Source organism: Haliotis rufescens, unplaced genomic scaffold (assembly GCF_023055435.1).
Source record: "Haliotis rufescens isolate VD_foot unplaced genomic scaffold, xgHalRufe1.0.p SCAF_49, whole genome shotgun sequence".
Taxonomy (NCBI): Eukaryota; Metazoa; Mollusca; class Gastropoda; order Lepetellida; family Haliotidae; genus Haliotis; species Haliotis rufescens.
The window spans coordinates 2,500,431-2,562,945 of NW_025964212.1; the positions used below are offsets into that span (position 1 = coordinate 2,500,431).

The 62,515-nt window shown below is 46.8% G+C and overlaps 3 protein-coding genes across 13 annotated transcripts; 2 read left to right on the forward strand and 1 right to left on the reverse strand.

The window, feature by feature from the left end:
• Positions 1 to 4,093: 4,093 nt before the first annotated feature.
• Positions 4,094 to 12,694, forward strand: LOC124115690. Its single transcript, XM_046476769.2, has 3 exons — positions 4,094 to 5,266; positions 10,874 to 11,267; positions 12,420 to 12,694. Exons 1-3 carry the CDS (start codon positions 4,221 to 4,223, stop codon positions 12,507 to 12,509), a joined length of 1,530 nt encoding a protein of 509 aa, XP_046332725.2. The 5' UTR covers positions 4,094 to 4,220; the 3' UTR covers positions 12,510 to 12,694.
• A 3,502-nt stretch (positions 12,695 to 16,196) lies between these two features.
• On the forward strand, positions 16,197 to 35,876 carry LOC124115679. Of its 8 annotated transcripts, XM_048383493.1 has the most exons (9): positions 23,112 to 23,128; positions 23,181 to 23,336; positions 24,550 to 24,608; positions 25,475 to 25,615; positions 26,064 to 26,240; positions 26,663 to 26,731; positions 27,548 to 27,846; positions 30,797 to 30,904; positions 34,155 to 35,876. In XM_048383493.1, the coding sequence occupies exons 3-9, from the start codon at positions 24,563 to 24,565 to the stop codon at positions 34,659 to 34,661; spliced, it is 1,347 nt and encodes a 448-aa protein (XP_048239450.1). In that variant the 5' UTR covers positions 23,112 to 23,128; positions 23,181 to 23,336; positions 24,550 to 24,562; the 3' UTR covers positions 34,662 to 35,876. The 8 variants fall into 8 exon arrangements, with proteins under 8 accessions (XP_046332710.1, XP_046332708.1, XP_048239448.1 ...); XM_046476754.2 differs by lacking the exons at positions 23,112 to 23,128; positions 23,181 to 23,336 and adding an exon at positions 16,197 to 16,533; XM_046476752.2 differs by lacking the exons at positions 23,112 to 23,128; positions 23,181 to 23,336 and adding an exon at positions 16,198 to 16,718.
• A 2,975-nt stretch (positions 35,877 to 38,851) lies between these two features.
• Positions 38,852 to 59,131, reverse strand: LOC124115681 (outer dense fiber protein 3-like). 4 transcript variants are annotated; one of them, XM_046476756.2, is made up of 4 exons: positions 58,733 to 59,131; positions 42,794 to 42,901; positions 40,952 to 41,059; positions 38,852 to 40,302 (listed from the first exon to the last, which is right to left on the reverse strand). In XM_046476756.2, exons 1-4 carry the CDS (start codon positions 58,761 to 58,763, stop codon positions 39,821 to 39,823), a joined length of 729 nt encoding a protein of 242 aa, XP_046332712.1. In that variant the 5' UTR covers positions 58,764 to 59,131; the 3' UTR covers positions 38,852 to 39,820. The 4 variants fall into 4 exon arrangements, with proteins under 4 accessions (XP_046332712.1, XP_046332713.1, XP_048239486.1 ...); XM_046476757.2 differs by lacking the exon at positions 58,733 to 59,131 and adding an exon at positions 54,285 to 54,448; XM_048383529.1 differs by lacking the exon at positions 58,733 to 59,131 and adding an exon at positions 51,321 to 51,508.
• Positions 59,132 to 62,515: the final 3,384 nt, after the last annotated feature.

The following is a 62,515-nucleotide window of genomic DNA, read 5'->3' on the forward strand; positions in this document are numbered from 1 at the left end:
TGTGTAGTATCAGTTTATTTTCTGACGTTATGTAATAACAGTCTCATTCTGACGTTGTGTGATAAACGTCACCATTCTGACGTTATACAATAAGTCCAGTTCCCACGTTGAGTAAAAACAGTCCAATTCTGACGTTGTGTAATAAAGACACCATTCTGACGTTGTGTAACATCACTCCCTTTTCTGACGTTATGTAATAACAGTCTCATTTTGACGTTGTGTGATAAACGTCACCATTCTGACGTTATACAATAAGTCCAGTTCCCACGTTGAGTAAAAACAGTCAAATTCTGACGTTGTGTAATAAAAGACACCATTCTGACGTTGTGTAGTATCAGTTTATTTTCTGACGTAATGTAATAACAGTCTCATTCTGACGTTGTGTTATAAACGTCACCATTCTGACGTTATACAATAAGTCCAGTTCCCACGTTGAGTAAAATCAGTCCAATTCTGACGTTGTGTAATAAAGACACCATTCTGACGTTGTGTAATAAAGGCACCATTCTGACGCTGTGTAACATCACTCCCTTTTCTGACGTTGTGTAGTAACAGTTTCATTCCGACGTTGTGTAATAACAGTCCATTCGTATTTTGTGTGATTAGGTTACCAATCTGACGATGTCTCTTGGAAATTTAGGGAAACTCCATGTTGATACTTTTTTAGAGAGGCTAATTCATTTATCTCGTTAACTCCATTTGAGATTCCGGCACACGCCATTATTTGACACGCGATCATCAGTAGGGCGGAGCTTGTGACTGCCCCTAGAACCGTGTCTGTCAGACAGATACCATCGAAAGACGACTCGTATTAAACATACGTAGCAACACATAACGATTCGTATGTACATGTTACAGTGAGAGACTTGGGTTAACGCCGCTTTTAACAACGTACCAGTCATATCACGACGTGTCAGCTTAATGTGGGAGGAAAGCCTGAAGTGATGCATGTCTCAGACACTTACCACAAGCACGAGTACACGGTGCTGACAAACCCAGAACATAATCGGGTCGAACCGGGATTCGAACCATCAATCACAAGTTTCTAGCGTGCAGCCCTGCACAGCGAATTGCGAGGCCTTGGGCAACTGGATCGTCCGTGGGTCCAGTAATGCTAACATGTACAGTAGCTTTTAGTATATAAAACGTATAACAATTCGAACCATCAATCACAAGTTTCTAGCGTGCAGCCCTGCACAGCGAATTGCGAGGCCTTGGGCAACTGGATCGTCCGTGGGTCCAGTAATGCTAACATGTCTAGTAGCTTTTAGTACATAAAACGTACTACAATGACCAGTACATTGTAAACACATGTTTAGGTCACAAACACAAACCTTAGCGCGTTCTTTGTCCCATAGCCTTGCTCCAAGTCACTACTGAATGATAACTCAATGGATGTATAGTTATTCTATCCTTATAACAGGCAAGTCTAGACAAGTGGACATCTAAAGACGCCAGTCTTTTAAAGGGCCAACTTGTTCTTACATTATATTATTTGTATAAATTTTGAAATATGATTTAACAAATATTTATTGTCTTAGATATTTGCATAAGTCAACTTAACATTCACGATTGTGTTGAACAGCTGAACGTGATTATTGTCTAAATATGGGAAAGAACTGGAAATTCATTGTAGGTATTTTTTTGAAGTGGCGCTTTCTACATATTTGTTATTTTTGGGTTTTATAGGAATAGAGGAGTGTGGTTGTGTAACGCCTTTGAAAATATGGACTCTATTCTAGTAATCAGATATGCTTAAAGTTTATTGTCAGCTTCCGTTCCTTGTAGGACAGAAATACTATAAGTCATACGGCGAAAACACTTTTATGAACGGGGGCACGGGTGGCCAAGCGAATCGCTGTGCAGAGTTGCGTCCCTTGGGCACGCCAGAACCTATGATTGTGGGTTCGAATCCCGGTTCACCCCGATTATGTTTCTAGGTTTGTCAGCACCATACCCGTGCTCGTGGGTTTCACCGAAGTGATAAACGTCTGAGACCTGCATTACTACGGGCTTTCCTCCCACATTAAGCTGACACGTCCTGATATAACTGGAATAATGTTAAAAGCGGCGTTAAACCCAACTCACTCACTCACTCACTTTTATGAACACTTTTAAAACTTCGGCGGGATACGAACCTGCAACCTCTTGATGTGTCGTCCTGCACGCTACCACACGTGGTACAAACATTTTGATGTCATCTAGTATTTCTAGTCACCATTATCTAAACACATGTTAATATTGTACCAGCTTCGGTAAAAAAGCTATAATACATCATATCCATATTTGATTTACTGCCCAATCATAGTACTTTACTGAAACATACATGTTCAGATTATTAGGATAATACTCAAAGATATGCATTTTAAATGTTTAAAAATGAAAACTTGTTTAAATTATTGGGGTGATGTGTTTAGGTGTGAGACTATAGTTCATATCATGTGTTTAAACACAATGTCATCTTTTACAGTTTAAAGACAGATTACAATGGCCAAAAACGTCTCATATTGAAAGTCAGATTACAACGGTCATTAACGTTTCATGTGTAAAGACAGATTACAATGACTAACAGCGTTTCATGTATATTGGTTACAATTGCCAAAAATGTCTCCTATTTAAAGACAGACAAGTTACAATGACCAGTAGCGTTTCATGTATACTACTCAAAAGAAGTTAAGGATCACCTGATTCTTTCATATTACAATAGGGGCGGTCGGGTAGCCTAGTGGTTAAAGCGTTAGCTCGCCACGCCGAAGACCCGGGTTCGATTCCCGACATGGGTACAATGTGTGAAGCCCATTTCTGGTGTCCCCCGCCGTGATATTGCTGGAATATTGCTATAAGCGGCGTAAAACCATACCCACTCACTCACTCATATAACAATAGTTAAACTCTCATGCCATGACAGATTAACTTTACCAACACGAAAGAATCGGGTGATCCTTAACTTCTTTTGAGTAGTATATAAAGACAGGTTTCAATGGCCAATACCTGTCTTACATGCTACAAAGGAAAGTGCCGTTTCATGTTCAAGGTCAGATCACAATGGGCAAAAGCATCTTGAGTGTAAGATATTACAATGGCCAATAGTGTCTGGCATGCAAAACAGGTTACAGTGACCAATGGCCGTTTCATGTTTAAAGATGGCGTCCGTCAGTGGCGTCTTGTATGTAACACAGGTTACAATGACTAATGGCCGTTTCGTGTTTAAAGATGGCGTCTGTCAGTGGCGTCTTGTATGTAACACAGGTTACAATGACCAATGGCCGTTTTGTGTTTAAAGATGGCGTCTGTAAGTGGCGTCTTGTATGTAACACAGGTTACAATGATCAATAGGATGTTACAATTGAAAATGGCGTCATATATGTGAGATTTTACTGCGACCAGCAATGTTGGGGGTGATTTTTGTAACCTATCATGTATAACAAAGGCATACATTTGCAAAGATTTGATTCAGAGACATGGAAGCACTCGTCTTAAAGTGTATGATCAGCGTGTGTTGTTTTTTACACATGTAATTACGCAATGCCCCGGACAATTAGACTCACCCCTGCCCTGAACACGACCCGCTAGGGCTGTGGGGCAGACACGTTTCACGCGTCTATAATCAATACAGGGTGCCAGCGTGGAATGAATAATTTACGTCGGGAAGCCAACGTCACGCAACAGACGTTGCGGTAAACACCGTCACCTGCAAAGACGCAACAGCCAATCGCCGTGCCCCTTCCCCAACCTTAGATGAGTCAACCAATCTGAACACAGTCGTCACGGGATCAGGCGTCGCCATATTGCCTGTTTGGGGGAGACCGACCACAAAGCAATTTTGATCTGTTTTCCTGTTGTATTAAGCCATTAAGGTAAGGTACTTATATTATCTAATGTATAATAGATGGAGTAATATTCACAGCCCATCCCCGCCCGCCGAATCAAGATGTATTTTCCACACGCGGGGTGGTGAATCATTCATAGGGCACTTCTAACTTCGCTTAAACCAATCTGGCCCCAACAATAATTAATTGCAGTCAGGCAAGTGTGTTGGTATTTAGCCTCCATGTGTAAGTGTCTTTCGTTTATGTCAAAGCGCTGGCGAGAGTTGTCAGTCTGGAATCAGTGTAAATCTGAGTTACGCGGTTGGTGTATGGCGGTGTTGCCCCTGTTGTCTGTACCTGATCCTCATCCCAGAAATACCCGATCTAGATGTACATAAACTGTTGTACAACATGCCGACAGCTAGCCAGTGTCTGATTCTCAGCAGCCTGGTTGCACGGAGGCCCCCCAACACCCCCTACGTCCTGAGTGACACACCAGAAGGGGACGGCGAGGAAAATGCCGCACCCGAAGGAACCGCGGATCCTGCCAACGCTGTCGTCACGGCTAGTCAGCTCCGCGCCTCTACTCATATCACACCCACCTTTGCCCGTACCCCCGAGCGCCCAGCCACTACCCATGGAGACAGGCAGAGAAGCACCCCCACGTCCCTCAATGCACGTGTGACTGTTTCCCATTCAGCTGGCGACCCGGGGCTGCCTGGACCCGACCCAGACATGCCACACCGGGCCGGGTCTGCATCCTGGAGCCACCGTGGGTACCCGATCTCCACCCGGATCGGGATAGCCGTTGCCCGGGGCAACAGGAGGTTTGACCGGCATCGTGAGATGACAAGCTTCCAGAAACAGTGTATGGACTCAGTAGAGGGGTCTCTCTCTCCGCGAAGTACTTACGATGCTATACCTACTGCGCAGGACCGGGATTCACACAGACTTCCGGAATCATACATGCGAAACAGGAAGGTAGGCTGGAACACTGACACAACAACTGCCGTCGTCTCAGACACCGGCGTTCATGGAAACAACGCAGGTTATTCCGGGTTAAGACGAGCTAACACCAACGTCCTAGACGACGCACGTGCCGTGGCCACGTTCCAGCGACAGGTGGTCCGATTTGACAGTAACGTGAAGGTGTGTGACCCCCAGGTGAGACTCCAGTCGGGCCTCCCACAGTCACAACCGCTGATCCATATTGTTGACACTGACGTTGCGGCAGCGGCGGCGGCGACAGATGATCTCCTAGTGAGCTTGGCGTCCGACGCAGTGCTCGGATCTGCTGGCCCTGGCGAGGGCGTGGCCGATCCCGGGGGACAGGGACAGCCCCACTCCTTCCCCATGAATAGCCCTAAACTGTTTCTTCCGGTGGCATGCACGGATGACCTGCGCGCGCGTTTATACGAACTGGGGTGGCGACGTCCAATCAAACCAAAGAGAAAGAAGTAAGTTGTCGGCGCGTATTGATATGATTTTCCTTGTAATACTTTTAATGTGTGTAAGACCTTTGTGTAATAAGGGGGCGCGGGTGGCCCAGTCGTCTAAGGCGCCGCTGTGCAGAGTTGCGTCCCTTGGGCACGCCAGAAACCTTTGATTGTGGGTTCGAATTCCGGTTCGCCCGATTATGTTTCTAGGTTTGTCAGCACCATACCCGTGCTCGTGGGTTTCACCGAAGTAGTCGTCTGAGACGTGCATCACTTCGGGCTTTCCTCCCACATTAAGCTGACATGCTGTGATATGACTGGAATACTGTTAAAAGCGGCGTTAAACCCAACTCACTCACTCACTTGTGTTATTAATTATTTGGGGATCGGTCATATATTACAGGGATGTGTTGGTCAGAATTGTTTTATGCAGTTTAAACAATCTTATTTTTCCATGAATGAAAACGTAATCGTTTTGTATAAACATGCAACACATGAGCGTCTACAAAGATTTGTTTGGGCCAAATAATCAGGAACCGATTCAATAATCTTAAACTTTAAAGCATCTGGCAAATCTGAGTTACCGAACAATATAGTTGTTATACTATATCTCTTATAGAAGAAAAAAAACCCAGTTGGATCTTACATGGTTGAAATTTGATCACTGCAAAAAATAATGAAAACTGTCATGTAGTAAAAACCAGAGCTACAAATAGAGATATCACAAATAAAGCAATCAAATTGGTGTCCATTTAGGTGGCTATTAAATTTAATCCCAATAACGAGGATCGATGCTCATGATGTCAATCACTGGATAGTCTGGCCCAAACCGATTATTTACAGACCCCCGTTATGTAGCTGGGATATTGCTGAGTGCGGCGTTAAACAACAAACAAACAAAGAGATGGTCACTTGTACTGGGTCTGTCATATGATGCGAGGTGTGTGAGTGAGTATGGTTTTACGCCGCTTTTAGCAATATTCCAGCAATATCACGGCGGGGGACACCAGAAATGGGCTTCACACATTGTACCCATATCGGGATTCGAACCCGGGTCTTCGGCGTGACGAGCGAACACTTTAACCACTAGGCTACCCGACAGCCCCTATGATGCGAGGAAACAGATGAAGCAATTAAGAGGGCAGACAAATAACTATTGTTGTGGAATACTTAAAAAATATACCGTTAAATAAACGTTATCGGTGTCTATATTTCTTTATGAGCATGTCACAAAACAAATGTGGTTCGTCAGGCAATAAAGGAAACGGTTTTCACAAATGACTATTTTATATGGAAATATATGGTTAGTACTGCTTAATGGTGTTTTAATGTGTGTATCATATCACTTGGATTAGGGTTTAGGGTTAGGGGAACAGATGGAAATCTATATATAGTTTAGTTGCTGGAATCATGTAGGATGAAAAATGTCTGCCTCTGAATCCCGCCAAACCCAAAACATGACAACACCTAAAGTCCGAAATTTTACTGATACAGTAAACTACGGTTATAACGAACTCAACGGGACTTCTAATTTTAGTTCGTTATAACCGTAGTTCGTTATAAGTACATATACAGCATGACTTCAGCAAGTAGTCGGGACCAAAAAGTAAGTTCGTTATATCCGTCAGTTCGTTATAAGCGTGTTCGTTATAACCGTAGTTTACTGTATATTTACTGCATATAACACTGTTTGCTCAGTGTGAAATACATTTCTTAATGTCTCATAACTGACAATACCTTTGGATTTTCTTCGCTTCAGGAAAAAAATGGATATGGTTTTCACAAAAGACTGTTTTATATATATGTAAGAAATAAACGACTCGTGGTCGTTGTTTATCGTACAATTAAACACTACAGGGAGAATAAACCACGAATACAGTTTATAATTTGGGACTGCCTCATACTGACGAGTGTCTAAGCTGTTTCGCCTCGGTCAGTGGCATCAACTAAGTCCAAGGTTGGCGATTCCCAACTGTGAAGTTTGGATTTTTCAAAGTTTCGCAGAACAAGGGAGGCAACTCTTGTCACACCTTATTATAACGTGTTGGTCACGGTGAAGACCCCGGTTTCATTCTTCACTGCATGGGCACAATTTGTGAAACCAGATCTTGATATCACCAGCCGTGACATGTCTGGAATAATGTTTTATATATGGACTAAAGCCGTTATAAAACAATACTCGCTCAAAAGATGAGTGTTTAGGGAAGCAGGTTTTAATCCGATGAGCAGCACTTACATATTTACGTCGTCCCCGCATCTTCTAGATGCAAAGTGACCATGGTGGGCTTTGTTTGTTTGTTTGTTTGTTGTTAAACGCCGCACCCAGCAATATTCCAGCAATATGACGGCGGTATGTAAATAATCGAGTTTGGACCAGACAATCCAGTGATTGACATCATCAGCATCGATCCACGCAATTGGGATTCGAGGACATGCATCAACCAAGTCAGCGACCCTGACCACCCGATCCCGTTAGTCGCCTCTTACGACAAGCATAGTCGCCTGTTACGGCAAGTATGGGTTGCTGAAGACCTATTCTAACCCGGATCTTTACGGGTTGCGTTGTGGGGTAGCCAAGTGGTTAAAGAGTTTGCTCGTGACGCCGAAGACCCGGGTTCGATTCTCTAAATGGGTACAATGTGTGAAGCCCATTTCTGGTGTCCACCACCGTGATGTTGTTGGAATATTGCTAAAAGCGGCATAAAGATATATTCACTCACAGGATGTAAATTCTCCGCCTAGATCCGGGCGGGCCGTCCCAACTGTGTATTTTGTAGATGAGTCAAATAATGGTACATATACACATATGGCCTTCTCGTCTCGTCATACTGCTTTCTAGTTCCGCGTTATCGCTTTCTCGTCTCGTGCCATGGCTTCCTCGTCTTGTGGACCGCCTCCGTGGTCTAGTGCTAGAGCGTCCGCCCGGAGAGCGGAAGGTCCGGGGTTCGATCCCCGGCCGCGTCATACCAAAAGACGTTAAAAGATGGTACTTGTTGTTACCCTGTCTGGCGCTCGGCATTAAGGGGCTAAAACAAGGACTGGTCGGCTCGGAGTCAGTATACTGTGTCTGAGTGGGGTATTCATGTTAAACTGCGGCATGGTATCTCAGTGAGCTAGCACTATAAATCGGCATCAGTCCGGACTAGTACAAGCAGCCACACAAACACACACGTACATGCACGTCGCTATATAAGTGCAATAATCTTGGACGCGACGTTAAACCCCATTTCACCACCTCACCTCCTCGTCTTGTGTGATCTCTTCATCGCTTTCTCTCGGCCGTAATTTGACTGCGAGAAAGCGATTTCCTCTCTCGACCACCATACATTAGTACAGCCTCGGTACAAGGTCATTCGACACACACTGACTTCACTGACATTATTAATCAGGGGTTTTCACGATAAAGTTACCTAACTTATATTAGTTTATCCCGATGCAGGAAATCGCGATTCCGAAAAGATATATAAAAACGACCAAGCAAGTTGCCCTTCAAACAAGGATGAAAATAACATATTAACATAAAAATGTAGCCAAATTATTATAATTATGTAATCAGAGCTTTGCCGCCTTCGATACGTGTATGAGAGTCACCTACAAGCTACAAGGGATTCCGAGTTTCTAGTTTGTTAAACTTAAAATTTACTTCAAAACGTCGATTGATCCCATCCCTTTCCACCTTCGAAATTGATAGCAGCTAACCCCGAAGAAATGTATCCCTACGCAACTGTTAACAAGCGACCTTTTCACGACGCATCGGATTGTGTAAAGTAGTTCGCTATTACCATTCAAATGTGCTATATTTATATCATTTATTCCTTATATTCCCTGTTGGTAAGAAATTAATCATGTCCCCCATAATTGGTTTGTGTCACGTCCTCTGTGGGGATTCCGGAAAAGAATTGTCCTTAGTTCCCAAGACCACCTCCGTGGTCTAGTGGTAGAGCGTCCGCCCGGGGAGCGAAGGGTTTGGGGTTCGATCCCCGGCCGCGTCATACTCAGTACGTTAAAAGATGGTACTTATTGTTACCCTGTCTGGCGCTCGGCATTAAGGGGCTAAAACAAGGACCGCGACGGCATCTCAGTGAGCTAGCACTATTAGTCGGCATCAGTCCGGACTAGTACAAGCAGCCGGAAAAGAATTGTCCTTAGTTCCCAAGACCACCTCCGTGGTCTTGTGGTAGGGCGTCCGCCCTGAGAGAGAAAGGTCTGGGGTTCGATCCCCGACCGCGTCATACTCAGTACGTTAAAAGATGGTACTTATTGTTACCCTGTCTGGCGCTCGGCATTAACGGGCTTAAACAAGGACTGGTCGGCTCGGAGTCAGTATACTGTGTCTGAGTGGGGTATTCATGTTAAACTGGGGCATGGTATCTCAGTGTGGTAGCACTTTAAATCGGCATCAGTCCGGACTAGTACAAGCAGCCACACACACACACACACACACACACACACACACACACACACACACACACACACACACACACACACACACACACACACACACGTGCATGCACGTCGCTATATAAGTGCAATAATCTTGACACCAGAAATGGGCTTAACACGTTGTACCCATGTCGGGAATCGAACCCAGGTCTTCGGCGTGACGAGCGAACGCTTTAACCACTAGGCTACCCGACCGCACTTAAAATCGGCATCAGTCGGACTAGTACACACACACACACACACACACACACACACACACACACACACACACACACACACACACACACACCACACACGCCCCACACACACGCACACTGACTCAGTCACACGTTCATGAACATCGCTATATACAGTCATGTACAATAATCTTGGACGCGACGTTAAACCCTATTTCCCCTAACCTCCGCTAAGTTCCCATGCTTGTGGACGGAGCTGGATAATGATGGTCAGGTTGTCAGGGTCGATGTCTGATTGCGTGTGACCTAGGTGGCGCTGATCGTTGTTCATGCGTTCAGTCATTGGTTTATCTGTTCGGACACACGCCTATATGATATAACTTGAATAAATCCGCTGATTGTGGCGTTGACAACGTTCACTGACTGCCTCACTTAGAGCGACAGGCCCGTGAAGATGCGGGTTAGAATTGGTCTTCAGCAACCCATGCTTGCCGTAGGAGGTGGCTAAACGGATAGGGTGGTCGAGCTCGCTGACTTGGTTGATGCATGTCGTTGTATCTCAAGTGCGTAGATTGATGCTCATCATTTCAATCACTGGATGGTCTCGTCCAGACTCGATTATCTACATATTGCCATCATATATCTGGACTATTGCTCAGCCATCAACCAATTAATAAGCATATTGCATATGAAATAACAGAGCGACACCTATTGCATATGCAACGGATCCGTGAAGATCCGGGGTAGAATAGGTCTTCAGAAACCCATGCTTGCCGTAAAAGGCGACTATGCTTGTCGTAAGAGGCGACTAACGGGATCGGGTGGTCAGGCTGACTGACTTGGTTGATGCATGTCATCCTATCCCGCGTAGATCAATTCTTATGATATCAATCGCAGGATTGTCTGGTCCAGACTCGATTATTTACATCTGGAATATTGCTGAGTGCGACGTTAAACAAACAAACAAATAAACAAACAAACAAACGAGCCACACTTATTGTTATTTTAGGGAAGAAGCGCCCCCAGCGCCTACTGTAGATCTGAGTGGTCTCCCTTCGCTGATGGATCTTAAGAAGGACCCTATGCTCCGGAAGGCGAGGAAGTCGCGAGCCCCGCCACTCCAAAGCAAACCCCCGGAGCCGAACCCTAACGCCGTTTGTTTCAGCATCCTTGGCTCAACGCTGACGCACCATGAGGTGTGGGCTGCCTTCAAGAAGGACATCCTGTCCCACCACCCCGAGGTGAGGGTCAAGTCCTTGCAGTTCATCCCCCGGGCCATCTTCATCAAACGACCCAAAGGGGGTGACCCCATCGAGGACCGGTGGGTCATCACATTCTCCTCCGAGTGGTTCAGGAACAGGGTGGCAGGCATGGACCTCAAGTTCAAAACTGAAGCAGTCCAGGTAAGTGAACAGAGCTGGGTGGTGGCGCGAGTGATAGGGGCAGGCATGGACCTCAAGTTTAAAACTGAAGCAGTCCAGGTAGGTGAACAGAGCTGGGTGGTGGCGCGAGTGATAGGGGCAGGCATGGACCTCAAGTTTAAAACTGAAGCAGTCCAGGTAGTCGAACAGAGCTGGGTGATGGCGAGAGTGATAGGGGCAGGTAGGTGACAGAGCTGGATGATGGCGCGAGTGATAGGGGCAGGTAGGTGACAGAGCTTGGTGATGGCGCGAGTGATAGGGGCAGGTAGGTGAAGAGAGCTGGGTGATGGCGCGAGTGATAGGGGCAGGTAGGTGAACAGAGCTTGGTGATGGTGCGGGTAATAGGGGCAGGCAGGTGAACAGAGCTTGGTGATGGTGCGGGTAATAGGGGCAGGTAGGTGACAGAGCTGGATGATGGCGCGAGTGATAGGGGCAGGCAGGTGAACAGAGCTTGGTGATGGTGCGGGTAATAGGGGCAGGTAGGAGAACAGAGCTTGGTGATGGCGCGAGTGATAGGGGCAGGTAGGTGAACAGAGCTGGGTGATGGTGCGGGTGATAGGGGCAGGTAGGTTAAGAGAGCTGGGTGGTGGCGCGAGTCATGGGTGTGAATTCTGCTGTGCTTACAGAGTAGGAATGTACGAGATTAGTATTGGGTGTGGTCTGATTGAGCATCTTCCCGAGGCAAGGGAGTTTACTGACGTTAAATGTGGAAACTGGTGTTTTAAAACCAGTGAACTACCATGCCCCGGGAAGATGGTGATTGGGCAGGAACTATTTATTCATACAGACCCGGAATAAAATAATGTCCGAAGTTTCACTGAGTAAAATGCCTGGATTCAGTCAGTTTGACAGCTGGCAGACGCCACAAACGAACCGAGTTGCTTCCCTTTACTAAAAACATTCAGATAAACATCGGTTCATATCAGCTCTAAGATACGTATGCGGGATAAGCAATTTACCTAAGGGGTATTACGATTGATGTCTCAACGGGGTACATGGGCGGGCTAAATGGAAGATAATTGCCCGCTCCATAATAATCAGCAGCTTGTATTTCAATGTACGTTGAGATGAAGTAGTTTATCATGATAACGTCAACCAGCACCACGACTCTAGTCGTCATCATTCCTGTTGCAGCTCCGACGGTACGATGACGTCGTTAACTGCGAATACCGACAGTTTACCCGGATGAACGACTACATGAAAATGGTCAGCATGAAGAAATAACACACCGGAAGTGATGTCACTGCACGGACGCCATTCCAGCCAGAATGTTAGCTACCCCTGTACAACCATCTTCCCGAGGGAAGCGTCTCCACTAGCATATTAGACTAACATCTAGTCTCTGAAATGAACATATCGTACAGAAAAAAACAGTTGTTCAGTTATCTTAATAAATATATAATAAAAAGGAGCCGAGTGACTCTCTTCATTTTCAGATACTGCAGTGATCTAGACTTGCCAAACATTATAGACTTGCATGGGCTGTATTTGATAATTATATATTTGTATCAGGGTCTGTAAGACAGACTAACTGGCCTATATCAAAGCCTAGTTTCTACCCAACATCAAGGCCACTTTTCTTGGCTCGAACCTGGTGCCACCTCGCGTAGATCACGAGTTGTGTACCTTGTAATGAAAACGCGATATCCAATCAGCTCGCTGTTCTTATGTCTTCAAAAAGATGGCGACTACCATAGGTGACGACCTAGTCGATCAGATCTCGAATACATTCGCGATTTCATTCCTGAAACAGAAAACATGGGCAGTCGTTAGGGGTTAACCAGATTAAAAAGACGTGTCAACAAAGACAGACAGCGATAAATAATTTTCATACGAAAGTACCAGTCGTGGATGTTGATTTTGTGAAACTTTCTCTGCTTGTACTATCGATATTTGCGATAGTCCAATCATATTTAGCACAGGAATGTGGGCTTGATGTGGCAAGGGTGGAACAAGACTTTAATAAAAAGGCTAGTGGACGCTCTTGCCTTGGGAAGATGTGGAAACAAGACTTTGATAAAAAGGCTAATGGACGCTCTTGCCTCGGGAAGATGTGGAAACAAGACTTTGATAAAAAGGCTAGTGGACGCTCTTGCCTCGGGAAGATGTGGAAACAAGACTTTGATAAAAAGGCTAATGGACGCTCTTGCCTCGGGAAGATGTGGAAACAAGACTTTGATAAAAAGGCTAGTGGACGCTCTTGCCTCGGGAAGATGTGGAAACAAGACTTTGATAAAAAGGCTAATGGACGCTCTTGCCTCGGGAAGATGTGGAAACAAGACTTTGATAAATAGGCTAGTGGCCGCTCTTGCCTCGGGAAGATGTGGAAACAAGACTATGATAAAAAGGCTAGTGGACGCTCTTGCTTCGATGCTGTACACAGGACGTCACTGCTAGTGAGAGGTGTATGTACCAAGGGTGGGGGTATCAGGACATTGTATGGTGATTCATGGGCAGCATTCAGTGGCTGGGGACGATGTGTCAAGCCCTTGTATCACATATGCAGCCACGAGGGGAACACCAGGACTGCAGATCACAAACTGCATCAGGCCAGGTCAGTTATCAAACAGACACAGCATTGGACCCGTCATCATGGCGACCCTACCAGGATCCCCCTGAAATGTAATCTCATGAGCTCACCACCATATACCACGTGTCTACATGTTGTTTTTATTCCAGATAATAAATTCCTGTCTTTGCTGATGTGTTCTTGTAGATTATTGTTTGTTGTTTAACGCCGCACTGAGCAATATTCCAGCTATATGACGGCGGTCTGTATATAATCGCATCTGGACCGGACGATCTAGTATTTGGTGTAATGAGTCCACGCCGTTGGGTACGATGCCAAGCAATCAGCCAAATTACTGAGCCTGACCACCCGATTTATTTAATCGCCTCTCACAGGTTAGGTTGCCGAGGACCCATTCTATCCAGGAGAGCGGTGTCAGAGCGGTGTTAAGGGGGAATGATATTTTGTAGATCGCTTATTGGGATAGGTGGACTTTCTGAATAGGCAGTGAGGAGATCGAGACCTGCATATAGTCAGTATAATAAACACTGAATGAAAACATATATACCCAATCAGTAAATCAGTACTACAAATACAATCTACCATAGATACTACCTGTACATTCTAACCTGAACACACCCACTACAGTCAACCCTGAAAACAGGCAGATCATTCTACCCTGAATACACCCACCACAGTCAACCTTGAAAACAGGCAGATCATTCTACCCTGAAACACACCCACTACAGTCAACCTTGAAAACAGGCAGATCATTCTACCCTGAATACACCCACTACAGTCAACCTTGAACACAGGCAGATCATTCTACCCTGAATACACCCACCACAGTCAACCCTGAAAACAGGCAGATCATTCTACCCTGAACACACCCACTACAGTCAACCCTGAAAACAGGCAGATCATTCTACCCTGAATACACCCACCACAGTCAACCTTGAACACAGGCAGATCATTCTACCCTGAATACACCCACTACAGTCAACCTTGAAAACAGGCAGATCATTCTACCCTGAAACACACCCACTACAGTCAACCTTGAAAACAGGCAGTACATTCTACCCTGAATACACCCACTACACTCAACCCTGAAAACAGGCAGATCATTCTACCCTGAACACACCCACTACAGTCAACCCTGAAAACAGGCAGATCATTCTACCCTGAATACACCCACAACGGTCAACCCTGAAAACAGGCAGATCATTCTACCCTGAATACACCCACTACAGTCAACCTTGAAAACAGGCAGATCATTCTACCCTGAAACACACCCACTACAGTCAACCCTGAAAACAGGCAGATCATTCTACCCTGAATACACCCACTACAGTCAACCTTGAAAACAGGCAGATCATTCTACCCTGAATACACCCACCACAGTCAACCCTGAAAACAGGCAGATCATTCTACCCTGAATACACCCACTACAGTCAACCTTGAAAACAGGCAGATCATTCTACCCTGAACACACCCACTACAGTCAACCTTGAAAACAGGCAGATCATTCTACCCTGAATACACCCACTACAGTCAACCTTGAAAACAGGCAGATCATTCTACCCTGAATACACCCACTACAGTCAACCTTGAAAACAGGCAGATCATTCTACCCTGAATACACCCACAACAGTCAACCCTGAAAACAGGCAGATCATTCTACCCTGAATACACCCACTACAGTCAACCTTGAAAACAGGCAGATCATTCTACCCTGAATACACCCACCACAGTCAACCTTGAAAACAGGCAGATCATTCTACCCTGAATACACCCACTACAGTCAACCTTGAAAACAGGCAGATCATTCTACCCTGAATACACCCACTACAGTCAACCTTGAAAACAGGCAGATCATTCTACCCTGAACACACCCACAACAGTCAACCCTGAAAACAGGCAGATCATTCTACCCTGAACACACCCACAACAGTCAACCTTGAAAACAGGCAGATCATTCTACCCTGAATACACCCACTACAGTCAACCCTGAAAACAGGCAGATCATTCTACCCTGAACAGACCCACCACAGTCAACCCTGAAAACAGGCAGTTCATTCTACCCTGAATACACCCACTACAGTCAACCCTGAAAACAGGCAGATCATTCTACCCTGAGCACTTCACTGAACACAACCTCATCCAGTAAAATCTACACAGACACAACCGATAGATAGATTCTCCGGTTGACATTGATTCACCTGAAAGTCTAGTCGCCAGTGTGATATACGTTGAATTTTATCATTATATAAATAGCAATGTGATCTCAAGCGGTGTGACAGGGCAGGTTTTCTACAGAAAACCAGGATTAGAGTTCGCCAGCTTATTATTATCCGCCTCTCTATATGATGTTTATATTTAGCTACATTAGACGACGGGTTTCTATACCATTAGAGGTCTTCAGAGCGAACTTCAGCCTAGATGAATAACCTCCCCACCTGTCTAACCAGTTCAGTCTACCCGTAATACAGTTAGGGTGGTCTATTGCGAATACAGTTTGGGGTACGACGATGGCTCCACGAACCTTTCGGGCCCCTAAACATGCTTTGTGAGCAGGACAAAGAAACTTCTAGGCAGAACGGGCACACCCGTCCCTGTATGTGTGTATCTGTAGTTTAGTGGGACACCCGAAACAGGGAGGAAACTGTTTAAGGAGGCGGCCATTGTGTTTTTGTGATACAGACCCAGCTGACGTAGAGCTTGTTGAAGTTAGCGTTCTGCGTGAGTGACACCAGGAAGACCTTATCTTGTGTGTGTGTCATCTACCTGTGCAGTGCGCAGTATTGTGTATTGTGTATTGTGAATTGTGATTCACCCGATTGTAAGCGGCACATGTAGGAATATACCGTCCCCGGGATGTTGCATGCCTGTCTGTACTAACAAAGTGTGCAGTCGTGGTTGGAGACGTGAGTAGTGACATCATGTCTTGTATAATGACATGATACACCCTTATTTTCTATATTTAACGTCCGTGTACCCGTGTACCCGTATTACTCAGCACTATAATTGTGTCCTTCCTTTGACCTGCATATGTAAACTGATTGTTTGTTCAGTGTACCCGTATTTAGCAACTGAAACGTGTGTTGGTCCCTACACCCGGAATTGTATACAAGTATTCGGGTAGGCCCGTATACCTGTGTTTGTGTACAGGTAAATGCGTTGGTGCGTGTACCAGCATTGTCAGTCAGTCATGTGTAACCCAGGCAGGTATTCGGTGCGAGGATACAAATCCATCACTGACCCTGTATCTATCTGTACATGTCTGCTCGAATTCGTAATATTGGCAACCCCTGCAACACTGGGTTATCTCCCTTCCCTCTGCACGGGGAAGTTCAAACTGATTGTATTTTAAGAGTGACTAACTTGTATCTCTTCCCCATTGATACAATATCTCCGAAAGTAAACAATCTCCCAGGCGTCTCTCTTCCTTATCGATGTAAAGTCTCAAGAAGTGACCCACCGCCCACCCGTCTCTCTTCCCCAGTGAAACAAGGTCTCAAGAAGTAAACAACCGCCCACTCGTCTCTCTTCCCCAGTGATACATGATCTCAAGAAGTGACCAACCGCCTACCCGTCTCTCTTCCCCAGTGATACAAGGTCTCAAGAAGTGACCCACCGCCCACCCGTTTCTCCTCCCCACCGACACAAGGTCTCAAGAAGTGACCCACCGCCCACCCGTCTCCCTTCCCCAGTGATACAAGGTCTCAAGAAGAAAAAAACCGCCCACTCGTCTCTCTTCCCCATCGATACAAGGTCTCAAGAAGTAAACAACCGCCCACTCGTCTCTCTTCCCCACCGATACAAGGTCTCAAGAAGTGAACCACCGCCCACTCGTCTCTCTTCCCCACCGATACAAGGTCTCAAGAAGTAAACAACCACCCACTCGTCTCTCTTCCCCACCGATACAAGGTTTCTAGAAGTGACCCACCGCCCACCCGTCTCTCTTCCCCAGTGATACAAGGTCTCAAGAAGTAAACAACCGCCCACTCGTCTCTCTTCCCCAGTGATACAAGGTCTCAAGAAGTAAACAACCGCCCACTCGTCTCTCTTCCCCACCGATACAAGGTTTCTAGAAGTGACCCACCGCCCACCCGTCTCTCTTCCCCAGTGATACAAGGTCTCAAGAAGTAAACAACCGCCCACTCGTCTCTCTTCCCCAGTGATACAAGGTCTCAAGAAGTAAACAACCGCCCACTCGTCTCTCTTCCCACCGATACAAGGTCTCAAGGGGTAAACAACCGCACACTCGTCTCTCTTCCCCAGTGATACAAGGTCTCAAGAAGTGACCCACCGCCCACCCGTCTCTCTTCCCCACCGATACAAGGTCTCAAGGGGTAAACAACCGCCCACTCATCTCTCTTCCCAAACGATACAAGGTCTCAAGAAGTGACCAACCGCCCACCCGTCTCTCTTCCCCAGTGATACAAGGTCTCAAGAAGTAAACAACCGCCCACTCGTCTCTCTTCCCCACCGATACAAGGTCTTTAGAAGTGACCCACCGCCAACCCGTCTCTCTTCCCCACCGATACAAGGTCTCAAGAAGTGACCCACCGCCCACCCGTCTCTCTTCCCCAGTGATACAAGGTCTCAAGAAGTGACCCACCGCCCACTCGTCTCTCTTCCCCACCGATACAAGGTCTTTAGAAGTGACCCACCGCCAACCCGTCTCTCTTCCCCACCGATACAAGGTCTCAAGAAGTGACCCACCGCCCACCCGTCTCTCTTCCCCAGTGATACAAGGTCTCAAGAAGTGACCCACCGCCCACTCGTTTCTCTTCCCGACCGAAACAAGGTCTTAAGAAGTGACCCACCGCCCACCCGTCTCTCTTCCCCAGTGACACAAGGTCTCAAGAAGTGACCCACCGCCCACCCGTCTCTCTTCCCCACCGATACAAGGTCTCAAGAGCTAAACCACCGCCCACTCGTTTCTCTTCCCGACCGAAACAAGGTCTTAAGAAGTGACCCACCGCCCACCCGTTTCTCCTCCCCACCGACACAAGGTCTCAAGAAGTGACCCACCGCCCACCCGTTTCTCCTCCCCACCGACACAAGGTCTCAAGAAGTGAACCACCGCCCACCCGTCTCTCTTCCCCAGTGATACAAGGTCTCAAGAAGTATACCACCGCCCACCCGTCTCTCTTCCCCAGTGATACAAGGTCTCAAGAAGTATACCACCGCCCACCCGTCTCTCTTCCCCAGTGATACAAGGTCTCAAGAAGTATACCACCGCCCACCCGTCTCTCTTCCCCAGTGATACAAGGTCTCAAGAAGTGAACCACCGCCCACCCGTCTCTCTTCCCCAGTGATACAAGGTATCAAGAAGTATACCACCGCCAACCCGTCTCTCTTCCCAAGTGATACAAGGTCTCAGGAAGTCACCCAACGCCCACCCGTCTCCCTTCCCCACCGATACAAGGTCTCAAGAAGTGACCCACCGCCCACCCGTCTCTCTTCCCCAGTGATACAAGGTCTCAAGAAGTAAACAACCGCCCACTCGTCTCTCTTCCCCAGTGATACAAGGTCTGAAGAAGTGACCCACCGCCAACCCGTATCTCTTCCCCAGTGATACAAGGTCTCAAGAAGTGACCCACCGCCCACCCGTCTCTCTTCCCCAGTGATACAAGGTCTCAAGAAGTGACCCACCGCCCACCCGTCTCTCTTCCCCAGTGATACAAGGTCTCAAGAAGTGACCCACCGCCCACCCGTCTCTCTTCCCCAGTGATACAAGGTATCAAGAAGTATACCACCGCCCACCCGTCTCTCTTCCCCAGTGATACAAGGTCTCAAGAAGTGACCCACCACCTACCCGTCTCTCTTCCCCAGTGATACAAGGTATCAAGAAGTATACCACCGCCCACCCGTCTCTCTTCCCCAGTGATACAAGGTCTCAAGAGCTAAACCACCGCCCACTCGTTTCTCTTCCCCAGTGATACAAGGTCTCAAGAAGTGAACCATCGCCCACCCGTCTCTCTTCCCCAGTGATACAAGGTATCAAGAGGTATACCACCGCCAACCCGTCTCTCTTCCCAAGTGATACAAGGTCTCAAGAAGTCACCCAACGCCCACCCGTCTCTCTTCCCAACCGATACAAGGTATCAAGAAGTATACCACCGCCAACCCGTCTCTCTTCCACAGTGATACAAGGTCTCGAGAAGTGACAAACCACCCACCCGTCTCTCTTCCCCAGTGAAACAAAGTCTCAAGAAGTAAACAACCGCCCACTCGTCTCTCTTCCCCACCGATACAAGGTCTCAAGAAGTGACCCACCGCCCACCCGTCTCTCTTCCCCAGTGATACAAGGTCTCAAGAAGTGACCCACCGCCCACCCGTCTCTCTTCCCCAGTGATACAAGGTCTCAAGAAGTGACCCACCGCCCACCCGTTTCTCCTCCCCACCGACACAAGGTCTCAAGAAGTGACCCACCGCCCACCCGTCTCTCTTCCCCAGTGATACAAGGTCTCAAGAAGTAAACAACCGCCCACTCGTCTCTCTTCCCAGCCGATACAAGGTCTCAAGAAGTGACCCACCGCCCACCCGTCTCTCTTCCCAACCGATACAAGGTCTCAAGAAGTGAACAACCGCCTACCCGTCTCTCTTCCCCAGTGATACAATGTCTCAAGAAGTGAACCACCGCCCACCCGTCTCTCTTCCCCAGTGATACAAGGTCTCAAGAAGTAAACAACCGCCCACTCGTCTCTCTTCCCCAGTGATACAAGGTCTCTAGAAGTGACCCACCGCCCACCCGTCTCTCTTCCCCACCGATACAAGGTCTCAAGAAGTGAACCACCGCCCACCCGTCTCTCTTCCCCAGTGATACAAGGTCTCAAGAAGTAAACCACCACCCACCCGTCTCTCTTCCCCAGTGATACAAGGTCTCAAGAAGTGACCCACCGCCCACTCGTCTCTCTTCCCCAGTGATACAAGGTCTCAAGAGCTAAACCACCGCCCACTCGTTTCTCTTCCCGACCGAAACAAGGTCTCAAGAAGTGACCCACCGCCCACCCGTTTCTCCTCCCCACCGACACAAGGTCTCAAGAAGTGACCCACCGCCCACTCGTCTCTCTTCCCCAGTGATACAAGGTGTCAAGAAGTAAACCACTGCCCATCCGTCTCTCTTCCCCACCGATACAAGGTCTCTAGAAGTGACCCACCGCCTACCCGTCTCTCTTCCCCAGTGATACAAGGTCTCAAGAAGTGAACCACCGCCCACCCGTCTCTCTTCCCAACCGATACAAGGTCTCAAGAAGTGAACCACCGCCTACCCGTCTCTCTTCCCCAGTGATACAAGGTCTCAAGAAGTGACCCACCGCCCACCCGTCTCTCTTCCCCAGGGATACAAGGTCTCAAGAAGTAAACAACCGCCCACTCGTCTATCTTCCCCAGTGATACAAGGTCTCAAGGGGTAAACAACCGCCCACTAGTCTCTCTTCCCCACCGATACAAGGTCTTTAGAAGTGACCCACCGCCCACCCGTCTCTCTTCCCCAGTGATACAAGGTCTCAAGAAGTAAACAACCGCCCACTCGTCTCTCTTCCCCAGTGATACAAGGTCTCAAGAAGTAAACAACCGCCCACTCATCTCTCTTTCCAAACGATACAAGGTCTCAAGAAGTGACCCACCGCCCACCCGTCTCTCTTCCCCAGTGATACAAGGTCTCAAGAAGTAAACAACCGCCCCCTCGTCTCTCTTCCCCACCGATACAAGGTCTCTAGAAGTGAGCCACCGCCCACTCGTCTCTCTTCCCAACCGATACAAGATCTCAAGAGCTAAACCACCGCCCACTCGTTTCTCTTCCCGACCGAAACAAGGTCTCAAGAAGTGACCCACCGCCAACCCGTCTCTCTTCCCGAGTGATACAAGGTCTCAAGAAGTAAACCACCGCCCACTCGTTTCTCTTCCCGACCGAAACAAGGTCTCAAGAAGTGACCCACCGCCCACCCGTTTCTCCTCCCCACCGACACAAGGTCTCAAGAAGTGACCCACCGCCCACCCGTCTCTCTTCCCCAGTGATACAAGGTGTCTAGAAGTGACCCACCGCCCACTCGTCTCCCTTCCCCACCGATACAAGGTCTCAAGAAGTGACCCACCGCCCACCCGTCTCTCTTCCCCGGTGATACAAGGTCACAAGGAGTGAACCACCGCCCACCCGTCTCTCTTCCCCAGTGATACAAGGTGTCAAGAAGTGAACCACCGCCCACCCGTCTCTCTTCCCCAGTGATACAAGGTGTCAAGAAGTGAACCACCGCCCACCCGTCTCTCTTCCCCAGTGATACAAGGTGTCAAGAAGTGAACCACCGCCCACCCGTCTCTCTTCCCCAGTGATACAAGGTCTCAAGAAGTGAACCACCGCCCACCCGTCTCTCTTCCCCACCGATACAAGGTCTCAAGAAGTAAACTACCGCCCACCCGTCTCTCCTCCCCACCGATACAAGGTCTCAAGAAGTTAACCACCACCCACCCGTCTCTCTTCCCCACCGATACAAGGTGTCAAGAAGTGAACCACCGCCCACCCGTCTCTCTTCCCCAGTGATACAAGGTGTCAAGAAGTGAACCACCGCCCACCCGTCTCTCTTCCCCAGTGATACAAGGTCTCAAGAAGTGAACCACCGCCCACCCGTCTCTCTTCCCCAGTGATACAAGGTCTCAAGAAGTAAACCACCACCCACTCGTCTCTCTTCCCCACCGATACAAGGTCTCAAGAAGTAAACAACCGCCCACTCGTCTCTCTTCCCCACCGATACAAGGTCTCAAGAAGTAAACCACCGCCCACCCGTCTCTCTTCCCCAGTGATACAAGGTCTCAAGAAGTGAACCACCGCCCACCCGTCTCTCTTCCCAACCGATACAAGGTCTCAAGAAGTGACCCACCGCCCACCCGTCTCTCTTCCCCACCGATACAAGGTCTCAAGAAGTATACCACCGCCCACCCGTCTCTCTTCCCCAGTGATACAAGGTCTCAAGAAGTGAACCACCGCCCACCCGTCTCTCTTCCCCACCGATACAAGGTCTCAAGAAGTGACCCACCGCCCACCCGTCTCTCTTCCCCAGTGATACAAGGTGTCTAGAAGTGACCCACCGCCCACCCGTCTCTCTTCCCCAGTGATACAAGGTCTCAAGAAGTGAACCACCGCCCACCCGTCTCTCTTCCCCACCGATACAAGGTCTCAAGAAGTATACCACCGCCCACCCGTCTCTCTTCCCCAGTGATACAAGGTATCAAGAAGTGAACCACCGCCCACCCGTCTCTCTTCCTAACCGATACAAGGTCTCAAGAAGTGACCCACCGCCCACCCGTCTCTCTTCCCCAGTGATACAAGGTCTCAAGAAGTGAACCACCGCCCACCCGTCTCTCTTCCTAACCGATACAAGGTCTCAAGAAGTGAACCACCGCCCACCCGTCTCTCTTCCCCAGTGATACAAGGTCTCAAGAAGTGACCCACCGCCCAACCGTCTCTCTTCCCCAGTGATACAAGGTCTCAAGAAGTGAACCACCGCCCACCCGTCTCTCTTCCCCAGTGATACAAGGTGTCAAGAAGTGAACCGCCGCCCACTCGTCTCTCTTCCCCAGTGATACAAGGTCTCAAGAAGTGAACCACCGCCCACCCGTCTCTCTTCCCCAGTGATACAAGGTCTCAAGAAGTGAACCACCGCCCACTCGTCTCTCTTCCCAACCGATACAAGGTCTCAAGAAGTGAACCACCGCCCACCCGTCTCTCTTCCCAACCGATACAAGGTCTCAAGAAGTGAACCACCGCCCACCCGTCTCTCTTCCCCAGTGATACAAGGTCTCAAGAAGTGAACCACCGCCCACCCGTCTCTCTTCCCCACCGATACAAGGTCTCATGAAGTGAACCACCGCCCACCCGTCTCTCTTTCCCAGTGATACAAGGTCTCAAGAAGTGAAACACCGCCCACCCGTCTCTCTTCCCCAGTGATACAAGGTCTCAAGAAGTAAACCACCACCCACCCGTCTTTCGGCCGCGTCATTCCACAAGATGGTTCTTGTTATTACTCTGTCTGGCGCTTGGCTAAAAGAAGGACTGATGGGCTCTATATACTGTCACTCTATATAGTCACTCTACTGACTCAGTATCCATGTTTAACTGCAGCATTGTATCTAAGTGGGCCACGGCCTCCGTGGTCTAGTGGTAGAGCGTCCGCCCGGAGAGCGGAAGGTCCGGGGTTCGATCCCCGACCGCGTCATACCAAAAGACGTTAAAAGATGGTACTTGTTGTTACCCTGTCTGGCGGTCGGCATTAAGGGGCTAAAACAAGGACCGGTCGGCTCGGAGTCAGTATACTGTGTCTGAGTTGGGTATTCATGTTAAACTGCGGCATGGTATCTCAGTGTGCTAGCACTATAAATCGGCATCAGTCCGGACTAGTACAAGCAGCCACACACACACGTGCATGCACGTCGCTATATAAGTGGAACAATCTTGGATGCGACGTTAAACCCCATTTCCCCTCACCTATCTTAGTGGGCTTGCACTATAAAACGGCCTCAGTACAGACTCGTACAAGCAGCCACACACACACACGTCGCTATATAAGTGCAATAATCTTGGAGGCGACGTTAAAACCCATTTCACCTCGCCTCACCTATCTTATAGTGACTATAAGTAACTATACTGTATAGTGATATGGAAGAACCGGGAACTTCCTTTTCTTTTAAGTGGTATATTTGGTGTATTGTTATTATTGTTATCATCATCATTATTACTATCACGTGTTTCAGGTGAATTACGTCAATGATGGGGTTACTCCGCTACTTGACGTCAGGTCCACGTGTTTTAGGTATGTGTTTTTATACATATTCATATTTTAAGTGAACCCTGAAATGGGACAATGAAATGACTTATCTCAAGATTGATATGGAATACGCTGTTCAGTTGGAGCAGGGTGTCTGGAATATCAGGGTGTCTGGAACATCGAGGTGCACTGTTTGACAGGGTGTCTGGAACATCGAGGTGCACTGTTTAACAGGGTGTCTGTGGAACATCGGGTTGCACTGTTTAACAGGGTGTCTGGAACATCGGGACTCTTTATTCACAAATTGAAGTCATTTCACTGTCCTTGGACATCATTGGAATATCTGCTACCGGTTCATTGACAGCAATTGTAGGTTGACTACGGTTAACTGACATCAATGGTAGATCTGCTTCTGTCCATTGGCTTCAATGGTAGATCTGCTACGGTTCATTGACAGCAATTGTAGGTTGACTACGGTTAATTGACATCAATGGTAGATCTGCTTCTGTCCATTGGCTTCAATGGTAGATCTGCTATGGTTCATTGACAGCAATTGCAGGTTGACTACGGTTAACTGACATCAATGGTAGATCTGCTTCTGTCCACTGGCTTCAATGGTAGATCTGCTTCTGTCCACTGGCTTCAATGGTAGATCTGCTTCTGTCCACTGGCTTCAATGGTAGATCTGCTTCTGTCCATTGGCTTCAATGGTAGATCTGCTACGGTTCATTGACATAAATGGTAAGTCTGCTACGATACATTGGCATCAATGGTAAGTATGCCATGGTTCTCTGACAACAGTCGTATCACCATTATTGTGCATTGTTACTGTCCATGACTTCAGTGGTGTTTCTGCTATAGAAGTCTGCTTCTACATACTTAGGTTTAGCAACAAGCGATGTTTATTGCAGGTAGACGTCCGTTGCTCGCACCGGTGTTTCTGCTGCTGGTGGCGACGTTATTCTACTTCGTCACAATACTGCAGACATCAGGCACCCACGGTTCTCCAGGCGGCAGGAACCTGCCCTCGCACCCACAGGAACTCCTTCACGGTAAACATTATGGCAACACACAGACTGCGTGATGGTGTCTGTATCTAACGTCAATTAAACTAGGCTGTAAAAGAATGCTGATTATTCTTTTTTGCTTATTCCGTTTATTTATATTATCGGCGGCACGGGTGGCCCAGTCGTCTAAGGCGCCGAATTTCGCTGTGCAGTGTTGAATCCCTTGAGCAGGCCAGAAACCTAAGGGTTCAAATCACGGTTCGACCCGATTACGTTTCTTGGTTTGCCAGCACCACACCGTGCTCGTGTGTTTCACCGAATCGGTAAACGTCTTTTCGGGCTATCTAAGCTCACACGCCGTGATATAACTGGAATACCGTTAAGCGGCGTAAACCCAACTCACTCACTTATTTATGACATATCATTGTTGGTATTTGATATTTCGGACTGCGCACCAAACTTGTTTAACATGAATATTCTTTGTGGTTGAAAGACCTACGTCATATAGATCAAGACCGCCGTGTAAGAAAAAGCCCCAAAACAGACAATGAGCGACATAGAAATCATGGCGGAGACGTCAGGGGTGTCATCAGACAGCGCGAGGTCGTGGATGACGACAGCGACAATGTTGTTGACAGACTTGTAGGTTTATACAAGAAGAAGCTAGAAGGTGAGTACTACCGGGATGTGTACTTCTACTATAGACAAAGGTGAGGTGGGGTGAAATGGGGTTTAACGTCGCGTCCAAAATTATTGCACTTATAGAGTGTGTGTGTGTCTGCTTGTACTATTGCCGTTGCCGATTTATAGTACTAGCTCACTGAGATTAACATGAATACCCCACTCAGACACAGTAAACTGACTCCGAGCCGACCAGTCGACAGGGCGCCAGACAGGGTAACAACAAGTACCACCTTTTAACCTTTTAACCCCGAACCCCGAACCGTCTCCGCCCTACCACTAGACCACGGAGGCGGTCATATAGATAAAGATTGACATCAGCAGCACATTGTTGTTGGTTGCGTTTCAGGCAAAGATGGTGTTAGTGTCGTGGATGTCGTTGATGCTGAGGCTGTTTTGTATCTGTTCCAGTTCTGACGTCACGGCGTCGTAACGTCTTCCCTTCCCCGCAGAAGAGCTGCACCCAACAGAGGAGCATATGTAAGTCAAGGGAAGCAACTCCTGAAAATAACATGGATTTTGTGGACCATGAGTGAATGAGTGAGTGAGTTGGGTTTAACGCCGCTTTTAACAGTATTCCAGTTATATCACGGCGTGTAAGCTTAATATGGTAGGAAAGCCCGAAGTGATGCAGGTCTCAGACGTTTATCACTTCGGTGAAACCCACGAGCACGAGTATGGTGCTGACAAACCTAGAAACATAATCGGGGCGAACCGGGATTCGAACCAACAATCACAGGTTTCTGGCGTGCCCAGGGGACGCAACTCTGCACAGCGAATCGCGGCGCCTTAGACGACTGGGCCACCCGTGCCCCCTGTGGACCATGTGTCAGTGGTATCAGGCTCAGCAAAGTGGCAGGGGCGTTGTTCAGATAATAATCGCGTCTTTACGACGCTTCAGTGAACATTCATCAATATCACGGTTTGTACCACTACAAATTGTCAGCCACATTGTTATCATGCAGGGGGGTGGGGGAGGGGCGGTCGGGTAGCCTGGTGGTTAAAGCGTTCGCCCGTCACGCCGAAGACCTAGGTTCGATTCCCGACATGGGTACAATGTGTGAAGGCCATTTCTGGTGTCCCCCGCCGTGATATTGCTGGAATATTGCTAAAAGCGGCGTAAAACCATACTCACTCACTCATGCAGGGATTCAAATCCGAACTTCTGCTTGACAAACAAACGGCTTAACAACTAGGCTAACCCACTGTCTGATGTATCACCTAAGAGATTGTCATACTTTCACTGTACAAATATTCACGAATTAATAAAATATGTTTGTTCATAAATGTTTTCAGTTCGACCATGTGTAGATGACACGTGCTCCGACAGCTTCCTTCACCCACCGGAAGAAAATTTGCGTGATCTGCTCCGTCGCCAACACGTGATTCCGGCCAAATACCTGCGCGTGCTGCGTAACATGACTGACCCATCAGTGGACAAGACCAGTGTCACCTTCCTAACGGGTGTGTCCGCCAACCACTACCTCGAGGGTCAGCCGCTCATCAAGAACCTCGTGGAGGAGGTGTTCCCCAGTCAGCTGGACTACCGGTTCTATGTGTATGACCTTGGCCTCAACGACAAACAGCGACATTCCGTGAGTGATTTCTTCAATCCTGCTAAAGTCATGTTTATTTTGTTCTTTAACGTCGTAGTCCGCCTCCGTGGTCTAGTGGTAGAGCGTCCGCCCGGAGAGCGGAAGGTCCGGGGTTCGATCCCCGGCCGCGTCATACCAAAGGACGTTATAAGATGTACTTGTTGTTACCCTGTCTGGCGCTCGGCATTAAGGGGCTAAAAAACAAGGACCGGTCGGCTCGGAGTCAGTATACTGTGTCTGAGTGGGGTATTCATGTTAAACTGCGGCATGGTATCTCAGTGAGCTAGCACTATAAATCGGCATCAGTCCGGACTAGTACAAGCAACCACACACACACACACACACACACACACACGTGCATGCACGTTGCTATATAAGTGCAATAATCTTGGAGGCGACGTTAAACCCAATTTCACCTCACCTCATCTCTTTAACGTCGCATGTTTTACGCCGCTTTAAGCAATATTCCAGTAATATCACGGCGGGGACACCAGAAATGGGCTTAACACGTTGTACCCATGTCGGGAATCGAACCCAGGTCTTCGGCGTGACGAGCGAACGCTTTAACCACTAGGCTAGCCGACCGCCCTCGAATAATCGAGTCTGAACCAGACAATGACAATGACTAACGTCATGCACATTGGTCTATGCAATTGGATTACGATGATATGCATCAACCATGTCAGCGAGCCTGACTACCAGATCCCGTTTGTCGACTCTCACGATAAGCATGGGTTGCTGAAGACAATTCTAACCCGGATCTTCACAGGTATCTAGTCTTGTCTAGTCTAGTATGTTGAATAGTGAACATTACGTAAACTAGTGAGTGGGTTGGTGAGTGAGTGAGTATGGTTTAACGCCGCTTAAATTAGCGAAACTTCAGCATCATAACAGCGGTGGATACCAAAACTATAGGCTTCACACATTGTACCATTGTGGGGAGTCGAACCCGGGACTGCGGCATGACGAGCGAACGTTTGAACCATTAGACTACCCTGCCGCTCCCACCAACTTGTGTTTCAATGCTATCTAGGAACCTTAATGTACACTAACGCCGTGGTGATTCCCGGGTAGTGTTGGTCACTAGTTGGTTGCCTGTTAGGGTCGATTTAAATGGATCTGTGGTTTTGGTCGGTGACTTTACTGATTGCGTGTGGTCGAACCCCGACTGCGTGGATCGTTGCACATGCTCTCGATCACTGGTTTGTCTGGTCCAGGTTCCATGTGTACATGACGCCGTGATACAGCTTGACTCTTGCCGACTGCAACTTTCACTCACTCACTTCACACACTGTAGTTTACTGATAGTGAGTGAGTCTGGTTTTACGCCACCTTTAGCAATATTACAGCAATATCACGGCAGGGGGACACCACAAATGGGCTTCACACATTGAACCCATCTCGGGAATCGAACCCGGGTCTTCGTCGTGACGAGCGAACGCTTTAACCACTAGGCTGTCCGACCGTTCTGATATACTGATAGCTCTTTGACTGGAAGATATTCTACCCACTTGTAGGGCCTGTATTCAAGTAGCCAGTAGCATTTCTATGGCCTAGAAGGCAGACTTTGTAGCTCCATCTTATTAAAATCTGATCTCAGTGCTCGCTACCTTTACACAAAGATCTGAGGACTTCCCATTAAAGGTCACGTTAGAACCACCTTTCATCCCACCAATCACAGCGTCGCTTACGGGATCGCGAAAGTGTTTTGGACAACTGGTGACGTCCCTGATTTTCAGTAATCCTCTCTTACAGATAGTTGGCCTTTAACAGACAGGGGGTTCTGTTTCGTCGGATAGTCGAGACTGGTCATTCTCTGAGTGCGAAAGGTAGACATCGTCGATCTCTTGCTTCAATGGGATAAACATTTGAAACGGAAGATACTTTCCATGGCCCGTGGGACGCATTGCCATACGATCTTGGCCATCTACAAGACATTCCAGAACTTTCTGTTGTACAGTTTTCAAATTTTAAATTGAGAACTTTGTCCAAATATTTGTCAGAGCTTGTCTTGAATGGAAGCCGTACTTTAAAGCTCGGGATTGCTGATTTCTGTGTCGACGTCTTGTTAGTCATTTCACTGGTCAACCAATGTCGTTCTGACGTGACCTGTAATGTTTGTTTATCTGTTTAACGCCGCTCTCAGCAATATTCAAGCTTTATGACGGCGGTCTGTAAATAATCGAGTCTGGACCAGACAATCCAGAGATTGACATCATGAGCATCGGTCTATGCATTTGGGAGCCTGACCACCCGATCCCGTTAGTCGCCGCATACGACAAGCATAGTCGCCTTTTACGGATCTTCACGTGTATGACCTGTAATGGGGTGTCCTCTTTGAGATTGCTTTTTCGCAGAACTGTAAGCTTTATGAAGACAAGAAGCACAGTCTGAGGACTAGTAGAAGTCTTTACTAACACTGTCAGGTGATGGTTTTCACAGCATCAGTACCACCATAGCTAAGCCAAGAACTGCATGTATATATGCCTTGCAGTAATGGTGAATAAGTGAGTGAGTGAGTGAGTTGGGTTTAACGCCGCTTTTAACAGTATTCCAGTTATATCGCGGCATGTCAGCTTAATGTGGGAGGAAAGCCCGAAGTGATGCAGGTCTCAGACGTTTACCACTTCGGTGAAACCCACGAACACGGGTATGGTGCTAACAAACCTAGAAACATAATCGGGGCGAACCGGGATTCGAAGCCACAATCATAGGTTTCTGGCGTGCCCAAGGGACGCAACTCTGCACAGCGAATCGCGGCGCCTTAGACGTCTGGGCCACCCGTGACCCCAAAGGTGTATAAGAATGGAACTGCAGAAACGTGTGCACCGATCATACGGCGCCAGACGCTAGACATGGCGATTGCAGTCACATGGTATGTAAATATGCAGTTTCTTGTTGCTTTGGAAACATACAGACATCTCATCATACTTCTCCCTTCTTGCCTCAGTTCCAGAACCACTGCCCCCAGTGCCAGTTGAGGAGCTTCCCCTTCTCCCAGCTTCCTCCCGTCTTCTCCAACCTCAAGTCATATGCCTGGAAGTCAGCCATCATACAGGTAGGCGTGGTCGGTATACGTTAGGTGTCACCATCACAATGGAAGGCGTCGTCATCATAAAGATGAGGTTGTGTGTATTCAACACAGAGGTGTGTGTATTCACCGTAGAGGTTGGTTTATTCACCATAGGGGTGTGTGTATTCACCATAGAGGTTGGTGTATTCACCTTAGAGGTGTGTGTATTCACCATACAGGTTGGTGTATTCACCATAGGGGGGTGTGTATTCACCATAGGGGTGTGTGTATTCACCATAGAGGTTGGTGTATTCACCTTAGAGGTGTGTGTATTCACCATATACAGGTTTATGTTTTCACCATAGGGGTGTGTGCATTCACCAGACAGTTTGGTGTATTCACAATAGGGGTGTGTGTATTCACCTTAGAGGTGTGTGTATTCACCAGACAGTTTGGTGTATTCACCATAGGGGTGTGTGTATTCAACATAGAGGTTAGTGTATTCACCATAGGGGTGTGTGCATTCACCAGACAGTTTGGTGTATTCACCATAGGGGTGTGTGTATTCACCTTAGAGGTGTGTGTATTCACCATACAGGTTGGTGTATTCACCATAGGGGGGTGTGTATTCACCAGACAGTTTGGTGTATTCACCATAGGGGTGTGTGTATTCACCTTAGAGGTGTGTGTATTCACCATACAGGTTGGTGTATTCACCATAGTGGGGGGTGTATTCACCATAGAGGTTAGTGTATTCACCATACAGGTTTGTGTATTCACCATAGAGGTGTGTGTATTCACCATATACAGGTTGGTGTATTCACCATAGGGGTGTGTGTATTCACCTTAGAGGTTAGTGTATTCACCTTATACAGTTTGGTGTATTCACCATAGGGCTGTGTGTATTCACCTTAGAGGTGTGTGTATTCACCATATACAGTTTGGTGTATTCACCATAGGGGTGTGTGTATTCACCTTAGAGGTGTGTGTATTCACCATACAGGTTGGTGTATTCACCATAGGGGTGTGTGTATTCACCATTGAGGTTGGTGTATTCACCATACAGGTTTGTGTATTCACCATAGAGGTGGGTGTATTCACCACACAGGTGGGTGTATTCACCATACAGGTGGGTGTATTCACCATACAGGTTGGTGTATTCACCTTAGAGGTGTGTGTATTCACCATATACAGGTTGGTGTTTTCACCATAGGGGTGTGTGTATTCACCAGACAGTTTGGTGTATTCACCATAGGGTGTGTGTATTCACCTTAGAGGTGTGTGTATTCACCAGACAGTTTGGTGTATTCACCATAGGGGTGTGTGTATTCAACATAGAGGTTAGTGTATTCACCATAGGGGTGTGTGCATTCACCAGACAGTTTGGTGTATTCACCATAGGGGTGTGTGTATTCACCTTAGATGTGTGTGTATTCACCATACAGGTTTGTGTATTCACCATAGGGGTGTGTGTATTCACCACAGAGGTGGGTGTATTCACCATACAGGTGGGTGTATTCACCATACAGGTTGGTGTATTCACCTTAGAGGTGTGTGTATTCACCATATACAGGTTGGTGTTTTCACCATAGGGGTGTGTGTATTCACCAGACAGTTTGGTGTATTCACCATAGGGTGTGTGTATTCACCTTAGAGGTGTGTGTATTCACCAGACAGTTTGGTGTATTCACCATAGGGGTGTGTGTATTCAACATAGAGGTTAGTGTATTCACCATAGGGGTGTGTGCATTCACCAGACAGTTTGGTGTATTCACCATAGGGGTGTGTGTATTCACCTTAGAGGTGTGTGTATTCACCATACAGGTTGGTGTATTCACCATAGGGGGGTGTGTATTCACCATAGAGGTTAGTGTATTCACCATAGAGGTTGGTGTATTCACCATAGAGGTGTGTGTATTCACCATATACAGGTTGGTGTTTTCACCATAGGGGTGTGTGTATTCACCTTAGAGGTGTGTGTATTCACCATACAGGTTGGTGTATTCACCATAGGGGTGTGTGTATTCACCATAGAGGTTAGTGTATTCACCATAGAGGTTGGTGTATTCACCATAGAGGTGTGTGTATTCACCATATACAGTTTGGTGTATTCACCATAGGGGTGTGTGTATTCACCTTAGAGGTGTGTGTATTCACCATACAGGTTGGTGTATTCACCATAGGGGTGTGTGTATTCACCATTGAGGTTGGTGTATTCACCATACAGGTTTGTGTATTCACCACAGAGGTGGGTGTATTCACCACACAGGTGGGTGTATTCACCATAGAGGTTGGTGTATTCACCTTAGAGGTTTGTGTATTCACCATACATGTGTGTGTATTCACCATACAGGTGGGTGTATTAACAATACAGCTGGTTGTATTCACCATACAGGTTGGTGTACTCACCATAGAGGTTGGTGTATTCACCATACAGGTTGGTGTATTCACCATACAGGTTGGTGTACTCACCATAGAGGTAGATGTGATCATCCTAAGAAGCTTGTTCCGTCTCAATACCCGTGTGTTTGTCGAAAGAAGTAAATTAAATGTCTGTTGGTGAACAATGCTACGGGAAGATAGCATGAACTGAATACGTGTGGGTATGCTTGGTTGAAAAATCCCTCCACGAGTAAATCTTTCAGGAACGTGAGGTGACATGTTAACATTTACTTACAAGCTCCTGCTTTGTTATTAGCCATTGTGACATTTGTTTGTTGTGGTATGTTTTGAGCCCATTGTCTAGCGAAGATGGAGTCAGAATAATCACCTAATTCTAGATAACTTATAACTTTCTAAAATCCATGAGAAGCAAAAATGCAAAATATGTCTTAATATTCATGTATCCGCCCATGATACACCTCTTTTACCTTTCACCTCCAATGGAATCAGTTTCGTCGGATAATCTGGCGTTGCTATTGTGTATTTCCACCACCAATCAATGCATTCGGGAAGATCCGGGGTAGAATAGGTCTTCAGCAACCCATGCTTGCCGTAAAAGGCGACTATGCTTGCCGTAAAAGGCGACTTACGGGATCGGGTGGCCAGGCTCGCTGACTTGGTTGATGCATGTCATTGATCCCTATTGCGTGGATCGATGCTCATTATGTCAATCACTGGATTGTCTGGTCCAGACACGATTATTTACAGACCGACGTCAAATAGCTGAGATATGGCTGGGAGTGCGGCTTTAAACAACAAACAAACAAATAAACAAAACAAAACAATGTTAATACATGTTTGTGGTCAACATGTCATGACTGCACTACTACAACTACCCCCCTTCCTCCTACAGGCTCATCTCCCAGTGTCGGACTTCGTCATCTGGGTCGACTCTTCTGTCAGGTTCACAACTTCAAATCTCACGTCAGTTCTCGAGGAAGTACGAGAGCGTGGCATGATGGTCTCCACGTCATCCATCTCCACAGCCATTCACACAGATCCCCGGATGTACGACTATTTTGGAGTGACGTCATGCCTCATGTCCCGCTTCCGGGAGTTGGAGGGCGGGTTCTTGTTATGGCACAACAGTTTCTACACCCAGCACGCCATCCTGTCCCCCTGGCTGGCCTGCGCCTTCTCCCCCAAGTGCATGTACCTGTATAAGACACCAGCGCCATCTAGCGTGTATGACTGCAGGATGAAGGTCAGGACTTACGGCACGTGTCATCGATTTGACCAATCAGCAATGAGTACCATTCTTTCAAAACTTTACGGAGACAATGTGGGGTTCTTCATTGTAAGGAAGGGACGAATACACAAGTACAATCTCCATGAAAAATTTCAATATTTAGCTGACTGAAATGTGGAGTAAATGATTTGGGTCCTGGGCCCGCTTGCACAAAGCGATCTTAGCGTAAGATGATCTTAACTCCATACTTTAACATAGGCTTACGATAGTCTCAGCGCTAAGATCGGTTTGTGCAAGGGGGCCCTGGTTACGAGATGTAAACTTTAAGGTTTTCTAGTATTGGTTTACATTCGTCATTTGTCGTATGCGCGGAAACCATTTGCCACGTGAGCTGATATAGAACACTTGCAATGAGCTGCATGTATGGACCTTGTGGAATAATGTGTTGAAAGCACTTGTGATATGCACTACAAGATTGGACAATTTCAGCTAATGTGTTTCAACTGCTGACTGTATAAAGCTTAAGTATGAACAATGTTAACTTGAATATGATATACACCCGCAGTAAAGTTTGAACCACATGCGATGATTTATTGGCCCCATGTGTGAAATATGTAGGCTGACATGTTACAACATATGCGATCGTAGACTGGACCACGTGAGCTGACATGTTACAACATATGCAATCGTAGACTGGACCACGTGAGCTAAAATGTTACAACAGCTGCGATCGTAGACTGGACCACGTGAGCTGACATGTTACAACAGCTGCGATCGTAGTCTGGACCAGAAAATCCAGTGAGTGACATCATGAGCATCGGTCCACGCAATTGGGATACGATCACATGCATGAACCAAGTCAGCGAGTCTGACCGCCCGATCCCGTTAGTCGCCTCTTACGACAAGCATAGTCGCCTTTTACGGCAAGCATGGGTTGCTGAAGACCACTTTGTGAACTGATATTTTAGTCAGTCATTATTCCTGAAATGGGACGTTATGGGATGTAGCACTTAATAGTATTTGAGGGAGTCGGGTTTAACACGTTTTCAACAATATATCAATTATATCACGATGTGTCAGCTTGATGTAGGAGATGTCTGAAATGTTTACTTCTTTGGTGAAACTCGCCACGGGTGTGGTGCTGTTAAGCTTAGAAACATAATCAGGAGAATCGAGATTCCCAATTCCGATCATAGATTTCTGGCACGCCGAAAGGACGCACCTATGCACAACACATTTGCGGTGCCATAGATATTCGCCATGTCTCAGACGACTGGCAAGCACATAATTACTGCGAACCGTTATCGTGTGGGAAACCCCCCTAAAGTCAAGTTTGTTACGTTTTATAGAATACTTTGACAAAATAAAGCAAATCTTGACATAAAATTGTTGTTGTCTTTTGTTTAAGTAGACCCACATGTTGGCGTCTTTGCGTGCTCCATGGTCACACACGCAAACACGCACACACGCACACATGCACACACGCACACATGCACACACGCACACACGCAAACATGCACACACGCACACACGCAAACACGCACACACGCAAACACGCACACATTCACACGCGCGCACATGCACACACGCACACATTCACAAGCGCGCACACACACATTCACACGCGCGCACATGCACACATTCACACGCGCGCACACACACACATTCACACACACTCACATTCACACGCGCGCGCACACACACACACATTCACACATGCACACACTCACACATTCACACACGCACACATTCACACGCGCGCACACACACACATGCACACAACCACACACGCAAACATTCACACATGCACACACGCACACATTCACACGCGCGCACACACACATGCACACATTCACACACGCAAACACTCACACATTCACACACGCACACATGCACACACGCAAACATTCACACACGCACACACGCACACATGCAAACACAGACACACAGTACGCTCTATTCCGGTGAAATGACAACAAACGCATGAGTTCTTTCCTTCAGAAATAATTAATTTCATCACAAAGTCATAATGTAACTTGATAAAAATGTGTATATAAATACTATCACAGATTTTGACATTGAACAGATAAATACTGAATAATTTCACGTACACATTTGAAAGACACGCTCAGAATATATAAATATAATTTTGTACAGACAATATTGAGATTACGAGGAAACAAACATAGTATTGCAAAACATAATAGATCTTTCCACAGAACAGTGAGACAGACGAGCTCATGAAAGACGATAATACTGAAAATAGACATCACAGCACTCACACAAAGGGGATATCAGCCCTTTGGAGATATCAGAACTGTAATAAACATCACTCCTGGTGAGATACCAGTCATACAGCAGATATCAGTCCTGTACGACACATGAGATATCAGTCCTGTACGACACATGAGAAATCAGTCCTGTATGACACATGAGATATCAGTCCTGTATGACATAAGAGATATCAGTCCTGTACGTCACATGAGATATCAGTCCTGTATGACACATGAGATATCAGTCCTGTATGACACATGAGATATCAGTCCTGTATGACACGCGAGATATCAGTCCTGTATGACACGCGAGATATCAGTCCTGTATGACACATGAGATATCAGTCCTGTATGACACGCGAGATATCAGTCCTGTATGACATATGAGATATCAGTCCTGTACGACATATGAGATATCAGTCCTGTACGGCATATGATACACCAGTCCTGTTAGGCACGTGAGAAAGTCCTGTATGACCTAAGAGATATCAGTCCTGTACGACATATGAGATATCAGTCCTGTACGACATATGAGATATCAGTCCTGTATGACACATGAGATATCAGGCATGTACGACATATGAGATATCAGTCCTGTGTGACATATGAGATATCAGTCCTGTGTGACACATGAGATATCAGTCCTGTACGACACATGAGATATCAAGTCTTCTAGGATATGTCAGTCTGTATGAGATATCTTCATATGGTCTGTAGAGGAGAACGACTAGATAGACGGGGCTTTTGGTCACTAGAGGAGAACCACTAGATCGATGGGGCTCTTAGACAGTAGAGGTGAACCACTAGATAGACGGGGCTTTTGGTCACTAGAGGAGAACCACTAGATAGTCGGGGCTTTTGGTCAGTAGAGGAAAACCACTAGATAGACGGAGCTTTTGGTCAGTAGAAGAAAACCACTAGATAGACGGGGCTTTTGGTCAGTAGAGGTTAACCACTAGATCGATGGGTCTCTTGGTCAGTAGATGAGAATCACTGGATCGATGGGTCTCTTGGTCAGTAGACCAATAGATGGATTAGTAGACATGTGTGGATCTGGACCAATAGATGGATTAGTAGACATATGTGGGTCTGGGCCAACAGATGGATTAGTAGACATATGTGGTTCTGGACCAATAGATGGATTAGTAGACATATGTGGTTCTGGACCAATAGATGGATTAGTAGACATATGTGGTTCTGGACCAATAGATGGATTAGTAGACATATGTGGTTCTGGACCAATAGATGGATTAGTAGACATATGTGGTTCTGGACCAATAGATGGATGGGTAGACATATGTGGTTCTGGACCAATAGATGGATTAGTAGACATATGTGGTTCTGGACCAATAGATGGATTAGTAGATTGATAGGCACTCGTGGTGGCATATGTCCTACTTCAAACCGTCAACATGTTACTGACTTTTACACTGCAATTGTTCAGAATAGCTGAACTTAACGGTACAAGTGATGTATGTAACTATGGCAACATCCACATTAAAACAGATACGCAAACGAAAAGACGTTGAAGAATACTGATGGACATGTCAGTGGGTGTACGTGCATCCGGGTAGTGGGTCTTTCAGCCGATATCAACTTATCAATATATACACATCTTTTAAGATGTTGATGAGCATTGAATCGTAGACTTTTAGAACGTTGATACCGCAGACCATCTTCCCGAGGCAAGGTAGTTAACTGACTATAAAAAGTCCAGCTTCTACCCTTGCCGACCTAGGCTGGAATAAGTCATATTTTGGCTGGGCCAACGAGTCTATGCATAGTCCAATCAAAATAGCGTAACATAATCTACATCCGGTTGGCGCAGATTTAGGTCGATTGTTGGATTTGCAGAGTATGTATACCGTCAACTCAGAGTCAACATATATTTTCCTAACCATTTCACGTTTTTAATCAAGGAGCTCACGTGATTTGATATACTTCGCAAAGTAAGACCCGTTTTATTACAATATAGAATTTGATTGTCGATCAGATCGTCTTCACTTGGCGACGACATTTTATTTGAAGCAAATGCAAGTGGTATGAGAGGAGGAATCTGATTGGTCGATAGGAGAGACATAGAAGGGACATAAGTCGTAATAGCCACTGGCGCCGCTACGATCGAGCCCCGAAACTCCAGCCTAGTTCGGCAAGGGTGGAAACCGGACCTTTACAGTCCGTAAACTCCCTTGACTCGGGAAGATGACCGCAGAGAGTCTGCAGCTTCCCTGTTGCTGCAAAGCTGCTGTTGATACAGGGAACGTAAGTCATGTTGCTCTCTATGTCGGTGATGTTAGAGCTGTTGCTGTAGATGACGATGATGTAAACTGTTACTGTCGGCTATGTTAGTCCTTTTCATGTAGATGAGGATTTGTAGTTATTGTCGCAGTGGAATGAGTGTGTTAAAATTTAACGTCGCATCGGCTTAATTTCAGCCAAATAGCGATGTCGCAGTAGAGGTTGGTGATGTTGGTATCTTTTCTTTTGATGCCGGTTGTGTAACTCTTGTTGTAGGTGCCGGTGATATATATACGTGTGTGTGTGTGTGTGTGTGTGTGTGTGTGTGCGTGCGTGCGTGCGTGCGTGCGTGCGTGCGTGCGTGCGTGCGTGCGTGCGTGCGTGCGTGTGTGTGTGTGTGTGTGTGTGTGTGTGTGTGTGTGTGTGTGTGTGTGTGTTGCATTTGATGCCGGAGATGAAGGTGTTGCTGCTGTGGGCGGTGATGTAGGTGATGTTGCTGTTGATGATGATGATGTAAATGTTGTTGCTGTTGATATCGGGGTTGTAGGTGTTGTTGCTGTTGATATCGGGGTTGTAGGTGTTGTTGCTGTGATGTAGATGTTGTAGCTGTTGATGCTGTGCTGTTGCTATCGTTGTCGGTGATGTAGGCGGTCTTGCTGTTGTTGCGGTGGTGTAGGCGCTGATGTAAGTACGTTACAGTGAAGTGGAAGCTGCAGTGCTGAGATAAGAGTGTCCAATGTCAATACTGTTCAACAGGTGGCCAACGCCGATCAGTGCATGTCGAAATACTTCTGTGTATTGAGAGTCGTTACACACATATCACTCACCGACATCCGCTAGTGTGTAATACGGCAACGCCTTATCGGAATGTTTTATGCCTATGGTGAACCGTGGACTGGCCTGTTTGCCATAGAACAACTTATCAGTGTCATAGGCCCCAGGGCCCGGGTTTTGTTGCTTGTAGCTGGGAAGGTAGTTCCGACCCTTCATGGTAACAACAGGTGCGCGTTTTGTCATGGGGGTTGGGGCTCCATACGCAGCTGGCCCGGGGGTCTTAGACCAGTCGTATGAGAATCCAAACTGGTCCCTACCCCTGAGTGCTACTGCCCGACTCCCTCGGTACCTGGTGACGTCCGAGCCGAGGGTGGATGGGATGTTGTATGTCGTGGGGCCGGGGTTGGCCCCGTCAAAGTTGGGGAAGGAGCGCCGACCAAAGCTGTAGCAGGGGGCGCGCTTGTTGCGCGGGGAGCCCAGACTATCTGTTCGGTAGATCGGTCCCGGAGATATGTTCGCAACTGGTCCTAGAGGGAAATATTTCGTTGTTGTAAGACGTTAAACTATTTCCATATAATATTTATCGCATATTATATTATTATATCATATTGCAAGGAAGAGAATTGGAATTTCAATTTTATCCTTTAACAATTACATGTTAACATGACCGCTTCCATGGTTTAGTGGGAGGGCGTCCGCCGGAGAGTGGAAGGTCCGGGGTTCGATCCCCGGCCGGGTCATACCTAAAGACGTTAAAAGTTGGTACTTGTTGTTACCCTGTCTGGTGCTCGACATAAAGGGGCTAAAACAAGAACTGGTCGGCTCGGAGTCAGTATACTGTGTCTGAGTGGGGTATTCATGTTAAACTGCGGCATGGTATCTCAGTGTGCTAGCACAATAAATCGGTATCATTCCGGACTAGAACAAGCAGCCACACACACACGCGCATGCATGCACGTCGCTATATACGTGCAATAATCTTGGACGCGACGTTAAACCCAATATCTTTTCACCTCCCAGGTTAACAAATGCATTAGAGGATGTTTATAGTTCTCAGTAAAAGTTATACGAATAAATTATTGGAAGGGCTTGGTGGTTGTCTTGGAAACAACAAAGCTGTCGATACAGTTATGAAGGCCAGGTTCCGTCTATAGAGAGATGTAGAGGCGTACTCACTAGGACTGGGTCTCCCGGCCATGGTGACGCCCTTCTCCCTCTCCCGGCCATACTTCGTCACCCTGCTGTCGACATTGTACGCCGGACCAGGGCTGTCGTCCTTGAACTCTGGGGACAGACATCAGCGTCGTAGAGATATGATACTTGGTGATCAAAGTTGCAGTTACACACAACTTTCATCAACAACCACGTCGTTATGGTTCTATATTATCTATGGCTTTGCTATCCCTATTGCGAACACCTGGTGTCGTCACTGATTTTCAGTGACCTATTTAGCAATATTTTCCTATACGGCCAATGGAATCTGTATCAGCAGATAACCGAAACTGGTTATTCCCTGACGTTGGCGATTCATATTTATCGTAACGTTTACGTTTAATTAATATCAGCTATCTGGTTGGATTTTACTGGCGCATCTGCAGAATTTCTGTCATCAGCACCCTGCATTCAGCCTCTCACATTGGCAACGCCGGAACACTTCTGTTTTCGCAGCCGAAGCTACAGATCGTCATCTTCCTCATATCTCGCGCTAATCCGACAGCTACAGCTATATTTGAATCTCACCACAGCCATAATTCAATATCAACGCTACCTCAATCAAGACCCGTGAAGATCCAGGGTAGAATAGGTCTTCAGCAACCCATGTTTGTCGTACGAGGCGACTAACGGCATCGGATGACTTGATTGAAGCTTGTCATCGTATCGCGTGGATCGATGCTCATGATGTCAGTCATTGGATTGTCTGGTCCTGACTTGATTATTTACAGAACGCCGTCATAAAGCCGGAATTGTGCTGAGTGCGGCGTTTAACAACAAATTTAATCCAAACACACAGCCGCCGCTATGTTCATCAAAATCAAAACGGCGTACCACCGCCACAATAAAAATCGCACTCCGCCACCACAATTTAAACCGCGCACCACCATTAAAATCCAAACGCATCACCACCACAATCCCGTACCACTAAAATCCAAACACAACCACCACAATTTACACCGCAAAGCACCACCAGCACAATCCCGTACCACCAAACACCACCACCACAATTTACACTGCAAAGCACCACCAGCACAATCCACATTACTCACCACCACAATTTACACCGCAAAGCACCACCAGCAAATATCCTGTACCACCAAACACCAACACCACAATTGAAACCGTAAAGTACCACCAGCAAATATCCTGTACCACCAAACACCAACACCACAATTGAAACCGTAAAGTACCACCAGCAAATATCCTGTACCACCAAACACCAACACCACAATTGAAACCGTAAAGCACCACCAGCAAATATCCTGTACCACCAAACACCAACACCACAATTGAAACCGCAAAGCACCACCAGCAAATATCCTGTACCACCAAACACCAACACCACAATTGAAACCGTAAAGTACCACCAGCAAATATCCTGTACCACCAAACACCACCACTACAATTTACACCGCAAAGCACCACCAGCAAATATCCTGTACCACCAAACACCACCACCACAATTTACACCGCAAAGCACCACCAGCAAATATCCTGTACCACCAAACACCACCACCACAATTTACACCGCAAAGCACCACCAGCAAATATCCTGTACCACCAAACACCACCACCACAATTTACACCGCAAAGCACCACCAGCAAATATCCTGTACCACCAAACACCACCACTACAATTTACCCCGCAAAGCACACCCAGCACAATCCTGTACCACCAAACACCACCACTACAATTGAAACCGAAAAGCACAATCCACATTCCTCACCACCATCACGAACCAAGCCAAGCTTTACCGCCTGATGGTACGAAGGAGGCTCTGGGTGTACAGCTGAAATACTCACGGAGATATCTGGATCCAAAGCTGTAGGCAGGTGCCCGTCTCATGCGTGGGTCATGTCGTTCTATCCCCAGGGTAGAGGGGAGGGAGTACGCCGTCTCTGCCATCACACCTGCAACAATTGGGTAGAGACATCCATACACCTGTATGCAACATGTTCAATCGGAAACCCCAGCATGTGGCCCTGTACTTTGAGTGGCACCATTCGCTGTGCGGAGTTGCGTCCCTTAGATGCGCCACGCTCTTATAATGGTGGGTTCGAATCGAAGATTCGCCCTTATTTGATCACTGCCTTATCAGCACCATACCAATGCCACGTTAGTCGATAGTCGGCTACGACAGTTGGGTACATGCTGGTGGACTGACGCGTGAGGTGAGGTGAGGTGAGGTGAGGTGAGGTGAGGTGAGGTCAGGTCAGGTGGGGTGAGTTGAGTTGAGTTGAGGTGTGGTGAGGTTGTGGGGGTGGGGTGGGGTGAGGTGAGGTGAGGTGAGGTGAGGTGAGGTGAGTAGGGGTGAGGTGAGATGGGGTTTAACGTCGCCTTCAAGATTATTGCACTTATATAGCGACGTGCATGCACGCGCGTGTGTGTGTGTGGCTACTTGTACAATGACACGTACATACTGATACAATGACATGTACATACTGGTACAATGACATGTACATACTGGTACAATGACGTGTACATACTGGTACAATGACGTGTACGTACTGTCCCAATGACGCGTACATACTGGTACAATGACGCGTACATACTGGTACAATGACGCGTACATACTGATACAATGGCGCGTACAATGACGTGTACGTACTGGTACAATGACGTGTACATACTGGTACAATGACATGTACATACTGGTACAATGACGTGTACATACTGGTACAATGACGCGTACATACTGGTACAATGACGTGTATATTCTGGTACAATGACGTGTACATACTGGTACAATGACGTGTACATACTGGTACAATGACGCGTACATACTGGTACAATGACGTGTACATACTGGTACAATGACACGTACATACTGATACAATGACATGTACATACTGGTACAATGACGCGTTAATACTGGTACAATGACGTGTACATACTGGTACAATGACGTGTACATATTGGTACAATGACTCGTACATACTGGTACAATGACGTGTACATACTGGTACAATGACGTGTACATACTGGTACAATGACATGTACATACTGGTACAATGACGCGTACATACTGGTACAATGACGTGTACATACTGGTACAATGACGTGTACATATTGGTACAATGACGCGTACATACTGGTACAATGACGTGTACATACTTGTACAATGACGTGTACGTACTGTCCCAATGACGCGTACATACTGGTACAATGACGCGTACATACTGGTACAATGACGCGTACATACTGATACAATGGCGCGTACAATGACGTGTACATACTGGTACAATGACGTGTACATACTGGTACAATGACATGTACATACTGGTACAATGACGTGTACATACTGGTACAATGACGCGTACATACTGGTACAATGACGCGTACATACTGGTACAATGACATGTACATACTGGTACAATGACGTGTACATACTTGTACAATGACGTGTACATACTGGTACAATGACGTGTACATACTTGTACAATGACGTGTACATACTGGTACAATGACGTGTACATACTGGTACAATGACGTGTACATACTTGTACAATGACGCGTACATACTGGTACAATGACGCGTACATACTGGTACAATGACGTGTACATACTGGTACAATGACGTGTACATACTGGTACAATGACGCGTACATACTGGTACAATGACGTGTACATACTGGTACAATGACGTGTACATACTGTCACAATGACGCGTACATACTGGTACAATGACGCGGACATACTGGCACAATAACGTGTACATACTGGTACAATGACGTGTACATACTGGTACAATGACGTGTACATACTGGTACAATGACGTGTACATACTGGTACAATGACGTGTACGTACTGTCCCAATGACGTGTACATACTGTCACAATGACGCGTACATACTTGTACAATGACATGTATATACTGGTACAATGACGCGTACATACTTGTACAATGACGTGTATATACTGGTACAATGACGCGTACAATGACACGTACATACAGGTACAATGACGTGTACATACTGTCACAATGACACGTACATACTTGTACAATGACATGTATATACTGGTACGATGACGCGTACATTCTTGTACAATGACGTGTATATACTGGTACAATGACACGTACATACTGGTACAATGACGTGTACGTACTGGTACAATGACGCGTACATACTTGTACAATGACGTGTATATACTAGTACAATGACGCGTACATACTGGTACAATGACGTGTACATACTGATACAATGACATGTACATACTGGTACAATGACGCGTACATACTGGTACAATGACGTGTACATACTGGTACAATGACGTGTACATACTGGTACAATGACGTGTACATACTGGTAAAATAACAATTATTTATTATATATAACATAAGAAATTGAACGTTTGAAGTAATATACACATACATTGCATACATGAGTTGATATAACAGGTAGCGAGGTACCTCAGTAAAACATTTACCAATGTATTCCTGTCGGTACAATCGTGAATGTCAAGTATCTGTGAAGACGACGAAAAACACACTGTGACATATAAGATCTGTCCAACCTGACTGGCAGCCTGCCTTGAGATTATATAAAACACTCTTAAAGAACTCGGGATAATCGATGAAGGCCTTCATTGCCTCTCCCGAAAGGAGTTCAGGGTTTATAGAACACTATAGCAGAGGGGAGTACTATAGAATACTATTGGACATTCTCGCGATCTCCCATTCTCGCTATCTCGACCTTTGGAAACGAGCTAAATATGCCAAAAGTGCGTGAATGCGAGATCGCGAGAACACGAGATTTTGGCGAGATCGCGAGAACACGAGATTTTGGCGAGATCGCGAGAACACGAGATTTTGGCGAGATCGCGAGAATGTCCCTTACAGTATTCCATAGAGTACCGCTGCCAACATGTGTGGGAATGGACTGCTGGGGCCGGGAAACTGTTGAGTTGAAAGACGGCAGGAAATAAATCAACGAGTGAGTGAAGTGAGCAATAGAGCGAGTGAGTGAAGTACTGGGTGAATGTGTGAGTGTGTGAACAGGTTTCAATGTTATCCTAGCAATTGTTAGTCGTACTGGTATACAACGGGAATATACTGGTACATGAACGGGTACTCACTGGCAGGCTATGTGGTACATACATATCCCTTGACGGGTACATTTTGTACATTTTTGTTAACACTGGTAGACTAACGGGTACATACTGGTTTTCTAAGGGCACAAACAAATACATTAAAGGGTACATACTGTAACTAACGGGTACATAAACACCGGTACATGCTGGTATAGTGACAGGCACACACTTATACAGGGGCGGTCGGGTAGCCTAGTGGTTAAAGCGTTCGCTCGTCACGCCGAAGACCCGGGTTCGATTCCCGACATGGGTACAATGTGTGAAGCCCATTTCTGGTGTCCCCCGCCGTGATATTGCTGGAATATTGCTAAAAGCGGCGTAAAACCATACTCGCTCACTCACTCACTCACTCACACTTATACACTGAAGGACAGACACTAGAATGGGGGCTGGAGTGTGGCGGGTGGGGGGGTTGTGGGGTTGTCGGGTTGTGTATTGGTTCATTAAATGTACATCATGGTACACTAACAGTATAGTGTACAACATTATATACTGATTCAAATACCGGGTACATTCTGATTACATCTCTGAATGTCCCGTGAAGATTCGGGGGTAGAATAGGTCTTCACCTACCCATGCTTGTCGTAAGAGGCGACTAACGGGATCGGGCGGTCAGGCTTGCTGACTTGGCAGATGCATGTCATTATATCTCAGTTGCGCGGATCGATGCTCATGACATCAATCACTGGATTGTCCAGACTCGATTATTGACAGACAGTCTTCATTTCGCTGGAATATTGAGTGCGGCGTTAAACAAAAAACAAACACACACACACACACACACACACACACACACACACACACACACACACACACACACACACACACAAGCAAACAAACAAACAAACAACATCTCTGTATATTGATATTATCTACAGCACCTCGCCTGGTTCGTCACAGTGGCGGCATTTACCCAGGATCTCGCCACTTACTCCATAAATCACTCTCCCTTCGTCTCGCCGCTTACAAGACAAATCCCTCCACCTGGGGCAACAATCACGACTGGATCATTCCCAGAGGATTACCAGGAATTAACTGAGCTGTATTTGTGTTGTTTCCCACCGAAGTTTGGATATACAGCGGGTTCGCTCAGAACAAGTCCCCATACACCCCCCCCCCCCCCCCCCCCCCTCTCCCCTCACCTCCCCTCCCCTCCCCCACGTTCCACGAGCAGCACCAGTCGGCGGCCTGTCCCCCCCCCACCAATGCCGGGAGATTCAGAGGTAACACTACAGCGGGGTAATACACGGCCATATATTTAGTGCTATGGATTGTCAAATACTGAGACGTATCAACGAGTGGGAAACTCAGTTTTTATCTGTATTGGAACAAGGATTGACAAAGTATAGGTTAGCGATCCCCTAAGTCGCCCCTGCACTGTGAAGTAGCCGCGTTATCACCCAGATCAGCATGCACTGCACGGCATTGACATAAAACGCTGCTTCTACAGCTGGTTAATGTGAAATAATGTTGACTTGACAAAAAGTGTATCTGTCGACACGATAACAGAATCGAGATTAAGGTGTACAGCTGAAAAAAACCTTCTAGTTGGGTGTTATACTTATTTGGGGGATCTGTGGGCGCTTCTATGTACAGTTCTTTACATCTACGGCGGACCGTTCTGTTCAAAGACCACTCGCATTTTTCGCATTTAATTCGCGCTCGCGTTAATTTTAGGATTTACAGTATCTGCGACTGATCGTTCTGTTCACGATCTGAAGACCTTTCTTACATCTACGTTAGACCGTTCTCTCCATGATCTGAAGACCTTACTATACATCTAGGCTAGACTGTTTTGTTGATGACCTGAAGACCTTACTTTACATCTACGTTAGACCGTTCTCTTCACGATCTGAAAACCTTACTTTACATAAACGTTAGACCGTTCTGTTGATGATCTGAAGACCTTACTATACATCTACGTTAGACCGTTCTCTTCACGATCTGAAGACCTTACTATACATCTACGTTAGACCGTTCTGTTGATGATCTGAAGACCTTACTATACATCTACGTTAGGGGGAGCGGTGGTTGAGGTGGAGGGCTGAAGGTGTGGATCTTACCCACTCAGGATCCTGGACATTTGTGTCTGCCTCTTCCCCGACCCCGACACCATCCACCTGTACGGCAAATAACATCCGCCGTAGATGGGTATACAACACCGTTGTCCTTGCCAACCTTGGTCACGGTTGGGTGGGGCTAGATCGATACTGCGAGTAGAGCGAGGACATCCCACACAGTGGAGGGGCAGGTCAAAGTGTTGGTACACAGTCTGTGGGGATGCCAGCATTGTCCTGAGTATTGAACTGTTGTTCCAGGCCACAGATCCGAGGCGGTTTAACGCTGCTTCATCAGGAAACGTAGACACCCCATTTCCCATCTACAACTGTAACTACTTTACAGTGTCAACGTTGTTCCGCTTCAACACCAAACACCTCCATGTGATCAGATGATCCAGATGAAGACCATTGTGAACAGGACGACATCGGCGAAAACGAGTGGGCGGATGTTTCTGCTTACTCAGCACTTTGAACGGCCTACAACGTGCACGTTTACTCTAAGGCAAGCAGTGATCGATAGTGTATCTTCCTTGGTGGTCAGCTAGCCAAGACCTATCAATACTTAATAATCGGTGTGACCACATCAATATCTCAGTTGTCTCTAATGGGGATTAGGCGCTAGCCATTTGAGCTCCAAGTTTGATCAGATAGGTAATGCAGCAATATATTTGTCGGAGAATAAAGACATTATTATGCTTATAAACCTTATGATTGCAGAGACAATGGCTCAGCTTCACACTCTGTACATGCCGCAGCGTCGAGATTATACTGGACGTTGATGCCTTGGAGCTTATCCTGGAGCGTGATTGTCCCAACTATTGATTTACAGAAGGCCTGATTCTACCTACTATTGATCTACAGAAGGGTTGATTCTCTTCACTACTGATCTACATAAGGCCTCCTTCTCCACACTACTGATCTACAGAAGACCTGATTCTCCCTACTATCAATATACAGAAGGCATCCTTCTCCATACAATCGATCTACAGAAGGCCTGATCCTCCCTACTATTGATCTACAGAAGGCATCCTTCTCCATACTATTGATCTACAGAAGGCCTGATTCTCCCTACTATCAATATACAGAAGGCATCCTTCTCTCAACTATTGATCTACAGAAGGCCTGATTCTCCCTACTATTGATACACAGAAGGCCTGATTCTCCCTACTATCAATATACAGAAGGCATCCTTCTCTCAACTATTGATCTACAGAAGGCCTGATTCTCCCTACTATCAATATACAGAAGGCCTGATTCTCCCTACTATTGATACACAGAAGGATTGATCCTCCCTACTACTGATCTACAGAAGGCCTGATTCTCCCTACTATCAATATACAGAAGGCATCCTCCTCTCAAATATTGATCTACAGAAGGCCTGATTCTCCCTACTATCAATATACAGAAGGCCTGATTCTCCCTACTATTGATACACAGAAGGATTGATCCTCCCTACTATTGATCTACAGAAGGCCTGATTCTCCCTTCTCCACACTATTTATCTATACAAGGCCTGATTCTCCCTACTACTGATATACAGAAGGCCTGATTCTCCCATCTACTGATATCCACAAGACCTGATTCCCCCATCTATTGATCTATACAAGGCCTGATTCTCCCATCTATTGATCTATACAAGGCCTGATTCTCCCATCTATTGATATCCACAAGACCTGATTCCCCCATCTATTGATATCCACAAGACCTGATTCCCCCATCTATTGATCTATACAAGGCCTGATTCTCCCATCTATTGATATCCACAAGACCTGATTCCCCCATCTATTGATATCCACAAGACCTGATTCCCCCATCTATTGATATCCACAAAGGCTGATTCCCCCATCTATTGATATCCACAAGACCTGATTCCCCCATCTATTGATCTATACAAGACCTGATTCCCCCATCTATTGATATCCACAAGACCTGATTCTCCCTACTATTGATATCCACAAGACCTGATTCCCCCATTTATTGATATCCAATAGGCCTGATTCTCCCATCTATTGATATCCACAAGGCCTGATTCCCCCATCTATTGATATCCACAAGACCTGATTCCCCCATCTATTGATATCCACAAGACCTGATTCCCCCATCTATTGATATCCACAAGGCCTGATTCTCCCTTCTATTGATCTTCATACGGCCTTGATTACTATTATTTATTACTATTTAGATCTTACCATTCATCACCGTTATTCCTTTTTATTCAGGTGCAGTAAACCTGAACATTATTCTACTGTAGACCTTACCATTTAGCATATTTTACTGATCATAGACACTAAACCCGTGTGCAATAGACGACGCTATTCATCTACCGTAGACAGTAATATATGTTACGATCTACTATGGGATTTACTAGTCATCAGTAGTAATCCTTATTAATCAGTGAGTGAGTGAGTATAGCTTTACTCCGTTTTAGCAATATTCCAGAAATATGAGAAATGGACTTCACACTTTGTACTCATGTGGGGAATCGAACCCGGGTCTTCGGCGTGACGAGCAATGCGTTAACCCTTCGGCTACCCCCGCCCCCTTTACTTATCACACAGGTGACACATGTATGTAGACCTGACTATCTATGATTAGACTTATATTATATCACATAAATTACGATATAAAGATAAACCCATTATCTATGCAATGTTCAGGCATCGAAAGTTAAATCAATTTGTGGTAAATAATGTCTTGAGTCTGAGACTTCTGTTATTAAAATATTGAAAAATGTGTGGTTGAATGAAGACGCTTTGTACATCACAGACCAAACTACATGGCCACACAGTGTCCCCGGTGCCATCTGTCCACTACAGCCATCCCACTGGCCCAGCTTCATTTCAGAGCCGGTTCTGTCCCCAAAAGCGATCTTAACGCTACGAATATCGAGTTACCATAGTCTTTGCGCTGTTGGAAGAGAACCTGAACGAAATACACGAGCCAAAAGAACATATTTATATATATATATATAAATATATATATTCCAAAATATACACATTAAGAAAGAGTAACTTATTGATGTATTTGTTAGTGATTTTGTAAAAACCTTTCCATTGAGAATCAAAAGGAATTGAAGCATAGCCTACCTTGTCCTCTTGGCTGTGTCAGTGAGATGTGCTCTCTGTAATTACCTAGTAACAAGGGTACATGCGACCACTTTTAACAAATCGTGTGTTTACCTGCAACTCGTCGCTCTGTCTGTCGTGTGTGAGCGCCATTTGGGCTGTAATGGCGCGGGAGATGTTCACTCGGATAAGCAGTCGTAACGATTCTTTAAACATCAGAAGTGTCTAATTGAACACTTGTCGTGTGAAGCGCGTGCTGGCAACAATGACGGCGGGGGCTGGTGTATGTGGTACTGGGTGCGGAGGGCTGGTATCTTGTGTTGACTTAGTGTTTGTATATAGATCTATAACAGGCAGCTTGTACAAGGAGAACCCAGCTGTCTCATTCAACGCCAACACGCTGGGGACATGGCAACACTAGCAACATGCATACAGGCTTCTACAGTCAGTGTCTGGTTAGTGTATTATCTGCTGGGTATTACACGTCAAGAGGGAGAAATGAGTGAGTGAGTTGGGTTTAACGCCGCTTTTAACGGTATTCCAGTAATATTACGGCGTGTCAGCTTTATGTGGGAGGAAAGCCCGAAGTGATGCAGGTCCCAGACGTTTACCACTTCGGTGAAACACACGAGCACGGGTATGCTGCTGACAAACCTAGAAACATAATCGGGGCGAACCGGGATTCGAACCACCAATCATAGGTTTCTGGCGTGCCCAAGGGACGCAACTCTGCACAGCGAATCGCGGCGCCTTAGACGACTAGGCCACCCGGGCCCCCATGGAGAAATGAAGTGAGGTGGTAGGATATAGGATTTGTCATACAACTACATGACATGACAGATTAACTATAGTAATATGAAAGAATTGGTTGTACCTTAACCTTTGTTGAGGAGTATATACTAGTATACAGGAGATAACGATGACGAATGTGGATGACCCTCCATGACGTATACCAAATAGTCCTTATATGGGCAGCCGCATAGGAGTAGCTTGGTAACACCTGTGGCTTAGAGTAAGTGTGTGATATATAGTGACACAGGGATCTAATAGAGGAAGGGGGGGGGGGGGGGGGGGGGGGGGGTGGGCACGGGTGGCCCAGTCGTCTAAGGCGCCGCGATTCGCTGTGCAGAGTTGCGTCCCTTGGGCACGCCAGAAACCTATGATTGTTGGTTCGAATCCAGGTTCGCCCCGATTATGTTTCTAGGTTTGTCAGCAACGTGCTCGTGGGTTTCACCGAAGCGGTTAACGTCTGAGACTTGCAAGTTTTCCTCCGTAGCTGGCACGCCGTGATATAACTGGAATACTGTTAAAAGCGGCGTTAAACCCAACTCACTCACTCACTACAGAGGAAAGTATATGGATCTTATATCCACAGTAGGTGTAGCATATGGATCTTGTGCACAGGATTGTGGGAAGTATATATACTCCATATATATAGCTTTTGCACAGGATTGGGGGAAGTATATAGACTCCATATATGGATCACGTGCACAGGATTGTGGGAAGTATATATACTCCATATATGGATCTTGTGTGGCTGGTTGGTGAAGTATATGGTTCTTGTGTACATGGTTGGTGAAGTATATGGATCTTGTGTGGCTGGTTGGTGAAGTATATGGCTCTTGTGTACAGGGTTGGTGAAGTATATGGATCTTGTGTGGCTGGTTGGTGAAGTATATGGATCTTGTGAACAGGGTTGGTGAAGTATATGGATCTTGTGTACAGTGTTGGTGAAGTATATGGATCTTGTGTACAGGGTTGGTGAAGTATATGGATCTTGTGTGGCTGGTTGGTGAAGTATATGGCTCTTGTGTACAGGGTTGGTGAAGTATATGGATCTTGTGTGGCTGGTTGGTGAAGTATATGGATCTTGTGAACAGGGTTGGTGAAGTATATGGATCTTGTGTACAGTGTTGGTGAAGTATATGGATCTTGTGTACAGGGTTGGTGAAGTATATGGATCTTGTGTGAAGGGTTGGTGAAGTATATGGATCTTGTGTGCAGGGTTGGTGAAGTATATGGATCTTGTGAACAGGGTTGGTGAAGTATATGGATCTTGTGTACAGGGTTAGTGAAGTACATGGATCTTGTGAACAGGGTTGGTGAAGTATATGGCTCTTGTGTACAGGGTTGGTGAAGTATATGGATCTTGTGTACAGTGTTGGTGAAGTATATGGATCTTGTGTACAGGGTTGGTGAAGTATATGGCTCTTGTGTACAGGGTTGGTGAAGTATATGGATCTTGTGTACAGGGTTGGTGAAGTATATGGATCTTGTGTACAGGGTTGGTGAAGTATATGGATCTTGTGTGAAGGGTTAGTGAAGTACATGGATCTTGTGTACAGGGTTGATGAAGTATATGGATCTCGTGTACAGGGTTGGTGAAGTACATTGATCTTGTGTACAGGGTTGGTGAAGTATATGGATCTTGTGTACAGGGTTGGTGAAGTATATAGCTCTTGTGTACAGGGTTAGTGAAGTACATGGATCTTGTGTACAGGGTTGGTGAAGTATATGGATCTTGTGTACAGGGTTGGTGAAGTATATGGCTCTTGTGTACAGGGTTGGTGAAGTATATGGATCTTGTGTACAGTGTTGGTGAAGTATATGGACCGATTGAAAGACCTCTGTTTTATTTGTAATTACCAAATATTTGCTCGGATCATGACTACATTATGTAAAAATATATTGACAGAAAATAATTATTTTTAATAATAAAATATACATAAGGCCATTCCAAATTAAAATGATTACTAGATATAACAGTCTATTAAATAGGAAATGGGTTTCTATTTCAATTCGAAATCAAACAATCATATAATACAAGGCGATTCTTTAAAATAGGGTTGTTCTTAAACCTATTTATAAAATAGAGAGATTTGTGAAACTCGGCTTTGATCTATGCGTAAGCATCCGACCATATGACCATTCTGTCCCATAATGTGCTTGAAAAAACATCTAAAACAAGGTGTTTACTAAAATCCCATTTAAACCCATTTAAACCCATTTAAACCCCTTCCCCCGCACAGAATATCAATCAGTCGGCCCCCAGGTCCTTCTAAATACGATTCAACTTACTTTTGCTCGTGTCCCAGTGGCTAGCCCGAGTACAGAGTATCCCACACAGTATCCAATATGACACACTATCACAGTCGGAGACAGTGTCTATCTATTGTCACGCATAGTGTCCTATCTCCCCCTGCACCCGACAGTGTGTTCTGGTGTAATCGATGTGTCGCTGATCTGAGGCGACCCAGCACTCACTGACTTACTGATCGTCAAGTGAACGCTGGGCGGTGAAGTGTGAAGCCGGGGGCTGATCGATCTGACCCCAAGGGGTGGGGCGAGGAATTGTGAAGGGTAGATAAAGAAATGTTCTACGTGTGTTGGGCGTGTGTTCAGGGTAGATGTAGTAATGTGAGACGTGTGTCGGGATAGATGTAGTAATGTTGGGCGTGTGTTCAGGATAGATATAGTAATGTTGGGCGTGTGTTCAGGGTAGATGTAGTAATATGAGACGTGTGTCGGGATAGATGTAGTAATGTTTGGCGTGTGTTCAGGGTAGATGTAGTAATGTTTGGCGTGTGTTCAGGATAGATGTAGTAATGTTGGGCGTGTGTTCAGGATAGATGTAGTAATGTTGGGCGTGTGTTCAGGGTAGATGTAGTAATGTTGGACTTGTGTTCAGGGTAGATGTAGTAATGTTGGGCGTGTGTTCAGGGTAGATGTAGTAATGTTGGGCGTGTGTTCAGGGTAGATGTAGTAATGTTGGGCGTGTGTTCAGGGTAGATGTAGTAATGTTGGACTTGTGTTCAGGGTAGATGTAGTAATGTTGGGCGTGTGTTCAGGGTAGATGTAGTAATGTTGGGCGTGTGTTCAGGGTAGATGTAGTAATGTTGGGCGTGTGTTCAGGGTAGATGTAGTAATGTTGGACTTGTGTTCAGGGTAGATGTAGTAATGTTGGGCGTGTGTTCAGGGTAGATGTAGTAATGTTGGGCGTGTGTTCAGGGTAGATGTAGTAATGTTGGGCGTGTGTTCAGGGTAGATGTAGTAATGTTGGACTTGTGTCCAGGGTAGATGTAGTAATGTTGGACTTGTGTTCAGGGTAGATGTAGTAATGTTGGGCGTGTGTTCAGGGTAGATGTAGTAATGTTGGGCGTGTGTTCAGGGTAGATGTAGTAATGTTGGGCGTGTGTTCAGGGTAGATGTAGTAATGTTGGACTTGTGTTCAGGGTAGATGTAGTAATGTTGGACTTGTGTTCAGGATAGATGTAGTAATGTTGGGCGTGTGTTCAGGGTAGATGTAGTAATGTTGGGCGTGTGTTCAGGGTAGATGTAGTAATGTTGGACTTGTGTTCAGGGTAGATGTAGTAATGTTGGACTTGTGTTCAGGGTAGATGTAGTAATGTTGGACTTGTGTTCAGGGTAGATGTAGTAATGTTGGGCGTGTGTTCAGGGTAGATGTAGTAATGTTGGGCGTGTGTTCAGGGTAGATGTAGTAATGTTGGACTTGTGTTCAGGGTAGATGTAGTAATGTTGGACTTGTGTTCAGGGTAGATGTAGTAATGTTGGACTTGTGTTCAGGGTAGATGTAGTAATGTTGGACTTGTGTTCAGGGTAGATGTAGTGATGTTGGGCGTGTGTTCAGGGTAGATGTAGTAATGTGAGACGTGTGTCGGGATAGATGTAGTAATGTTGGGCGTGTGTTCAGGATAGATGTAGTAATGTTGGGCGTGTGTTCAGGGTAGATGTAGCAATGTTGGACTTGTGTTCAGGGTAGATGTAGTAATGTTGGACTTGTGTTCAGGGTAGATGTAGTAATGTTGGACGTGTGTCAGGGTAGATGTAGTAATGTTGGACGTGTGTCAGGGTAGATGTAGTAATGTTGGACGTGTGTCAGGGTAGATGTAGTAATGTTGGACTTGTGTTCAGGGTAGATGAAGTAATGTTTGGCGTGTGCTCAGGGTAGATGTAGTAATGTGAGACGTGTGTCAGGGTAGATGTAGTAATGTGAGACGTGTGTTCAGGGTAGATATAGTAATGTTGGGCGTGTGTTCAGGGTAGATATAGTAATGTTGGGCGTGTGTTCAGGGTAGATATAGTAATGTTGGGCGTGTGTTCAGGGTAGATGTTGTAATGTTGGGCGTGTGTTCAGGGTAGATATAGTAATGTTGGGCGTGTGTTCAGGGTAGATGTAGTAATGTTGTAAAGTTATGTCTGTCTGGGTAGATGTAGTGTAATGTGTGTCAGGATAGATGTGTAATATGTGTAAGGGTTGATGTAGTGGAATGTGTGTCAGGATAGATGTAGTGTAATGTGTGTCAGGGTAGATGTGTAATGTGTGTCAGGGTAGATGTGTAATGTGTTTCAGGGTAGATGTGTAATGTGTGTCAGGGTAGATGTAGTGTTATGTGTGTCAGGGTAGATGTGTAATATATGTGTCAGGGTAGATGTGTAATGTTTGTCAGGGTAGATGTGTAATGTGTGTCAGGGTAGATGTGTAATATTTGTCAGGGTAGATGTGTAATGTTTGTCAGGGTAGATGTGTAATGTGTGTCAGAGTAGATGTGTAATATGTGTCAGGGTAGATGTGTAATGTGTGTCTGGGTAGATGTGTAATGTGTGTCAGGGTAGATGTGTAATGTGTGTAAACTTTGTACCTACTTGTACACATAGGAAAAGTAGTATTAGGGGGTAACAGAAGGCAGTGTGATTACGTGCTCGGGTCGAGGAAAACATTGTGCAGACTATCCACAGACTAGACGGAATGGTGATTGATAAGTAAACCAATTGTAGGCTGGGCAAAATAGTGAAATGATTGAGACGCATCACCTGCAAGACACACATACCTTAAATTGTTATTGTTTCTTTCGTGTTGATAAAATGATGTTTGACTAGGCTAAAATGTTAAAATGGGAAGATGCGATAATACCACCATGTTGCTATGGTGAGAAGAGGCCAGATCTACACGTTGCTATGTCGATATGAGACAAGACCTACATGTTGCTATGTCGATATGAGACAAGACCTACATGTTGCTATGTCAATATGAGACAAGGCCGACATGCTGCTCTGTCGATATGAGACAGGACCTACATGTTGATATGTCGATATGAGACAAGACCTACATGTTGCTATGTCGATATGAGACAAGACCTACATGTTGCTATGTCGATATGAGACCAGATCTACATGTTGCTATGTCGATATGAGACAAGACCTACATGTTGCTATGTCGATATGAGACCAGATCTACATGTTGCTATGTCGATATGAGACCAGATCTACATGTTGTTATGTCGATACGAGACAAGACCTACATGTTGCTATGTCGATATGAGACAAGACCTACATGTTGCTATGTCGATATGAGACCAGATCTACATGTTGCTATGTCGATACGAGACAAGACCTACATGTTGCTATGTCGATATGAGACAAGACCTACATGTTGCTATGTCGATATGAGACAAGACCTACATGTTGCTATGTTGATATGAGACAAGACCTACATGTTGCTATGTCGATATGAGACAAGACCTTCATGTTGCTATGTCGATATGAGACCAGATCTACATGTTGCTATGTCGATACGAGACAAGGCATTCATGTTGCTATAGCGATATGAGACAAGACCTTCATGTTGCTATGTCGATATGAGACCAGATCTACATGTTGCTATGTCGATACGAGACAAGGCATTCATGTTGCTATGTCGATATGAGACAAAGCCTACATGTTGCTTTGTCGATATGAGACAAAGCCTACATGTTGCTATGGCGAGATGGGGAGATCACTCCACTATATAGGGGCATATCATATATTTCTAAACGTACTGTATTTTATATGTTTTGTCAATAGGCAGTACCTAGTCACTTTTATGCCTGCATAAATGTGCTGCCTGGTTGATCCTGAATGTGTATTTGGTTCAAATGCAGCCTGTAAGCATGTAAGTATGTAATTACTAGTAATCCACATCTTCATCAAATACTTCAACAACATGACAAGTGACATTTCCGGAGATATTGGTTTTTCGACAACAAGACACAAGTTTCTAGATTTGTTTCAAATTTCTCGCTTTCTAAGTGATTGAATAAAATAGATATCCATGGGTAATAATGCTAAACATAAATATATTAAAAAACAATATTTTAATGAAAATTGGCCTGAAGAAAAGATGCTGTCACCACAAGAGGCAAACACGTTTTAGTTTGTTTTCTTTCTTTGTCTTTCTTTTAGGGGTGGGGGTCGGGGTGAGTGGGTGTCCCTTTTTTCAAAACATCCACTGAACAAAAATACTGCGTGAGTAAAACCCGATGCTCATTTTTTTTTTCAAGCATCTCCCCCAAGAATATCAAGTGGTCGGTCTCTACATCTACCCATGTTTCAGAACTCGGAAACCGGAGAGGGAAGGTACTCCCCGTGTAATGTGTCTTGTCAACGATTGGTACAACTTGTGGGAAAGGTAAAATGCAAACGATTGTCTTTTCCGTTATGTTGAAACCTATATCGGTGCTATGACTTACCATCTCGCGGTGTCGACGTCACAGACGACATTGTTGTTGCAGATGTTGCTCGCCCGATGTTGGCGTGTTAACCGTTATGCCGATATATTCCCTGTCAAACGTTGCCTAGCAGCATGAAAAGTGTATCCTGATTTAAAAGTCGCTCTCTTTGCTGTTAAACGGTGTGATGACACTTGTCTGTCGAGAGGCGCATGCACGACCCTTGTCATCAAACATCTGTCCTCGGTGTCCAGCGTATTCCTGCCTTGACCAACATCGTCACGCGTTTCTCTAGGTACGTGTAGAGGTTGCAATTTGCGCTCTCAATAGCAGCCAATATTGGATATAAAACTTATTGTCGCTGTCAGATTGCTTGTATTTAATCTCAGCGTGTCGCCCATTGACTGTAACAGGAACAATGCGAGGCACAACAACCATCTGAGTGACCGAACATTGCACCCAGTCAGGTTATACTGGCCTCCATAGAAAGCTGTTAACAAGATATGTGATACATGGTATTAATACACCTCATTTAAACACTCTCACTGCAAGCACTTGGGGTTTATTATCCTACTCACTAATTTGTGGTGGAATAAGGGGCGTTGCAAGGACACATTGACATTTATGACGCTCTTAACGGGGGAATATATGCTACATGGTGTTAGTTGGGGAGTTGTTGCGGGGGTTTGGATGGTGGGTGTGGGTATGTACGAGTGGTATAGGGAAGTCTGGTGCTCGTCAGTTGGTACGGGGAGACACAGGGAGGTCTGGTGTTAGTCAGTGGGTACGGGGAGACACAGGGAAGTCTGGTGATCGTCAGTGGGTACGGGGAGACACAGGGGAGTCTGGTGCTCGTCAGTGGGTACGGGGAGACACAGGGAGGTCTGGTGCTCGTCAGTGGGTACGGGGAGACACAGGGAGATCTGGTGCTCGTCAATGGATACGGGGAGACACAGGGAGGTCTGGTGCTCGTCAGTTGGTACGGGGAGACACAGGGAGGTCTGGTGTTAGTCAGTGGGTACGGGGAGACACAGGGAAGTCTGGTGATCGTCAGTGGGTACGGGGAGACACAGGGGAGTCTGGTGCTCGTCAGTGGGTACGGGGAGACACAGGGAGGTCTGGTGCTCGTCAGTGGGTACGGGGAGACACAGGGAAGTCTGGTGCTCGTCAGTGGGTACGGGGAGACACAGGGAGATCTGGTGCTCGTCAATGGATACGGGGAGACACAGGGAGGTCTGGTGCTCGTCAGTGGGTACGGGGAGACACAGGGGAGTCTGGTGCTCGTCAGTGGGTACGGGGAGACACAGGGAGGTCTGGTGCTCGTCAGTTGGTACGGGGAGACACAGGGAGGTCTGGTGCTCGTCAGTGGGTACGGGGAGACACAGGGAGATCTGGTGCTCGTCAATGGATACGGGGAGACACAGGGAGGTCTGGTGCTCGTCAGTTGGTACGGGGAGACACAGGGAGGTCTGGTGCTCGTCAGTGGGTACGGGGAGACACAGGGAGGTCTGGTGATCGTCAGTGGGTACGGGGAGACACAGGGAGGTCTGGTGCTAGTCAGTTGGTACGGGGAGACACAGGGAGGTCTGGTGTTAGTCAGTGGGTAGAGGAGACACAGGGAGGTCTGGTGCTCGTCAGTTGGTACGGGGAGACACAGGGAGGTCTGGTGCTCGTCAGTTGGTACGGGGAGACACAGGGAGGTCTGGTGCTCGTTAGTTGGTACGGGGAGACACAGGGAGGTCTGGTGCTCGTTAGTTGGTACGGGGAGACACAGGGAGGTCTGGTGCTCGTCAGTGGGTACGGGGAGACACAGGGGAGTCTGGTGCTCGTCAATGGATACGGGGAGACACAGGGAGGTCTGGTGCTCGTCAGTTGGTACGGGGAGACACAGGGGAGTCTGGTGCTCGTCAGTGGGTAGAGGAAACACAGGGGAGTCTGGTGCTCGTCAGTTGGTACGGGGAAACACAGGGAAGTCTGGTGCTAGTCAGGGGGTACGGGGAGACACAGGGGAGTCTGGTGCTCGTCAGGAGGTACGGGGACACACAGGGTGTCTGGTGCCAGTCAGGAGGTACGGGGAGGCACAGGATGTCGGGTGCTAGTCAGGGGGTACGGGGAGACACAGGGGAGTCTGGTGCTAGTCAGTCGGTTGAGGGAGACATAGGGGAGTCTGGTGCTCGTCAATGGATACGGGGAGACACAGGGAGGTCTGGTGCTCGTTAGTTGGTACGGGGAGACACAGGGAAGTCTGGTGCTAGTCAGTCGGTTGAGGGAGACATAGGGGAATCTGGTGCTCGTCAGGAGGTACGGGGCAAACAGGGTGTCTGGTGCCAGTCAGGAGGTACGGGGAGACACAGGGGAGTCTGGTGCTCGTCAGGGGGTGCAGGGAGACACAGTGTGTCTGGTGCTAGTCAGGGGTACGGGGAGACACAGGGTGTCTAGTGCTAGTCTGGTGCTAGTCAGGGGTACGGGGAGACACAGGATGTCTGGTGCTAGTCAGGGGTACGGGGTGACACAGCGGTGTCTGGTGCTTGTCAGGGGTACGGGGAGACACAGGGTGTCTGGTGCTAGTCTGGTGCTAGTCAGGGGTACGGGGAGACACAGGGTGTCTGGTGCTAGTCTGGTGCTAGTCAGGGGTACGGGGAGACACAGGATGTCTGGTGCTAGTCAGGAGGTACGGGGAGACACAGGGTGTCTGGTGCTAGTCAGGAGGTACGGGGAGACACAGGATGTCTGGTGCCAGTCAGGAGGTACGGGGAGACACAGGATGTCTGGTGCCAGTCAGGAGGTACGGGGAGACACAGGATGTCTGGTGCTAGTCAGGAGGTACGGGGAGACACAGGATGTCTGGTGCCAGTCAGGAGGTACGGGGAGACACAGGATGTCTGGTGCCAGTCAGGAGGTACGGGGAGACACAGGATGTCTGGTGCCAGTCAGGAGGTACAGGGAGACACAGGGTGTCTGGTGCTAGTCTGGTGCTAGTCAGGGGTACGGGGAGACACAGGGTGTCTGGTGCTAGTCTGGTGCTAGTCAGGGGTACGGGGAGACACAGGATGTCTGGTGCTAGTCAGGAGGTACGGGGAGACACAGGGTGTCTGGTGCTAGTCAGGAGGTACGGGGAGACACAGGATGTCTGGTGCCAGTCAGGAGGTACGGGGAGACACAGGATGTCTGGTGCCAGTCAGGAGGTACGGGGAGACACAGGATGTCTGGTGCCAGTCAGGAGGTACGGGGAGACACAGGATGTCTGGTGCCAGTCAGGAGGTACGGGGAGACACAGGATGTCTGGTGCCAGTCAGGAGGTACGGGGAGACACAGGATGTCTGGTGCCAGTCAGGAGGTACAGGGAGACACAGGGTGTCTGGTGCCAGTCAGGAGGTACAGGGAGACACAGGGTGTCTGGTGCTAGTCAGGGGTAGCGGGGAGATACAGGGTGTCTGGTGCTAGTCTGGTGCTAGTCAGGGGGTACGGGAAGACACAGGGGAATGTGGTGCTGGTCTGGTGCTAGTCAGGAGGTACAGGGAGACACAGGGTGTCTGGTGCCAGTCAGGGGTAGCGGGGAGATACAGGGTGTCTGGTGCTAGTCTGGTGCTAGTCAGGGGGTACAGGGAGACACAGGGTGTCTGGTGCTAGTCAGGGGTAGGGGGGAGACACAGGGGAATCTGATGCTGGTCTGGTGCTGATCAGATGTAACAGGAGATAATGCTAGGGAATGTGTGGAGTGTACATCTTGCCTATAATATGCATCATCTTGCCATATGTATGATAAAACCACAGCGTGCACAGGTCCCAGTATAACAAGTCAGC

Bases quoted from the DNA above. Each gene is read 5' to 3' on its own strand.
- LOC124115690 (XM_046476769.2), top strand. From the start codon at position 4,221: ATGCCGACAGCTAGCCAGTGTCTGATTCTCAGCAGCCTGGTTGCACGG. The intron at 5,267-10,873 runs GTAAGTTGTCGG...TTGTTATTTTAG, and splicing joins ATCAAACCAAAGAGAAAGAA to GGAAGAAGCGCCCCCAGCGC. The intron at 11,268-12,419 runs GTAAGTGAACAG...TTCCTGTTGCAG, and splicing joins TCAAAACTGAAGCAGTCCAG to CTCCGACGGTACGATGACGT.
- LOC124115679 (XM_046476754.2), top strand. From the start codon at position 24,563: ATGATGGGGTTACTCCGCTACTTGACGTCAGGTCCACGTGTTTTAG. The intron at 25,616-26,063 runs GTAAACATTATG...TGTGGTTGAAAG, and splicing joins CCCACAGGAACTCCTTCACG to ACCTACGTCATATAGATCAA. The intron at 26,732-27,547 runs GTAAGTCAAGGG...AAATGTTTTCAG, and splicing joins CACCCAACAGAGGAGCATAT to TTCGACCATGTGTAGATGAC.
- LOC124115681 (XM_046476756.2), bottom strand. From the start codon at position 58,763: ATGTCGTCTGTGACGTCGACACCGCGAGATG. The intron at 42,902-58,732 runs GTAAGTCATAGC...CAATTGTTGCAG, and splicing joins GACGTCGACACCGCGAGATG to GTGTGATGGCAGAGACGGCG. The intron at 40,303-40,951 runs GTGAGTACGCCT...ATTTCCCTCTAG, and splicing joins GGCCGGGAGACCCAGTCCTA to GACCAGTTGCGAACATATCT.